The sequence below is a fragment of the Miniopterus natalensis genome, chromosome 3 (assembly GCF_054644295.1).
Source record: "Miniopterus natalensis isolate mMinNat1 chromosome 3, mMinNat1.hap1, whole genome shotgun sequence".
In the NCBI taxonomy this organism is placed as follows: domain Eukaryota; kingdom Metazoa; phylum Chordata; class Mammalia; order Chiroptera; family Miniopteridae; genus Miniopterus; species Miniopterus natalensis.
In genome coordinates, this window is record NC_142083.1 from 36,379 (window position 1) to 108,467 (window position 72,089).

General features: G+C 47.4%; 1 protein-coding gene across 1 annotated transcript; it reads right to left on the bottom strand.

Annotated features, from left to right (window-relative positions):
• Window positions 1-1,001: 1,001 nt before the first annotated feature.
• On the bottom strand, window positions 1,002-56,834 carry RAB3C (RAB3C, member RAS oncogene family). The gene is made up of 4 exons (XM_016199814.2): window positions 56,595-56,834; window positions 25,186-25,304; window positions 10,828-10,952; window positions 1,002-1,192 (listed from the first exon to the last, which is right to left on the bottom strand). The coding sequence occupies exons 1-4, from the start codon at window positions 56,820-56,822 to the stop codon at window positions 1,002-1,004; spliced, it is 663 nt and encodes a 220-aa protein (XP_016055300.1). The 5' UTR covers window positions 56,823-56,834.
• Window positions 56,835-72,089: the final 15,255 nt, after the last annotated feature.

Sequence of the window (72,089 nt, forward strand, 5' to 3'; positions counted from 1 at the left end):
GGGCCAGTGTGTATAATGGGGGCTAGTGGGTGTTATGGGGGTTAGTGTGTGTTATGGGGGCTAATGTGTGTTATGAGGGCTAGTGCGTGTAACGGGCTAGTGGGTGTTATGAGAGCTAGTGTGTGTTATGGGGGCTAGTGCGTGTTATGGGGGGCTAGCTAGCAAAGTGATGGGGGAGCTTAGGCATTGGAATTCTACAGCTACTCACATCCTTATTGGTCAAGACAGCTGTTGCATAACCTTCAGCAGAATCCTCTCAGACAGTCAGTACCCTCCAATGTCCAGAATGTCAGGAAGCATGAGTGGGAAGAGCAGTCCTGGGTCAGGGTGACCCTTATTTAACCATCTAAACTAAGATTATTGTTTAAACCTAGTTCCAATAAGGTAAATATCAATGTTTTAGGAAACTTGCAAGGGCCTTAAACATGATATCTCTATTTCTTTACAGATGGTGGTTTCCCCAGTTATTAATAATACTGAAAGAGACATTCCCTGTGCAGTGACCTGCCTAGAAAACTGGTAAGTTACTCAGAAAATATGAGTACTGTGTCCACTTGATTTTCAATTAAGAGCAAAGCAGATAAGGTCTCCTGAGATCTCCCTGCTGCCCCTCCCACCACAAACACTCCTTGGTTATCATCCCCGCCAGCGACAAGTGTAACTCGAACCCACAGCACAAAAGTCAACAGTGGTGAAATTATAGTCTGAGGTCCCAGCAGTAGCTTACTCTGAGAAGAAATCTGAAATATAAAGACCCTACAAGACAAATAACACATCACATGCAAATACCAGATGTTTGTGGTTCGTGAGTCCTCATGAATTTAAGATCAGGGGTTTGCCACATATCAACACAGGGAGTCTCCCAAGAATTCAATGCATGGACTAGCCATTGACATCAAAGATTTCCCTCAAGTGACTTTAGGCAGGATAAATGCAGGCTGATGGCCTTTCATCAATGCTGTTGGTTGGTGAACAAGCCCTGGAGCTGCCCATGTGAGAAGTTAGCAGCCGCAGCTGGGTTGCGGCGGGGGAGGGGTTTCCGTGAGCCTCGTGCTCTGCTTCGCAGCTGTGGCAGCAGCCTGATCGGTCTCCAAACCTTCCGACATTTTGTCGCAGATGATGTCCACGAGGTGCTCAAAGGTCTGCTTGACGTTAATGTTGTCCTTGGCACTTGTTTCAAAAAACTCAAACCCTACAAGAGACACAGGAAGCACAGCTTGGTCATTTTGCTTTCTGCTGATTCTGAAGGGACTGGGTTGTGGTTTGAATGGTGATGGTGGAACAGGGGTGGGTGGCGGGTCTGGTTCGGGGAGACAGAGGCAGACACAAGCTGCCACTTCAGCAAACGTTAGGACTCAGTGATTCTCAAGTGTTAGTGTCTCTACCCTCTATCAATTCATTCGTGGTACCAGCATGGCTGAATAGGCTAAAATAATCCCTTGGCCAGAGTTAGTAATGGCAACATTAAGAAACCTCAACACTGAATTTGTCTTTTCTTCCTTTTCCCCAACCCTGGCTACCACATAGCCTCCTGGAATCTTTTCTAGGACTGATATTATTTGGCATTTCCCCCCCATTTTAGATTATACCAAAATAATTAATTTTTTTCTTTAAATTGAAACTTAGATTTCCTGTGCAAATTCTGCTGCAAAGGGGATGGACACCACCGTGGTCCAGCTTTCCCTGTAGCCAACGAAGGGGTGGGGTGGAGGGTGGCTTTGGTAAAGGTCCAGTATCTGAACGGACACTAGGGGGCACTAACGCATCACTGGAGTTCCCTCAAGCTGCTCAGGCCTCGGGCAGGAAATGATTGCATGGTGTTAGCCTAGCAGCCCTGCAGGGCTTTTTGCACAACCTTGCATCTATTGGTGGTAATTTTTCCATAGCTCCTGTCGTCTATCAGCAGCACTGTTTTTACCAACATCTGGGGAAGGACACTTTGATACATTTCAAATGAGCTTCCAGAATCACAAGTATAAGAAAACGCAGGGACAGTTTCACACTTCTACTGCTGTGTCACTGCACCTGGGCCGAGGGAGATTTGTATGCTGCTCTGGACACAATCTATCACTCCATTCACACTCCCCTGGCTGGTCTTGCCAGTCAGTTGCTATGACAACCTCTCCACCAGGCCAGCCAGGGATTGCTCTGGTCCATTTGGGGACATTGATTTAGGACGTACAAGGCTGAACACAGAGATACTTTCCTAATCCAGTCTGTATTTTACACCCTATAAATCCTCTGGGTACATCTGGCCCTATCTCAGAGCCACATGGACTCAGTAAGATTAAATCCTATGAGTTCATCCCAGCTCCCGGGGCAGAGGACATTTTGTATGCATATCAAAATCCCTTTGATAACCCAGAGATATTTATTTTCTTAAATAGTATTCAAGGGTAGAGAAAAACCAATTCTCATAAGTCAAAGTGTCTAATTTGGTGATAATACTGTGTATTTAGTCAGTTGGCTCCTCTGAGTTTGAACTGTACTGGCTACTATGTATCCTGTCATTAACATCTAAGTGAACAACGACAGGACTTGAGGGGAAGGACCTTGAGTAGAGCCAGGGCCTGTGAAACAGTGGTGGGTATGAAATGTCCCAAACAGGCAAATCTACAGAGACAGAAAATAGACTAGTGGTCACCTAGAGCTGGAATAGGGTATTGGGGAAAATGGGGAGTGAATGCTAATGGACACGGGGTTTCTTCCTGGGGTGATAAACATGCTCCAAATTTATTGTGGTAAAGCTTGCATAGCTAGGTGAGTATACTAAGAACGAAATTGTACACTTCGTTTTTTATGTTTTTTTAAATATTTTTTAATTGATTTTAGAGAGGAAAGGAGAGGGATAGAAAGAAACATCGATGAGAGAGAAACATTGCTTGGCTGCCTCCTGCACGCCCCTTACTGGGGATCAAACCCACAACCCAGGCATGTGCCCTGACCAGGAATCGAACCGGTGACCTCTTGGTTCATGGGTCAACACTCAACCATTAAGCCACACTGGCCGGGTAAGACTGTACACTTTAAATGAGTGAACTGCATGGTGTGTGAATTATATCTCAATAAGGTTATTTGTTTTAAAAAAGAATCACTGTCTTGAATGAATGAGAATGTATGTTTCCCATGAGAGGTCGCTCCAAAAGGAAACCTCATGCTCTACTGGGGAAACCATTTCATTGACAGGGGACTCTGTCAGTCAGAAACTGTCTCCTCATGATCAACACCAGCCCTCCCGACAGTGTTTCCGCCCATCGTTTTGCTCTAGTCTCAGTGGACGTGGCAGAGCAGCTGCTCATCTGGGAGGACATTCTGGGGAATGTGAGAAATGTGAGCCCCACTCTGCTTGGCCCGCTGGTGCTGCTCTCTTGTTCCCTGAAACACCGGTGAGTGCTAGGTCTCAGGGCAGTTTGGCGCCTTTTCAAACCAATACTCACAGGGCGGCAAACAGGACCTTCAGGCTGAAGGTGCCACTTACTGAGGTGGCAGGTGACTGAAGAGTCTTGAACTGTCACAGCAGCTCACAGGGGACTCTTCTGCCTGAGACTGCACTGCATTAAGGGTGATAATCACAACTCCGGGAAAACCCTCACTGCCCTTTCTTGTACAGAAAGAGAGCAGCTACTAAGCCCATATGCACAAGTCCATCTCCACCTCTAATTGTCAAAAACCTGTGACCTGTCCTCAGGTGTTTATTCCCAAACTGCTGCAGGAGAAGACCTCCGACCTCCAGATTCAACCTGCAGCCCCTGTCACCGCCTTCCCTTTGGTTGATGCACCAGAGCAGCGAGGAAAGGCTGTTCTGCTGCCAGGGGTGATGTGGGGCCAGAACTCAGGGCTGTTGAGCCACAGGGCATGCTGCCGGATTAGCTGGCAGCACGCTGGGCCTGAGCCTGCAGACGGACTCTGGGAGGAGGGCTCCATAGGCCTGTGGAGGCTCCATTGCCTGATGAAGGGACACAGAAAACAGACCAAAGGGACAGAGAAGAGCAGGAGCTCAGCCAAAGTTTCACATTGCTAAAAAACGGTCAAGTTTTCTAGTAGGAGTGCTTGTCCTTAGCCAGGAATGACAGATGGGGCTTCTGCCTTGTCAGGATTTTGAAATGATGCAAGGGTCATTCCAAGACCTTGACAAAACTTAGGCTAGGTAGATGGGATTTTCTCCCTGGCCTGCCCCCTGAGTCCTCATTATGAGGGAAAGGCTTGGATTCAGAACACAGAGGAAAGAAGCCACCTGCTTGCTCCTGGAACCTGCCCGTGAAACGATTCCTCTGACTCAGCTGAACAGAACCCAAGCCCCACAGCCTGTCAGTCACGTCCCACCTATGACTCCCCTAGCAAACCCCTTCCAGACATGTGCTCACAGCCCCTATCGCCCATTCCAGCCAAAAGTGCCTCCTGTCAGGTGAAGACTCAGCATGAGTCCCTGCTGCTCTGCTCATGTAAGTGTCCTGTGGGGGCACCGTCCCTCATTCTTTCCCTTTCCCAACCCTGCTGTGGGTCATATCTGGTCTCCAGGCTTTAAACATTTTATTTTGAACCAACATTTTAAAAATCAGTTATAGCTCAGTAAAGTTGGGGAAAAATTTCAGATTTCTGTCTCGTCTAGCTGGCCCACGGCATGGGGGCATTCTCTACCCAGCTGATGGGTCTCTGTCCCTCCCGTTTCTCTGCCATAAAACAGGTAAAAAGGGTCAGTGCTTTTTGTGCCTGTACGTGTCTGCACACACATCTCTGTTCACACTGGGAAAAGGGAAGCTACACAGAGAAGGGCATCTTGTCTCGAGAGGGAGGAGAGCACGTCCCTTCACTTCTGTGCATCCATGTGCCCAAGCTCTTGTCCTCAGTGGACAGAAATGTCCCACAGGGTCCTAACTCCCTCCATTTGCCAGGATGGATCTGCTTTCCCTGACTCATTAGACCTTTTGGGAAGTAATTATATTTCTAACTGTACCACCTTCATCTGAGAGACAAACGGTTCCCTCAGTATATCGCTGTTGTGTCCTTCCTAACAGAAGCAGTGAAACCTGCAGAGCGCCAGGCAACTCCTCTGCCAGCTTCCACCTGGTTTGATGTTTCCCAGCCCTGCTTAATTTACATATTCCTGACATTTTGTTGTGTTTCTGAGAGACCACAGATTAAGGTCTGTGAGGGGGACAATGCATATTTTATGATTCCCTAATAACATTATAGGTGTTTAATAAATATTTTCAGGTGAATCAGCAAAACACAAAAGCCATTAAATGGCAAACGGAGAGGGGAAAACTTTATAGCTGGGAGAGCTGACCACATAGGAACAGTTTTCAACGGTCAGAAACCCTCCCAGGGCCTGTGCTGGATGCGGGGGAGAGTGGAGGGTGGGCCTGGGGTCCAGCCTTTGACGCTCATGACATCACGACCATGTTTCAACAGAGAGGCTCAGGGACTCATGTCTATTTGCTTTAGGAGGGAACATTAATGCAGATTATACACCTTCCAATGCCAGATCCTTACAGATAATCCCTAAAAAACAATCACTTCTTCCTAGAAGCAGTTTTAGTTTCTCTGCTGCCATTGTGTTTCTGACTAGATTTGGGGGAAACGTCAGAGTCTAAACTTGCTGCCAGTTCAGAGCCTGTAAAAGTGGTTCAAGCATCTTCCATCTACAATCCGTCCCCTCCACCAAGCCCTCTCTCTGTTCTTACTCCCACTTAAATTATTTCTATTTTAGGAAAGTTTATATCTTTAATGATTGCTCCTAATTTTTTTTCTCATTTAATATTTAACTGTTTTGCATTTAAACCTTCACTAATGAAGTTATACATATATAAACTACTACTATGTTGTAAATTTGATATAAAATGAATATCTAAAGCATTGCTATATATTGTTAGAGGTACATGCATCTATAGTAAATATTAAAAGTGTGTACAAGCCCGACAGGCATGGCTAAGTGGTTGAGCACCGACCTATGATCCAGGGGATTGTGGTTCGATTCCCGGTCAGGGCACATGCCCAGGCTGGGGGCTCTATCCACAGTGGGGGCCGTGCAGGAGGCAGCCGATCAGTGACTTTCTCATCATTGCTGTTTCTCTCTCCCCCTCCCCCTTCCTCTCTCTGAAATCAATAAAAATATTATTTTATTTAAAAATTTTATTAAAATATATATTGATTTCAGAGAGAGGAAAGGAGAGGGAGAGAGAGAAACAGCAATGATGAGAGAGTCATTGATCAAGCCCGCAACTGGGAATGTGCCCTGACCGGGAATCAAACCCCGATCACCTGGATCCTAGGTCAACGTTCAACCGCTGAGTCATACCTGGCCAGGCAATAAAAATATTAAAAATAAAAATAAAAGCATGCACGAGAAAAATAATACCAGCTACAGGATAAAGTTCAGCTCTGGGACAACTCCCTACCATCTCCAAACATTCCCATCCTCACTATCTTAGTCAGTGTTGTAAATATTTATTGTTGTATAAAAATCAGAAGGTTGTTTGTAAAAAATGTAGACTCCGGGCTTCAACTTCAGAAACTCTGATGAGTTGGCTTGATGAATACAAACTTGAAAAAAAACTCAGTTAATTTTGCTGCCGATGGTCAGAGGACCACCTGAATCTGCACAGCTGGCAGGTGGACAGAGGAGCCTGATACTGGAATGAGAGCTCGGGGCTAGGACAGGATTTGGCTATGATTGTTCTGTAGGTAGAGTTCAAACCTCGGAAGTAGATGGGAACACCCAAGGTGAGTGCAGAGAGGAGAGTGGTGGGCCAAGGAGGAAAAGCCAAAGTTTCAGAGTAGAGAAAGGAGGCGCCCCCCCCCCCCCCCGCCCCAGCACACAGAAGCTCCGGCTGGAGAGGGAGGGGAATGGGCACCAAGCGCAGTTCAGCCAGGAGGGTGTGCCTGGCAGAGCCCAACGCAACAAAGCGGCCATCAGAGGGAAGGCTGGAAAAATGCTCACTGCCTATATTGTTTCATTTTCCGTGGTTTCAATTACCAGTGGACAACTGGGGTGTGAAAATATTAAGTGAAAAATTCCAGAAGTGAACATTCATAAGTTTTTTAAACTGCTCTTTGTTCTCAGCAGTGTGATGAAATCTCTCACTGTCTGACTGTCCCACCTGGGATGTGACTCATCCCTTTCTCTGCCGTCTCCAGGCTTTGCACACTCCCCACCCCTTAGTCACTGAGTGGCTGCCTCAGTCATCACATCCTCTCTCAGGGTATCGCAGTGGTCTTGAGGTTGTGCTCAAGTAACAGTTATTTACTTAATAATAACGGCCCCAAAGTGCAGGAGTGCTGATGCCAGAAATTTGGATATGATAGAGAAGCTGTAAAGTGCTTCCTTTAAAAGGTAAACGTTCTTGACTTAATAAGGAAACAAACAAAAAAATCCTAGCATGCTAAAGTTGCTAAGATCTACAGTGAGAATAAATCTGTGAAATTATAAAGGAAAATGAAATCTGTGCTACTTTTGCTGTCACACCTCAAACAGCAAAAGTTATGGCCATGGTGCCTGATGAGTGCTTGGCTGAGATGGAGACGGCATCCAGCTTGTGGGTGGAAGATGCATAATTGGAAGAGGGATCAGAACCAACAGCATCAGGTGTGTTAGACAGCACTGAGCCTGTGTGGGGGTCCAGCAAGGTCCCCACTGAGCCTCTATGGAAGCGCAGTTAAGGATGTTTACCCAGACTCAGGGGTAGGTTTGGCAGGTTATTATCTCATGTCATCACAACAAGAAGGGCGAGTCCAGTACTATAAGATATCTTGAGAGAGACCACATTCACATAACATTTATCACGCTATATTGTTATAATTGCTCTGTTATTATTAGTTGTTGTTAAATCTCTTGCTGTGTCTAATTTATAAACTAAACTTTACCATAGTTATGTTGTATGTGTAGGAAAAATCATGTATATACAGGGTTTGGTACTATCTGCTGTTTCAGGCATCTACTGGGGGTCTTGGCACATATTTCCCTCGGGTAAAGAGGACCACTGAATAGCCTGTCCCTGGCACTACAGTGTTTGTTCCTGGTAGGCAGGGTTTTTGGTCACTGTATTCCCAGTACCTGACACAATGAAAACACCTGGTAAATGTTTTTGGTGAATTAAACCAGATTGGCAAAGGCAGCTGCCATAGGAGAATTTCAAAAGCTCAGTTACAACTCGGGTCCATCGAGCACCGTTATCAGGATGAGCAAATGCTGTATGTGGATAACAATTGACTAAGAATTGATCATAACGAAGTCATCAAGCAGTAATTTTGAGCCACCTGCCAAGATATGGTGATGACACTTAAAAACAGCTCCCGACCTCTCAACAGGGTATCATCTGGGTATCATGGTTTTACCAGCCATTCAGAAAAATACAGCAAAGTCCTTTGAAGCCTTAACTTAGGCTGAGGGTGTACCTTTTCCTATGAGAGCTCTCTCCTGGCTATTTGTGGAAGCATGCGTCCTATGCGGAGAACAAGCCACATTAATGGGGTAAATGACCCTCTAAGAATGAGCGTGTCAGTTGCCATGACAACGACTGGCTTCTATTGAATAGAGAAAAAATCGATTAGGAACCACAGGGAAAACTTAAACATTTATGCCTCTCAAATTCAGCAACTTTCCTTGTCTCTGCCCTGCATGGAAGAGTCAGGTTCTGAGCCAGGCAGTGGGGTTGGAAGGAAACTCACCTCTGGGTGCCTTCCCATTGTTCCCCCATAACCCCATCTGCTCAGTGCCCAGGTAATGTGTTACAGTGGTAAATACATAGCTGGTTTCCTGGGTCTTTTGTACTGATCTAAAATTCTTTGACCCAAACAATTTTCAGGTTTATATTTACACCTGTGTAGACGTTTCTTCCGCAGTGTGGCCTCCCTCTGCCTAGTCAGGAAAACACAGGGAGAGAAGATGCTGTCTCAGGAAGCCTCCTGACACCCTCACCAAGTTTCCTTTCTCTTTTTGGGGGATTCACTATTCTCCATCCCTAACTTCCTAAGGCACTAAGAAGACTAAGAAAAGACTGCCGAGTTTTTTAGATACTTTTGAAGAATCTTGTCACACTGATAGAATCGGGAGAGGCCCTATGAACCAGACGATAAAGGCTCCAGGGCAGCCAGAGGCCAGACAACAGCTGTGTGACTACGGGCAGCTCTGAGGACTCCTGGTGCAGCGTGACGGCCTTCAGCCTACGAGCTTCACCTCATGAGGAGAAGGTTAAGCTCTCGGACAGGACTGTGCCAGTGTATTCCCACCATGACCACTGAGACAGGCTTGTCCCTCCAGACAGTGCTTTCCAAATTAGAGCCTGAGGCCCCTTACTGGGTTAAGACCATCATTTAAAGAAGAAAGAGCGGGGTAGAGAATATCGCATTGAACCTCATCTCGTAAGAATAAGTGTGTTTTGTAAACATTTGTTTCACTCTCTTTCTCACTGTGTATGATGTACTCAGTCGCCAGATGGAGTGCGTTTCATATGGTGGATCCAGGTCAATAAGGTTGGAAAGCCAGAGCTCTTCCCTGCTAAGAACTTCAGTATCCTCTACTGTCCACAGAAGGGGGGGAGGGAGGGGAGGGGGAACGGGAGGGGAGGGGAGAGGAAGGATTATTATTCCAGCTCCTCTGCTCGAGGGCTGAATGTTCCCCAAGTCCAGGCTCTACGCCCTGTCATCACACTGGGTTCCAACTTTTCTGCTCCCTGCTCTCAGCCTCTCGATGGCCTCGCTGCGCTGTGCCCCTGATTCACAAGGCTCCCTCTCCTCTCTGTACTCCTTGTACACACTCTGCTCTCCTTCAGGGGCTGTGCAAGTCTTATCCTGCCATTTAATGCACATGATCTCTGTTTCCTCGCCTCGCTCATCTCTCCTGCCTGTTCTGCTCATTTCACATGTTTCCCTCCAGGTGTCCACCTGCATTGCTCTTACCTGCCTCCTGCCCCTCTCCACTCCCACACTTTCTGGAACCTCTCCCCAGCTCTGCCTCCCTCCCGTTGCTCCCCTCGTGGCACCCAGCTCCTAGGTTGCCACCCCTCATTATCCAGTTCTTGTTCTCCTGTGATTTCTGCTTTCTTGTGTATAACTCCAGTCCCCCCACTTTAGCGAAAGCAACCTGAGCCTGGGGACTGTGGAAGACATGTTTTGTATCCCCTGTGATATTTAACACAATGCAGGGCGTACAGTAGGTGCTCAGTAAAAATGCCTTAAGTTATGAAGTCAATGATTCCCTCCTGTGCCTGGAAACTCCACCCTCACGCCCAGCATTTCTCTTCAGATACAATGTTTTGCATTTGAAATGGCTTTGTCACTTCTAAAGCTCTCATGCCTGCCTCTTGTCCTGTCTGTCTTATCTGTATGGACTGGGTAAAGGAGGCGCAGGTTGTGATGCTCATTCTAAAGAAACGAGGAGATTCAGTCTCAAGAGACCTGTGAAGTAACAGGCCTGCATGGGGTGCCCCCGACCCAGGATCTGCAGTGTGACCTATTCTGTGCACTTCCTCCTCCAATCGAGACGCGAGAACAGCACCAACCACACAATACGATAAACCGCTTGTTCAACGCAAACTCCGTGTGGAGAGAAGACCCAAGTAAGTATTAGGCAAGCGCACCCTGCCCCACAGAACAAGGGTCCGCATGCCTTGAACTGGGTCGGGGCTCTGGCAGCCTATTTTGCTTCTGTAATTGTCCCTGGATCTTCCCGATGCCAGAGTGTGGGAGGAAACCCAGTCCCCACAGGAGAGCGTGGGTTCGGCGTGGGGCTGACCACCTGCTCGCCGAGCCCCTCCTACCAGGTAGCTGGTCTCTGGGCCGCGTCACCTGCAGTCACGCAGCTCTCCCTCTCCTCAGTCGGCTGCTTACCAAGCTGTTCTCCCAAACGCTGGCCTCTCTCCGAGGAGACGACACGCTCGTCTTCCATGTCACATTTGTTCCCAACCAGGATCACCTGGGCATTGTCCCAAGAGTACGTTTTGATCTGAGTGGACCTGAAAGGAAAAAAAGAGGCACAAAAAGAGTGAACTGAGGAAAGTGGGGCGGCACAGAATGAAGGCGGGGAAACATGTCCCGCCCATGGTGACCACAGCAAAAGGTGCTCCACTTTGTAATTAATTAGCAGTTCAGTAAATTCCACCCATCAAGTGCTCATGATTTTATGAGTCAAAAATGAAAGTTCCAATGGTGCTGTGTTAAGAATTCTTCCATATTTGACGAGATGATACTGCTGCCTCATCCTAGCTTGCCCAGATGGCCTGTTTTAGGGGAAAAGTCCCACGTCCAGAGAAACCCCTTGGTTCCAGGAAATCAAGGATGGTTGGTCCCTCAACAGTCCATCACACAGAAACATAGTTTTCCTTGTTACAGTAATGACTGAAAAAGCTGTCAATTGGGCCCAGAAAACGTGGAAGTACTAGTGATTTTTTAAATAAATTATAAGAGCAAATACAGTCATGGTCTTATATTTTTAAGAGAAGAATGCCAGGTTGATTAATATCACAACTACAGGACAAGGGGCTGGGGGTTTAACTTACTATAGACAGGGCAACTAGAGGTCAGAATAAATGTCCAGTGTGAACATGACACATGGGACCAACTTTCGATTTTAACTTAGATAAAAATTATAATAGTTAATACTTGCAGGTACTATTCCAATCACTCATATATGTTACATTAATTTAGTCCTTAGAATAACTCAGGGAGATACTATTACCATCCCTATTTTACAGGTGAAGTGACTGAGGCAGAGAGAGGTTAAATAATTTGTCCATGATCACTTGACTATAAGAGGCAGGTCTGGAAACAAACCCAGCTGCACACGCTATAGCCTGGGCTCTCATAGGGACCTGCACTACTTACTGAAGTGGACAGTGAGTTTCTCTAGCTTCCTAGGGCACTTGTGTCACCAGGAAGCTGACAGGAAGCCAACAGGAGGCCGACTCTCACCCTCCCTTTGTATTGGCCATGCTCTTGTTTGAGGACAATGTTCTCAGGTGGCAGAGACATACCTCTCACTGAGTGGTCAGGAGAGAGACAGAAATGTTGAAAAGCTAAATGCATGATAAAGTTTAATGAAAAGATCAGTAAAGTGTGAGGAGAAGCTTGGGAATGTGCTTCCCAGCACGTTTCAGATCCTTCCAGATCATTAAACAGAAAACAGCGATGAGCTGTTTTCAACGTGCAAAGAGAAGCAAAGCAGACAGCTCCAACCAGCTGGAGAGCTTTAGTGTCACGTGTTGCTGGTTCTCCCTCTGACAGAGGAAATTGCCGGGAGGCAGGTGGGGCTTGATTTCAGGGTAACCCCTGAACCAAGCACAAGCTTTCAGATGAGATGAAAACATCTGGTGAAATACAACCTTGGTTCCACCTCAGAGATGCACCATATTTCATCAGAAGCATCTGGGACATGAGCGTCCTGATTCTGGTACCTGAGTTAACAATGTGTTCCCTTAGCAACAGTGAGATTCAGTATATTCCCATAAGCCAGGAGCCGTGAGGCCGACATTCAAAACTATGCTTCGCTTCCACCTCTTCTTTTGTGTGGAGTCTATGAAAAACGATGAATTCACAGTGAATTAAGGTGTAAACATATCCTACACATGGATAAACCTTAAGTCTCAAGTGCTAACATAGGGTCTTTTACAGGAACTGAGCTGGATTTCCTCAGGAAATTTTTAAGTTATTCCCCTGCTCCTGCATCTGGTAAACCAAGGCCTGGCTTGTTCCTGGAACGGCCACAGAGAGAGCCCTCCGTCTCGGCCCACAGCTGGACTCGCAGCCCGACCGGAGTCACAGGAGGGTCATGGTGTGTGAGGAAGGGGTGGATGCGAATGTTAACGATGGGCTTCCTGAGCTTTCTCAGTCAGCGCTCTGCTGACCTCAGCAAACCCCCCACCGCCCCTGATACATACACTTAACTCTTCCACCAAGTTCCTGGGGGGTTTGCTGCTGCCGTTAGACTCATCATATGGCCTTTGGTCTTGGGCTCCTGGGACAGATTTCACACGTATGCACGTGCTCCTGCCCCCTCACTGCCTGTAAATGTTATGAAGATGTTCTCAGCCAGCTCCTAAGAAGCTCTAGCACACAGTGAGGGTGGACGTCGCTCCATTCCTCAGCCTCAGCACCTTCATCTGTAACAGGTGCCCACACTTCATCTGGGGCAGGTGTGGGTTCTAACTTGCAAGCATCTCTTTACAAATAGACACGTTATCAGTCCCAGGCTAGGCAGTTCTTCTTCTCAAATCCAGCTCAACTCATCCTGCCTGATCCCTATAATCTAAATAATAATGAACTTTTTTCATTACAGAATCCCCAGTTTTGTCTCAGTCATCCTGAGATTGAGGCCTTACACAGGTGATGGGAGTGAAAGGTGTGGCTGTTAGGACTATGAAAAAGTCCTCCTTTCATGTGATATTTCTATGTATTTCTGCTTTGGTCATTTGCTGTATTTTGTAAAAATCTCCCTTATTTGGGGAATGGGTTTTAATCTCCTCATCAGGGACTGCCTTATTTCTTTGTTGGTTAGAGACACACATTTTAAAAAAGTGGCTGCCACCAAATAATGTGCATGCGAACAGATGACTTAGTCTGAATCACTGCAGAGGAACCTTTGGGGTTTTCTGTTAAACTCAACAAGATTAATGGAACCAGAAGCAGTACGCTGGTCACCATGGTTACTCGGCAAACGGCAATTAACCCAGACCTTACCAGTACCAGGTCATACTTATTAAAAATCTGTTGTCATTTAGCTAACAACAAAAATAAAAAATAACATCCCCCTCTCTATATACTTATATATTTTCTATATTTTTTCCTCTCTCTAAATAAATAAATACAAACACACACAGAGGGTGTTTTTGTTTTTGTTTTATATTATGAGGTAGCAGGAGAGGAAAAGGATTTCTCATATTTTGCACACAGATGACTGAACTCGGCACAGAATAAAATAACTTCAGCTCCTATCCCTTCTCCCTTGTTCTGGGTATAAATAACTTCCGGTGGATTCAGCCTGTTGTCACAGAGAATGGATTCTAGGTGGTCACAATTTTCTAAAACCCAGTGGACAAGATGTACCTCAGGGGACAAGAAAAGCTGTGGTCTCGGAGGCTCTAACCGGGCCACACGTGGGGACAAGGCTGCAGGGACCATGTGAGTGGCTCTTCCTCGCCCCGTGCGGGGCACAGGTCTCCGCACGGCTTGTTCATTTTGGAAGCTCATCTCTCGGGGCATCCAGTCCCTCATTCCCTCCAACATCTCAACTGCTCAGCAGGCCTCAGAGCTGGGAGGGTTCCCCAGCCTGCTACCGCTCCCCAGGTAAGACTGGCCCTGCCATTACGTTTTCAATAATTTATCATTTATATTTATTCAATCTCTCTTAACCTTTAGAGGGCTTTTTAAAATTACTACAACTTAGAACAATTAAATCATGGCCAAAGCAGAAAAATTGGGCCCTGGGGATGCTGGGAGAAGGTGCTGTGGGAGGGCCAGGGATCAGGGGATCAACGGATGGACCTCAAACCCCAACTGCCTGCTTCGTTTCAGCCACCTGGTGCTGCTCACCTGACTGGGAAACACCTCAACATAGGAAACACCTGAGGAGAGAAGTAGGCATGTCCAGGGAAGCCTGAGCCAGGCTCTGCCTTGCATGGCGCCCTGAGGACTATATTTATCTTTGTGTTTTGTAAGCTGAACAAGCTCAATTCCAAGCTGTCCCACTGATTAGTCAGCTTCCCTGCCAATATCATCTCCGGGTTATAGACAGTGGCTTCCCTTCCACCCTGGCTGAGAAAGTGATTTAATAATCCATTAGCAGGAGGGGACACCTAAGAGCCTGCTGTACGGCACAGCCCTCGTCAAGGAGTCACCCATGTGGTAAGTGTGACCCTCAGTTCAACACCCTGCTCCCACCAGGCAGGACATGCTACTAATCACTATCTTAATTTTCTAATAATATTATTCTGTGAAGTAAATAATTAAATTACACAGAAATGGCCTAGAAAAAGAAATTATAATTATCACTAAGGAGTGGCAGCAGCTCATTGTCCACACATTCTACTTTTCTAAACCACATTTATTTTCAAGGAATGTGATTTTAATGTATAGGATATTTTCCATGTGATTTAACTTCTGTTTTTGGAAGGTTTCTGGTGCAGGCCAACATCAGAGGCTGAGTACCCTATTTGGAGCTATCAACAACCCACAACTTGAAGTCCCCTCTGTTGGGGCTGAGTGTGTTTGGACAGGACCAAGGGTTTTACTTCATGTTTTCCCAAGATAAAGATTTTAAGATTCTATGGATGAACAGAAAGGATGCCTAAACAACATGATGATAAAATACACCCACAAAATAACACAGAAGTAGCGGGTCAGATGCCATGGGATGGGCACCAATATTCTCATGTTATGCTGTTTCCTGTGTGGAAATTTCCCACCTCAGCCTTTGGAAGCTCTTACGCTTTTGCCACAAACAACAAATATTTTGACTAAATAATAGATGCTTTTGGTTGCCAGCTGTGATCTCCAGAAAAATGGGAGAGACAGGTGGCAGGGAGCAGTGAGGGGGAAGTTTAGTAGAAAGATGTTAGAATGTGTTTTATCTCATATGACACTCAGGCTGTCTATGGATCTCTAAAGAATATGTTACCAGATAAACACAGGATGCCAAGTTAGGCTTGCATTTCAAAAAACATTAAATAATTTCTTACTTTAAGTAAGTCCCATGTACAGCCTGGGAATGCTTATACTAAAGATGTGTTCAGTATTTATCTAAAACTCAAATTTAACTCAACAGTTTATACTATCATTTGCTGCATCTGGCAAACCCACTATAAGTTCCACTTAGGATCCTCCAGCTACTATCGTGTGTATTGATGCCTGGCAATCTCATGAAAAGCAGATTTGGTCAGAAACAATGACAGAAACACATGGAGGGTCTTGTGGTGGGTGCTGCAGCCAGGAGAGCTATGTCCACTCAGCACATCCACTCTGAGGGTGGAGAGGACTCAGGCTGTCAGGAGAGTGAAGCAGCTCAGGTCTACGGCTTCAGTTCAGTCCGCACTGTCTTCTTGCTAGTTTTGGTATCTCCTCTTTGGCAAATCAACCATCATGCTCGAGGAACCAACCAAGCATTCTTCTGATTCAGAAACAGGAATCAGTGAAATAAACACCAACAGTAATTATTAAAATAATAAATCTCTTCACATTTGTAGAGTGTTACAGTTTTGGAATCTCCTGAGACTCTGTAAGTATATTTGTGAAACACCTTCCTACCTCAGGAAGATACACGTGAGGTTCCTGATTTCAGAACGGTTGTGTGCATTCCCTCTGTGGCTGCAGAGGTGACGTGAGACAAACACCGCTCTCCATTCCAGCTGTCAAACACGCACGCTATGGATGAGCTCATCACCATGCAGGATGGTACAGACCCACACGGGTGCTGTAGGGCTGCTAATGAGAAGTTGTAAATCAAAGTCCTTACTCTTAAGCTCGAGCTACAACATGTAGTTCTCCTGAAATATCATAAGGACAGCTACGTGTGTGCACGTGTGCGATGCCCCTCCGACTCTCGGGAAGTCGGCGCTTCCCGATTCCCAGGTAAGTGCTGAACACGGCTCACATACTCTGCTTTCTGTGATGTCTCCACTTTCACTAATTCCTGCAGGTCACAGAGCTCCCTGCAAAGGTGAGCAGGACCGGGCAGTGCGCTGCCCACAATGCCACAGGACGGTGGTGCCGCCCGGAATGAGAGGCTGTTTTTGTTCAGTTGTTTGTTTGCCTGTTTTTTCCTTCAGCCTCAACAAGGAACAAAAAGACTGTATTTAATATTCATCATAAATCCTTTGGAAACTAGAGATCAGTTTGGGGATATAAAACTCCTAAAGTACAAATACTCCCTCTGCCCCAGCAAATCAATCATCAACTTATGCATTCTGTGAATTCATTTATCTGATTAATTAGTCCCTGGAAAATACTGAAGCAATCAGCTAATAGGAGCTACTTAGATGGGAGAAAACCCTATAGAAGGAAAAGCTGTAGGCAGCGGTCAGCTGGGACCATTTGTTTTTACCTTCCTTCATCCACCTATTGAGCATCGAGTGCCTACTAACTGTAAGGTTCTTGGAGAGCTCCTGGGTAATAGAGGGTTAAATCAATTCTTATTCAATTGTCAGAACCTCTATAGCCTGGTAGAGAAATTAACAAGTAAACAAGGGTCACATAAGGCAGATGGGTAAGTGCTTATGACAGGGCCAGGGAGCCCCCAGGGAGCACATGACTGACCAGGACAGGAGGAGGCAGATGACTAACATTCACGGAACGCCTCCCGTGGCTGCCTCAGTGAGGACACCACCCACAGTGTCACAGAGTGGAGGTGTCTGGGGGGCACTTCAAAGGAGGACCAGAGATCTGCACTAAGGACCAGACCCCTCATTCTGATGGGACATGAGAGGCAGCAAGAATCCCATACATCTGAGTAATGGCCCATGGTCTGGGGTGATCCTTATGCCCCATCCACTTCCCAAACAGCAGGCCTGGGAGGGTGGGCAGGGAGTCAGATGGCTGGCACGCAAGCCCCACACATGAAAGGGACCAGGGAAGGCAAGGACTGGGGGCTGCCACACAAGCAACTCAGGCAACCCAGGGACCAAGACTTATTCTGCAACACTGGCCTGGTGACCAGGGCCTAGGCGTCTATTTTTCCTGAGAGACCCAGAGAATGGGGAAGCAGGACATGGTCCACTGTGGCACCTTTCACAGCGACTGCCACGCAAAACCCCTGGACTCATAAAACAGAAAACAAACAAATAAACAACCCTGTTGGTTTAATTGAATCTTATCTGAAAGTCTTATAAGTTTGACCTTCCTGTCCTACAAATTCAGAAGTTGCCTCAGAGAGAGCGAGACAACCATGAGATGTAATTCACACCCACTGTCTCATTTCAAGTGAGTTCTAGGTGCTGCTGCTGCTGCTACTGCTGCTGCTGCTGCTGCTGCTGCCTGGAACTGAGCTGGAAACACCAGCATGGCCCCTGGGCCGTGTGACAGGTGACTGTTTGACGATACATTCACCCACCTCCATCAATAAGACAGCGGGGGTCCTGGGAGCCTTTACAGAGGCACTCAGATGGTAAATATTATCCCTGCATCTCTGCCCCTTCCAGGGGAACCACCTGATCCAATGCAGGGGTTCGGGCCTGCTTCTCACCCTGGAGGAAGCCTGGGGGGAGCTCTGGCCTCAGAAAGCAGCTGGCTCAGAGGCAGCTCCTGTCCTCACTGCTGGAACCAGGACTTGGGACCTGAATCCTGCTGGTCCAGACATATACATGCTGTGTCTCTACCTGAACCACAGGATTTCTGAAAAAACTGGCAAACTCTGTAACACCAAGATCCAGTCCAGAGTAAAATACAGGGGACAGAGTTGTCAGTTTTAATAGACTGGTTGTAGAGGGTGGTTGATAAAAAATCAGACTGCAAAATCTAAATACCCAAAAGGTCAAGAAGCTCTATAAGATACGTTTATGGGTTTCCCCAGAATGTTGTTATTAGTACATGAGAGTCCAGTTCCAGTCATATGTGACTAAACATTGCTGTGGTTAAAGCTCTCATGTCTCAGAGCAACATCTCATCAGGGTCAACTGGGGGGATGTTTTTAGTCCTGATGTTGGGGTCCCAGTGGCAGACCTTGGGACTGAGTTGAGCAGAGGATGATGGGCCTTAAAAGACATCAGGTGAAGCTAATGTGCCACCTGGATGGAGAACTACTGTCTGACCTATGCCCAAGGATAGGACCAGGTCCTTCAGCATCTACAGAATGCCGGGTACTCTAGATGTTCTCCTCTGCTCCTCACAACCACCTGGTCAGCAGGAATTCTTTCCATATTTTAAGCACAGGCACATGAGGCTGAGAGGATACTGTGGAATTTCCCAGGTTACACAATCTGTGTGCTGGATTAGTCTCACGCTGAGGCGAGGGTGTTAGGTAAGGGTTTCTGAAGCCTCACAGCTACCACCAGCCTCAGACAGCTGGCCGCCTCTCGCCCTCTCAGAACGGAGCTTCAACCAACAACCCAGCCAAGAACGCAGACCCCTTCTTCCAGCCTTTCTCTTCCCCTCCCTGGTTCCCTGTCTCCATTGGTTTGAAATCAAGAGAACTTTTTCTAAAGGCAGCTTTTCCCTCTGGCTTACGGAAATTTTTCCTAAAATAAGCTGTTCTATCTAGCTACATAAATTAAGTCAATTTTGGTACTTTTCAAAACATATCACAAGGTCATAGGATGTAAAATTCTGTGCTTTAGCAATTTAGAAAGGATCCACCTCGGGAATATAAACTGTGAAGACAAAGATTTACATAAATTACCATATTAATATACGTTTTTAAAGTTATCAGCTTATGAAGAACAGAAAGATAAGAAAATAATTTCAACTCTAGCAGAGCATCCACTTTTTCCACATTGCTTAAATGTTTGATATGCAATTAGGAAGTGCTGGGCCGGGGCCACAGCTAAACTACACTTAATTCCTTGAAAGCCAGGCAACAGATCTATCAAAAATGTCATGTTTAGGGTCAAGTCCAGTGCAATCCAGAGGATTTGGGTGGAGGGAGGTGTTTGCTGAGAGATGGGGTTCGGGATGGAACAGGAGGTAAGAACATTGGTGGTTCCGCTTTTTGCTCATAAAAAGAAGAGAGAAGAGTATGTGGACATTTTAACATCTGTATTCTGATGAGGGCTGTATCCACATGACCCTGTCATACTGGCCTTATCACTATGTTTCACTTCAGTGGCAATAAAACTGATTTAAATATTTGGGAAGCCAACAAGGGCAAAAGTGGGAAGGAGGGGAGATGAAGTGAGGTGAAGTAAGAATGGTGGGTGGGCCTGGGGAGCCGCTGGTGTTGCTGTAGCTGGTGTGTCACTGTAGCTGGAGTGTCACTATCGCTGATGTGTCACTGTAGTGGGTGTTACTGTAGTGGGTGTTGCTTTAATGGGTGTTACTATAGGGGTGTCGCTGTAGTGGGAGAGTACCACTTTCGTCAGCCTTTTGGGGTTTCCTAATGGGGTTGTTTAGGAACATTGTCTCTAAAGCAGTCTTCCATAAGGAATGCAATACAATACAACACTGGAAGCTCTATTTATATCCAATCCATCATTTTTTTAGCATCTAGTTTTCTGTGTGTTTTGTAATGTGCATGAAAGATTGGCACAATAGTATGTGCTTATTATTTATGAATAAGTAAATGAATATTGTGTAATAAAGAATCGGGTCAGTCTTTATCCCCAGTTCCTGGCAGGTAACCTCTAAACCCTTGATATTTCCCAAGTGACTGGAGTGTCTGTTATTCATGGTGGGTCTCGTAGAGTACATCTGATAGTTTATGCGAATGAGATTAATCACCTGATAGTTTATACCAATGAGGTGACTCAGAATGGGACGAAGGGTTCCCATGCCAGGAAGACCAACTATGTGATCAGATGGCTGGCACTTTGAGTCCTGTAATACTAGGCCACCCTCTCAGGAGTTCAACCGTGTGGGCAATGATGCAACCAGTGACACCTACGTAGTAAAGTCCCATGAAAACTGGGCATCAGAACTTGGGTGAACTCCCTGGTCAGCAACACTCTGCACACTGTCCCACATCAATGAGCCAGGAAGGCATTGGCTCCCTGAGGACGGCAGAAGCTTCCCACCTGGAACTTCCCAGATCGTGCTGTATGCATCTCTTCCTTTTGCTGGTTCTGATTTGTACCCTTTGCTATAATAAAGCCAGAATTGTAAGTATAGCACTTCCCTGAATTCCGTAGGTCATCCTGGTGAACAATCAGATCTAAGAGTAGTCATGGGAAACCTTGAACTTGTAGCCAGCTGGTCAGGAGTGAGGGTGGCCCAAGCTTATAACTAGTATCTGAAGTGAGGCCAATCGTGTGAGGGACTGAGCCCTTAGCCTCAGCTATCTCTGGGTGAACATACATTTTGGTGACTGCTGAACATCTTTTAGTTGCTGTGAGTATTGGTTCAAAAAAAGTTTGGAAACCACAGAGAAAACCACTCAGGCCTCTCTTCCCTCACCTGCCACCCACTGGCTGTTGCTTTCAGTAAGCTTTGGGAAGGAAAAGCATTCTAAAAACCTTTTTGGTATTTATAAACCAAAATTAGGTCATAGGAACACAATACACTTTGATGAGAACTGCGAGTGAAGACTGCATGCTGTGGGCACAGGCACCGTGGCACTGGTTGGGCTGCATGCAGTTCATGGTTCTTGCTCTTGCTTTGGAAATGGGTGGCACAGAAAGTGAAACACACGTGACATTACTGAATGGGTTTTGTCTAAATTTAATGGAACCACACACCCTACGCCATGACCTAGCTTGTTGGGAGACAAAATATAACCCTCCCCTGACAAATGTGCAGTTTTCGAATTTTCTCTTTTGAATAGTGTTCTTTAGTGTCTATTTATCTATTTGGAAGTGGGTGTACAGGGGGTGAGGTTTACAACTATAATTAGGGTAATTACCTTAACGAATTGAACTGCAACGATACGTGACAAAGTCCACCCAGTGGTAACGGAGCAAATGGGGCTCAGCCCTTCCACCAGCATAAAGGCCCTACACTAGACAAACGGTGTCTCGGGGTAGAAATATCAGAGGCCAGGTGGGGACCTGGGGACCAATGCGGACCTGGGGACCTGGCCTTTCCCTCACTTCACAGAGCAGCGGCTGAGCGCGTATTCCCTCGCTGACAGGGCAGTTATAATGTGGGACAAGAGCCTGTGCTGGGGAACCAACCAAACAGTCACTGAGGGGACAAAGCAGACTGGATGGAGATCACGTGGATGACACCTGTAGACACCAACAAGGGTCAAGCAAGCCCCAGGCGTGCTGGTTCATTTCCAAAGCCCAGTCTCTGTTTTCTAAATGGGACCATCATCATCCCACAGATTTGCTTTAAACAACCACCACCCACAACCCACCCTGAAGCCAAGCTGAGCGCCCGGATGTGAAAATGAGCTCTTATCAGTCTCCCTCCCGGAGGGTTGATGTGACAGGTGTAACTGCTGTCCCTCAAGACAAATCTCCCCAGAGACAGGCAACTACTTTAGAAGAAAAGGTCTATTAAAATAGATGGAAACCCAGGGAACCCTGTGAGAAAATGCTGGTATTTGCAATAAATACTGTGGCACAAAACTGCACAGATGAAGTCTATTCAGAGAGCAGGCAAAATGGAACAAATAGCAAACATGTTTACAAAGTGCCTTTTATCGAGAGCCAGGTCTGGCACTGATCCTCACATCCCCCCCACGGCCTCACTGAGGTCAGGCAGCCAGGGGAACACAGATTCCCGCCTCTGCTTCAGCGTCAACACTTATGGACAGTGATTCCTGCCCCCAAGCACAAAGTCAGTCAGGACGAGACCTCTAGCCCTCACCTTCCCCTCTGGACAGTCTGCATGTGAACCTCTGACACCTGCTTCCCACTCAGTCTTCACACCACGTGCTACTTCCGGGATCACCAAAGGAAAATCTCTGTGACTTGGGTTTATATGTGGAGAAGACAGTGAAGGGAACAGGCTGTGTTCTGGTTTCTATTTTGGTTTTTTGAAAGGAGCTGTGAATCAGGAGCCATGTATCTTCTAAGTGCAAACATGAGTTTGGGCTGGGTCATCTGTACAGGGACAGTGTTTTATACCCGGGTCAGGGCAGCAGTGAGAACTGTCGTCACTCAGATCCTGGGACAGGGGAGACTCCTCGATGCCCAGCTTGGGCGGGAACCTCGGGGTCACATGTCTGTGCTCCGATCCATCACCGCCCCCTCCGAGCTGTGGCAGAGTCAGAATGTGCAGCTGGGAGGACCCGTGGCTGAGAAGAGGAAACCCCGGAAAAGGCTCAGTGAATGCCCGTCCCATCTCGGTGTCACCATCAGCCTCAAGTCCTTCCACATTTAACACAAGGACACCTGAGTTCAAGATCACTACATACTTCTGGAGAAAAAAGAGAAAGCTTGAAGGTAAGAATATTTGAGGTGAAATTTCTTCCTCATTGTGGCTCCCTGACGTCACAGAAGTGAATTATTTGAAACTGGTGCGGAGAAGGGGCCAGAATTTTATCCGTAGCACGGTGGTTTTAAAAAAATACCCATCTACCCACCCGACTTCCTGCCTTAAAACAACCATTGTATTTATAGTTCTGCACTGTGTCATGAAAAGCAGAGTGTAATAAATACGGTGGGGGCACGAGAGCACTGACCTTCTCCTGAGCAAACGTAGCAGCTGGGTCCCCCTTAGATCAGAAACATGATTAAGGTCAGGAAGCGAAGGTGCCGAGTCAGGTTTAAATGCAGTGCAGTGAGGGGACGTGAGTCCTGGTGCTGGACGTTCAGAGATCGGACCCCAAATTCCATATCCTGGGGGTCAGGCTCCCACTGAGGGGGAGGTATGTGTGGGGGAGGGGGCGTGGTGTCCCCTCTGATGCGGGACTCAGGCACTGGCCCCGAGCCTCTGGCCCACTCGGAGTTGATGAACTCGCGGCACCCTCCATGTGTCCTCGGGGGTCCTGTAACTTTCATTGAAAAAGTTACTCAGGGCAAGAGTACGGTGTAGACAGCATTGGGACCCTGGCGCGTGGAACCTGCTTCACAAACACGTCCTGCCCTGGAGCCCTGGGTCTCAACACTTCCGGAGAACAAAAACGAGCCTTTTGCGTGGCAATGCATGAGCCCGAGCCCTGAGTGAGAATTAACCACACACCACCACACTGTTAACTGAACAAACGAATGTTACTTTTATCATAAACTAAGTTCCCATATAGATTTGTGTCTATATCTGGACTATTTCAGTCCATTTGGTACCACACCTGTTGGTATTTAATTGGAATTGTTTTCAGTTTATGAAGTAATTGGAGAGGAACTGGAATTTTTACAATATTTATAAAGTCCACTAAAAAGAAGGGTACTTAAGTTTCCTCTTAAGTCCCTCAGTGGAAGATAATTACTTTTCCATATATGTCCCAAGCTTGTCTTTTTCAGCTTATAGCTATGTGTTTCCCTTTTGCGTTATTACTGTCAGTGATATTGTTGTTTACATCATGTGAGTGTGTGCGTGTAAATAGGAAAGATGTAGGCACTTTCTCAAATGAACAACTTAAATTTAAAGAAACAATCTAGAGCAAATTAAAGCTTTGAACAGCCTCTGACCTTGCTGAGCTGATGCACATGTAGGAATATCATTTGGTAACACTGCACATAAACAGAAAAGTGAAAGAACGTGGCGTATTTCCCCTTGTGCTGCTGTTTCCTTACCTAAGACGAGCTGTGGCTGCAGCTGTTACAACAAGGTGTCTGTCCAGTCCTGCCCCCCCCCCCAGGAGGAGCTCCATTTCCCTCCTAACACCCCATGAAGCTCAGCTAAACTCTGGCTCTTTCCATAGAGAACCAGCCCTGCTCAGCCTGCTGGCTGATTTATGAGCACAGCCACCACTGCCCAGTGTCACCTCCCAGGAGTTGGTGAAGCAGGTGAGGAAGCCACAGGCGTGGCTCTAAGGCCCCCTTGCAAACCACACTCACCGTGCACAGAGGGGTTTTGGACAGTGTGACGTAGCCATGAGTCAGAAACGGCTCTAGTTTTATCTTTCCCTTAGTCCCAGTCCTTTGAAATCTTTGAATTTAAAGAAAAACTGAAACAACTTCACAAATCTAGACAGGGGATCAGCAAACTTTCACTGTAAACAGCCTGAGGAAAACACGTGTAGGTTCCGTGGCCCCACAGCGTCTGGGGCAGCTTCTCTGCTGTGGTCGTGTGAATCCCTCCCAGACAGAAACACGTGAGCCTGGCTGTGCTCCAACAAGGCTGCACCCACAAAGGAAGGGGTGGGCCAGGTTGGGTTCACAGGCCGGACCAGGCCAGTGGCTCTGTTTGCAGATCCCCATGTCAGACCAGCAAACCTCCCAGCCATTCACCATGTTTTGAAAAATCAGAAATGATGGACTGGTCCCCACCAAGCTGAGGAGGACGGGACGCCAAGCACTAAATGAACAACATGTAGAAAAATCACCAGCATCATTTCTGATCGACCCTAAACTCGATGCTGAGCTTTGCTGGTGTTCAGCTGCAATGAAGGACAAGTGGAATCGGAGTGTAAGAAACACACGGCACCTTGCGGCGGGGTCACAGCTCCGAGGAGGAGCAGAAGTGAGAGAAGCATCATTACTGAGGGCAGCGCCGGCCGGGACTCACCAGTCCTGCACGGCGCTGAAGGACTCCTCGTTGGTGATGTCGTACATGAGGACGAAGCCCATGGCCCCTCGGTAGTAGGCTGTGGTGATGGTCCTGTACCTCTCCTGGCCCGCTGTGTCCTGAAAATAACAGTATCAATCTCTTTAAAAATCAGGCAATACATCTTCTGGAAAGAGATCAATGATTCCAAAAACAAGCGTAACAGAGCTTAAGTTGCACCTAAATGCTTAGCTATTTCAGTCTTGCTGTTTGCAATCATTTTCATAGGGAAGCTCTGCAAATTATAAAAATTCTTATTTTTTCTTTTTTTTGGTAAAGATACAGCTCAAAGTACCTTCTACATGTTTCACTCCCATTAGCAGCACCTCACTATAGAAAATAAGATAAAAAGAGAGATTATGCACATCAAAAATCTGTGGCATTTTGTGCAGCTTAAACCAGAGGAGCACGTTAGCTCTGAACTCGTGTATTTACTGTCTGTCTACCAAGCAGAAGTCACTGTGGGGAAAATAAGTCCATGGAAAGGTCTCTGCGATGAAAGCGAGCAGTCTGCTCCCAGTTCACTCAGCTGTAAAGGGAGGCTGAACGCACGTCTTGGTGAGGGTGTCAGAGTCAGATGGACCTGGAGCCCCTGCTTGTCCCTGGGATCGTGGGGACCCGACCCCCTGCGAGTCCAGGGTGCTTGTTAGGGTTGCATGCCGTGACTGTGCAGAGGGTCGGCACACAGAGTGCTCTGTGCATAGCAAACACGGGCTGCTGTTCCTGAGTTTGGGGCGGCCAGGCTACACCGGGAGAGGTAGACAGCTCCTTACAGACACAGGGTCCTGCAAGGGAGCTATCCTGTGACAGCTCAGTCTGGGCGTCACCAAAATAGCCTGTGTCCGTAACGGAGACTGTGCTGTGTAGCTCGAAAAGCGATTCCTGAGCTCAACCAGCTCCATAGGGTCTGGGACATCCTTGGTTCCCCCTCACCCTGGAGATGGGCTGACTTTCCTCTCCCAGGACTCGGTGCTTTGAACCCAGTTTGCACAGAAGTGTCACCCTGCGCCAGCTTCAGTCTGCACCCTCCCTCTCCCTTTCTTCCAAGGGTGCCTCCTTTGTACACAGGGTGCACCCCAATTACCCAAAGACGCAACAGTCCTTGAAGGGAAAGAGAGCGTTCTGGATGGCCCACGAACAGGTTCCTTTATCATCAGAATGAAGGCAGCACTTCCTGGTCTCACGGTGGGGACGGGCGCCTGTCGGGTGCCTTGCTCCTCTCCAGGGACCCTCCTGCTGGGATGCCTACACCCACCGTGGACTAGCAGGGGGTCTCAGGACTGCTTACAGCCTCCCTGATGGGTGTCATGCAGTCTATCTGCCTGTGAGTTCAGAGAAGGGTGAGTGAACAAGACTGAAGAAATCTGCAAACAATTTTGGGAGAAGGTGGAGCTGAAGATTAGCTAAGGGGGTGGCTCTTCACAAAGCCAGCTATGACGACAACTGGAGCAGGGACAAGGCTGTCAGCTGAGAAGGTGTCAGTTAGATAATTTAGGAAATAAGGTTCCAAAGGTAAGATGAAAACACAGCATGGTACCCAAATAGCAAAAATGAAGCCAAACCAGGGGTGAAGACCTTTTGGAACACACCCTCTCTGGCAGAGACAGAGGAAAGTGTAGATTTCTCCACATGGAAATGTGGCAATTCCTTGACTATAGAAAAAAAATGCTACAAATAAAATGGAAATAATATATAATCAAATGATAAACTGGGAAATAAAGAGACCAAAGGTTAATATCTTTACTATACTAAGTGGTGTTAGAAATTGTTAAGGAATATGTTAAATATTTTAATTTTTAAAATTATTTGTAAGCAAGCACATAAATAGCTAATTATTTTGTAACAGCTGAGTCCCAAGCATAATAATAGGAAGGCAACGTGGCAGAGCTTCAGGCCTGTATGACAGAAGCCACTCAGCCATTATCTAAACATACGGTGTCTCAAAAAACGTACACGCACTTTGAATGATTATAAAGTCAGTGTTTATTAACATACGGTTCATTTTCAAAATTAAGTGAGTTATCAGCTGTTAAACTGTGTACACATTTTTGGGGGACACCCTATATTTTTTTGGACTTTGCTTGGTATTTTATAAATATGAAGGTATAGATATTAGAGAAAACATGGGTATCATAAACTGCATGTAATTGGGACAAATACACAAATTCATTAGGCAGAAAGAAGCCAGCCTTGAGCTTATTTGGATAGTCTCGGATATGCACTGAATTTAATTCTGTTAACTGTATATCCAACTGTGAACTAAAGAAGAGAGTTAGAGGACAAGTTCCTAAGGGCCGTGTTTAGAAAACAAGGTATAATCAGAGACTCTGAAGTATATTTCAGCCCTTATAACTAGTCAGTCTATTTTAAAACCTTTCCAAAAATTAAAAAAAAAATAAAAATAAAACCTTTTCAGGTTTGACTTGAGTTCAGATGTCCCTGTTACCTATAAATCTACCTCTTTATTTCTATTGTTAACTAACTTTAAATGGCTTTCTTCTTCTCCTGGTAAAATATATTTTGGGCATAAATTGAACAGCGTTCTTACAAGGCAAGGACCCCACTCCTGCCGCCCTCTCCACACGACAGCCACTTGCCCTGCTCCCTCAACAGGAGGAAACAGCCAGGAGCGTGGAGCTGGGGCCCAAAGGTGACCAGCCGCCCGTCAGGCGCGTCTTTAGTGGCTGCTGAACAGTGCGCTGGGACTAGGACCCTTTCCTCCTGACCTCTCCCAGCGATGGCTTCCCTCTCACAAGGTGTTGATTTTATTCTGACAGTAAAGAACTAGTCCCGGTGCTGTAAACACATCGACTCCACAAGGAGTATAATTAGGCTCTGGCAGCAGAAATCAGGTCCCGCTGTGTCATGGTTGAAACGTTACAGGAAGCCACAGGCAGGACAGCCGTCACGTATCACAATTTAGAAACAGGGAGGGGGGCAAAAAAAGCTTTGAATAAAAAAAATAAAATAGAAGCTTCTAGAAGCACTTAGGGCACAGCAGGGGCAGGACCTTCATTCTGACTTAACCCCAAAACCACCACCTGACTGGAGGTGGCAGTCACGTGGACGCTCTTGGGGAGAAGCAGCACCGAGCGGGGAGGCGAGGGGCAAACGCAGAGGACACGTCCTCCCCAAAGGCTGAGGGGGGACACCGGGGGCTGTGTCGGTTTTGGGCAGCGAAACAATTTCGGGGTTACAAGCTCGTTAGCATTTTCTCTCTGGTGTCAGAAAGAAAAGAAGTCAGAAGCCTTCACCACACTGGACACTGACTAATGAGGACAGAAGGTTACAATGAAAGAAAAGAACATTTTATAATGGCAGCTACCGCTGACAGGAGCAAGCATGAGCAGCCGAGGTCACTGGCCCGAGTGGTCCCTCTTCTTAATTTGCTCAGAATGACTCAGACCCTGGTTTGCCTTCCTCCTGCCCAGCTGATGCTACCAACCTGGACACCTGCTGATTTTCTACACAGAAAATGAGGGGTAAAAATATGCTGGGGGAAAAAAGCTTCCTCTGGTGAAAGCTAGCTCTCGTCTCCCTCTAAGAAAAATAAAATCACTTCAGTTGGTTTAAATATTTTGATTTCTCAGTCAGGTTTTTAGAAGAAATTTTTGGCTTTAATGGTAGGTTTGATTAGCAAATACTTGACTATCTGTCAAGAAAAGAGCTGTGAGATGGGAAACATGAGCAGCTTGATATGTAGTAGCTAGGAACATTTTCAGTTTGAATTTTGGCATTTTGTCTTTGTTTTTGCCTTGAATTTTTTTCTCTGATAAAACATTTTACTTTTTAACTGTATGTACTGCATTTCCAAACCCTTCGGAGCTCACGCAGAGATAAGATGCAGTTTGAATGCTGAAGAAGTAGCTTTCATTTGTAGGGTCTGGGCTATATTGTAATTTGTTGGGGGTTTTTTTGTTTGTTTGTTTTGGTGGTTACTTTTCTCTGTATTGGATTAAATGGAAAATAGAAGTAACCATTAGGAAAGGAACATAATTCAAATAATATCACCACAATCAAAACACACTTACTGAATGTCTAGACGGAGAAAAATATATCGAAGGCAGACAACCCAGGCATAGGATAAAGTAGGTAATTTTATAGTTGGAGAAAACAAACCAAGCACATTACTGTTGACTGATCAGCAAAAGTAACTTAAATAAGCTAAAGGAAACACTATGTAACAACCCAAAGAGGAAGCGACAGATGAGGTTGAGAAGATTGCAACATAAGACTAACACATACTTCAGCCAGTGACTTTCCAAATGCACAAGACATGAACTGAAATAACCCCTGGTCACTTAGCATTCAAGCCAAGAGTGATCCCTTAACCTCTACTCTGCTGCTTTTTACCTGTAGGAATCATTTTGAATTATCAAAGATGAACTTATGCTCAATATCTTGACTATATGATGACTGATTTGTTTATTCATTCATTCAATAAACATTTCTTGAATGTCTATTACTAGTTAAGGGCTGTGATAGGTATGTGCTAAATTCACTTTATTCTAGACATATTTTTGTATATTTTAAAATTCTACAAATAGAAGCATTTCATTAATCAGAATATTATGTTCCCTACATGTCTACAAAAGATTCGGTAAAACTGTGAAAATATCATTAATAAGAAACAGAATAACAATTTAAAATAGCAATAGATAGCATACCATTGGCTCAGTGATGAGGTTGTTGGATCAGAGTCACTATTATGGGTTCCATTGTGTTTCCCCAAAACGTTATGCTGGGCCTTAACCCCCAGAACCTGAATGTGACCTGATTTAGAAACAGGGTCTTGGCAGATGGAGACAGCTGAGTTCATACTGGATCAGGGTGGCCCTGATCCTATGACTAGAGTCCCTTTAAGAAGAGAAAACACACACAGACACACGGAGGTCACATCATGGCAAAGGCAGAGACTCCAACGGTGCAGCCACAAGCCAAGGGCACCAAGGACAGCTGGCCGCCACCGGGAGCTGGGACAGAGGACGGAACCAATCCTGCCCCGTGCCTGCCGCCACCTTAACGTAGGGTTTCCAGCTTCCAGACTGCAAGTCAATAAATGTCTGTAACTTTAATCCACCCAGTTTCTGGTGCTTCATTACAGCACCCCTAGGACTCTAGGACTCTAGTTTGCAATCCTTATGATTAGGGCAAAAGGAATAGAAATTTCACAGCTACCCACACAGCCACTCACTACTCAACAGAAGAAGAAATATAGAAAATTAATGATAGTTCATGAAGAAGTCTAACATAGTTACTATGTGTGAATTCATGAAGGATGTTATGCTAAAATACATCAATATATTCCATTCATGTAAAATTAATTCTGTTCAGGAAAAGTGAGGTGATAGGTCTTATTGTTTTAAAGTAGATCTTCCTACATACGCATGTACGTGTAGAAATGCACATGTGGTTATGGAAAGACAGAGCAATGCTGTTACAAATGACAAGAACAATACAGTCTTCCTCCTGGAGTCTCATCCCCAGTGACTGAGATGCTGTTTCAGAAAACTCGAGTCATGACAGACTCGGGCTGGGCCTCCAACAGCAGAAGCAGCAGGGTGCTGACCAGCATGTACCCCTTCTTCTGACGATGTTCCTTTCCCCAAGCTGCATTGTTTTTTAATTTCCATGAATAGGCAGGAACAGAGCAGCATTGAACACAGTCTTTTAAAAATAGAAAACTAAACAGGACGCTTAAATATTTTATGCTTTCTTGTTGCATGTTTATTTTTGGAATGAAATAAGAATGTTTTCCCTTACGGCAGTTCATCTTCCATTAAAATAAAATTTACAAACCCCGTTTCCCTGCTGACCTTGTGCAAACTGTCAATTTGAACTCATTTACACACACTCAGGTGTTCAGGCACCGGGAAATCAGGCCCACGTTTCAGAAAAGACTGTTAATAAACCACCTTCAAGTAGGTCTTCAGTCGACAAGATCTCCCTGCCCACTGCCCTCTACTGTCCCCTTCACACTGCAGATCTCACTGATCACGTTTCCTTGCCGTGTTTAGCTCTGAAATGCCCGGGTATTCATTTTACAGTGGCATCCACTTCTGACTGAAACGTAATAAAATAAGCCCCAGGAAGAGGGATCAACCTTGACCTATTCGCTCTCCCGGTACCGTGGCGGTCCATCGTCCCTGGGGGAGGGGAACAGGCCCGCAGACTCTTTACAGGGCCTTTGACCCCACTGTGGTGAGACCCCAACAGCTGTATTTCTGCTCATGAAAGTTGGAGCCATTTTCCAGGAAACATTATCTAAATACCCAGGTGAGCTTTCTTCAAGATCTTCATAAAAGCTAGTCACACCGTGTAAAGGCATCTTCACTCATCAGCAGCGTGTTTGCTGAGAACAGTGAGCACAAAGGCAAAGAGAGATGCCAAGGTTTTCTTTCTAGTTAATGTTTTTGGCTCATTCCTTCCCAGTGGGATTCTGACCTTGCTCAGCTTGGTCAGAACCTGGGGTCCACGCACTTCAGTTCAGGCAGCTCAGAGCTTCTGTCAACACTGGTGACCGTTTTCTCACGAACGCAACTCAAAATGCTGGCCCAGATCACGTCCTCTGCTCACGGAACGGCAGGTGCCTGAGCAGGTCTTTCACTGTTGCCCTAAAACAGGCAGCAAAGACTCCAACCAGACTCCTCACCAAGGCTGGCTGGTTGGAGGGATGTCTGGTGATGGAAATGCTCACCTGCGCTTGTGCAGGGGCCCCAAGACTGGAGCGGTGGCAGGGGTGGGGCACAGGGCGAGCTGAGGGCAGCTCCCTGAGGGTCAGCAAACCCACAGAGCCCCTGCGCTGAGACAAGTTCCATCGACCCCCGGGACGGCCGCCCCCTGCCTGAGCTGTTCTAACTGGGCAGGGGGAAGCTGAGGGATGTTAAGTAATTTTATTCGCTCAGCAGGTCCTTTCCTACGACTGCAGTTCTGGGATGGACCAGAATTTCAGCAGCAGGCACACTAGGCACAGTCCACTTGGACACCATTTTTGTTTGTTTGCTTTGTTTTTGTCTAGTTTCTTAGTGAGCTTGGTGTTTATAATGAATACTGTTGTGTATAATGGCTGTGCTGTGCCCTAGATCCCGGAACCTACGCATCTACCAGGGTGAGCTTGTCCCTGCACCCAGCTCTCTCCGCACCTCCGGCTTGCGGAAGCCAGCATCTTATCCTGTTTCACTAGGTTATCATTTATGGTCCACGTGTAGGTGACATGACACAGCGTCTGCCCACGTGGTTCTGTGTCTTCCCTGCAAGAGGCTCGGTGCTCTGGAGAACTCTGTGGTTCTGATCATACTCGGCTATCTAGATTACCTTCTGCATCACGGGTCAAGAAGAATGTTCTCCTTCCCTGGAAACAGAGACACCATGTGGTTTATTCTGTCAGAGCCCTTCCCTCTGGAGCCCTTGCTGTCCCGCCTTATCTGAGCACACAGCCGGCAGCGAGAGCAACGGGCCACAGGTCCCTGCAACCCGAGCCCCATGCAGCCAGCAGACTGCACGGCTCTGCAGTTTCTAATTACATTAAAGCCAGGCGTGTTCCTCTCTAAACAACAGTGTGTTGTTATAAAGAAACTGGCTTCAGGATGTGTCATTAGAGAGTAAATGAGCAAGGATTAAAACGCCACTTACTGTGATAAACCCTGGCTTGGAGGGAGTGACGGGGCCCTGACCGCAATGCGTGCTCCGGTCTGAGGAAGGAGAGGGCTCGGCACCGACAGTGAGAGGTTTGGTCGGGGACCAGGCTCGGTCTTCCTCACTCACCTGGACACTCCAGGAAGCTCCCTTCACCTTTCCAGGTCCCTTATTGGTATAGTGACGTGACTGAATTACACAATTTTAAGGTCTCCTTCAAGTCTAGAGACTCGGGCAAAGCCTTTCTGAAGAAGTTTCTCTCCTGGGAGAAGGTACGTTAACTCGTACGGTTGGCCCTAAGAGGCTGTTTGGATCACTGATGCGCCCATTACAGTACATGCGACCTGCGCCTTCTTTTTCTGGCTGAACTGGATCTTCTTATTCTGTGCCCTGTATCTCAATTTCTGCCACTTTCCTATAGGCCAGAATTTATTAGGTAGAGTTTCCTGACATCCATGTAATGAATCTTTCCTAGGCACAGGGAACAGTGTTGATTGCCCAGCAAGCATATTATTCCTGAAATGTTTACTGGGTTTTATCTACTTGCAATTAGTCTCATTGTGAGTTTTTTTAGTTCAGAATTACTTAACTTCATTTTAGTGCGATCCTTGCTAATTCACAGCTGAGGAGAAACAGTGTCAAGGAAGAAACCAGCTTATAAGAAACCGCCCTCCGCTGCCTGCCAGGCTCCAGCACCAGACATGGAAACAGACTTGATTAGAATAAATTCTGGCAGGGCTCCCTCTCCTCTGAAACTTTGCAGGAAATATGACTTAGGGGGTGAATGTACATTATTCTGGTGTCCAGTGGGCGGGGAAACAAACCGCACACATTTCTACAAGTTCTTCAGCTCGTGAAGGGCAGAGTATGTTCCTCCTCCCAGCAGCCCCGAAGGAACAGACGACTCTGCCGTCATTACTGCCCACAGGGCACGGGGCCTGTGAGCGACAGGGACACTGTCCAGCTACAGTTCACTGGCGGAGATCACTTTGAGTTTTAAAACTAAAAGTTTTTAACTCTATTTTAAGGGTTATTAGACTGGCATAAAAATTGGTGTGTTAAGGCTTCTACCCCCCTCCAGTCGACTGTCGGTGTCACTGGGCTGCACACTGGATGGGGTGAGAGTCGGCCCTGATACTTGTAAATTTGTTTCAAGACGAAAAGTATTGATAAGAGTCTTTCTTCCCTTGCCTAGTTGAATAGGAGAGGTGCCCTAAGAATTAAATTTGTCGTGTGTGTTGGGGTAGTGGGGGGGGGGGGTGAGAATCAGAGACAGAACAAAAGGAGAGACAGAGATGGTGAGAGAACTCACAGGTCATAATAGGAGTAACTGTTGATATTTTTGTTAATTGGACCTAAAAAGGAAAACATTTAGGGGAAACTGGAGGTGACTATTCTATTGCTGTTTGAGTGTCTGTCTTTGGCATTGTGTACAGTTATCCACGTGATTACATACAGAGCGAGCCAACCTAGAGGATTTGGGCACCACCATTGTTTCTGCTTAAATTCTACAGGTAACTGGCTGTTTCCCTATGCCTTTCACGTCTAGATGAAAATCCTAGTAAGTGCTTAGGATTAAGTCCTTAAGCAAAAGTCACCCATGTATTACCCACCTTTAGACCGGAAGAGGAAACTGTTCTGTTCTGTTCCAGCGACATGCTCTGGTGACCTACAACCTGCCACCAGCTCCTGGAGGCAGAGCCGGGCAGACACGTGAGCCCATCCTGCCCTGACGGAGCTCAGGATGGGCCGCGGGGCAGCGGGACCAGTGCCCTGAACGATCGGACAGTAGCTGCGGATCCTGTTGCCTTCTTCCCTGTCCTGCCCTAAGAACTTTTTTGACTTTTTTAAAACAAGGTTTTACTTTGTTTGGTCTTTCATTGAGTTCTCCAGCCCCCTCGACCCCACCTGCCTGCAGCATATTTAACTTTAGTGTCAATAAATGAGCAAGCCTACGGGACATAAGAAGGTCCAGTAAGGTTGTTTGTAAGGGTTTATACGAACAATTTTATTTTATGTGTTATATCAATAAAAATGAACAGAGACACTGCCCAGGCCATTTCCCGTCCCCTCTGTTCCCATCTGGGGCCCCCTTTCTCCTCAGGTCTCTCTTCCGCTTTCCCTCGACTCTTCCTTCCGCAAGCCAGCAGGCTCATGGGGGGGAGGTGAGAGCACGGGCCCCTAGGCCCACAGCTGGCTCCACCATGATCTGTATCTGAGGATCACCGCTGGAATCTGCGTGTCCTTGGGCACATAGTAAGCTGTGCCGTACCTCAGTTTCCCCTCTACAAACAATGCAGAAATGCCTAGGAACAGGGCTGTGCGAGGACCGTGCACCTGGTCCACTGGAGCGCGTTTCCCTGGCGATTTCTGTTGTTTGGCCATTTGCTTAACGGGAGCTTTGGCTGTCACCCTAACACTGGTTCTAAACATGAACTGTTGAGCTTCAACCATCACCGAGCCACAGAAAACCAGGCCTCAAAGGGACGTGGGAAACTCAGCGCCACTTCTAGCTCAATGGACGACAGAGGACATTCACCAGGTTGCCCACGGCAGCTCTAAGGCTGCATGTTCCATCCGCCTGGACTCCTGGCCCGTAGACTTTCCCTCGACGTAGCAGCCTCCTTTAACTATGAGTTTTGTTATCTGCACTTTTCACACTCACTTTGGTTGCTCCTTTAACGCAGTTGTTAAGTCTGGTCACTGACCACACTGTACCTAAGAGGGTACAATAGGAGGCCTCAGTCCAGTTCAAAAAGCATCACACCAAGACGACAGGAACCGCTCCTGCTCCACACACGCTCCCTGGTGGAGGAAGCTGGACTCCCACTCGTGGGTAATTTTCAGAGACGCCCACAGGAAGCAGTGTTGTGGACTTACTAGCATCCTGTGTCTCTCTGCTCTTTACAACCGAGAACATGTTAAACCCAGATAGTTACTTCTTGACTGTACTTCTGGTCTTGCTGCCCACCCCCCCCGGAAACACCTCTGGTGTTTGCAGCATCCTGGAGGGTGAAAACAAGCTGCAGGATTGAGGTAAATCCCTGTGAGGCTAATGAGCTGTGTGCGCAGAGAGGCAGGAAACCTGTCGGGAGTGGAGGTGGCCGGGTGAAGGTGTGATTCAGAAGTGGGCAATTTAAAGTGATATGTGTAGAAGGTCACCTGTGATGCCTGAAAGGTAGGAAATCATCCCTTTCAAACCTGCTTCCACTTGGAAGCCAGGTAGACACTTTAATGTATGTTTTCTACTGAGAGCAATTTGCCTAAATTTGCAAAAGGGAAGTGTGGCACTTTGGCCGACTGTCTGAAAAGCTAATTACCACACACAGGGCGGGAGCCTGGCACCTCCAAGCTTCAACCTTACATTTCCCAGGTATGGGGCTGGGGTGGGTACGCTAGCAGCTGGTTAAAGTCCTAGCAGCTGAAAGACTAGTGTTACCTCAATGTGGAAAAGTCCTTCTGGGGGATTTAGGATACAGGACACGCTCATCAATTAGATGCTTTTCAGGCACGTTCAGCTAGTCTGCTCCTGGGACACCTGTGGCTATTTTTAAGGCCCTAAAGTACAGTCCTTTCCTCCTTCTACCTTGTCTTCAGGAATTGTTCTGTTTATTTTATGAAAGTGGAATACGAGTTATATTGGCCATCATGTTACCAAGTCATTGAGGCTGGATACAGATTATGAAATCGATTAGGGCGGCCATCAATTTTCATCTGTATCAGAGTCTCAATTGACAAAGCAACACTGTTATTTTCCACAAATTATTGATCTTCTAGGAAGTGACATGTAGAATAAGAGAACAGAGATCCCACGAATCACTCTGTGGTAAACTGAGGCAGGCAGGAGCCTAGTGGCTAAGAGGCTAAGATGTGTGCGCTGGAGTCAAATCCTGGCTCTGACGCTGAGGAGCCAGTGACTGTGAGGGGTTATATGACTTCTCTGAGTGTCAGCTGTCTCTCCTGGGGACAGAGATGCTGACTTGACAGGTGCTATGACAGGTCTACAGTATAACGCAGGTGTGGTACCTGCTCGGGGCCTATGTGGCAGGCGGCAGATACTAAACGTTCGTTGTCACTACGACATCGAGGATTCTGAGGAGCAGAGAGATTTTCAGCAGTTCTTAGAAAACTTAGTCCTGTCTTAAACTGAGGTTGAGTGTCTGTGCAATGAAGTTGTCCAGTGGGGCTCATCCATGCACGACTAATACAAGAGAACTGGAGGAAATGTCAGAGCTGAGGGAGGAACCAGGAGAGCGGATGCCACAGGACCCAGCAGAGATCCAAGGAGAGGGGGCTGAGAGAACTGAGAGATGAGCTGGAAACAGGACACAAGCTCCAGCCTAGTGTGAACAATCTCACTGTCCCGTAGGGATGGAGGCCAAACTGATGGACATGAGGAGGGACTGAAGCCCAGGAAAATGGGACCGGGTCTTTAGAGAAGGCTGGCAGGGAGATCGCCCAGGAGGGGAATGCAGGTGCATTTAAAGGCAGGAATGGCCTGTCTGGGTGAAGCTGTTACCAAAATCTGCTTTTTCCCCCTCTAAGTGCATAGTTAGGTTGTCCCCACCCACTCACAGTTATGTGTGGTCAAAGAAACAGAAGTTGGAAACATACATCAATTGGGGGCATCATTTTTAATAAGAGGTTTGCCTGTGCGGGCTCCAAACGGAAGGTCGGTCCATGAGTTCTTGCTCCACTGACACTGGCACTGGGGAGGCCCCTCCTTGGGGAATTCAGGGTTTTTCCACTTTCTATTTGTATCAATGATTGTTAAAAGGAAAGTCACAAGCTCTCTTTTTTTTGCCAGGGTCCTGATTTCTATGACAACACAGCTCCCTGAACAACTAAACAGGCTTCCAATCTTCTCGTATACAGTCAGGTCCAAAGCTCCCCAGACTGCTTTATTACTGTGTCTGATGCCTTATGAATTATAGAGGCTTTGTAGCTCCACTAACCATTCTTCATAAGTTTTAAGTAGGAAAGTGTGTTCTAAATTCCAAATGAAATTTAGAAATTGGCATCTGGAAGTCTATACATTCTTAAGACTCAGACTGCATATGAGAGAAGTACATGAGGTTGCTTTGAAATCTGTGTGTAGAGATGAGGAATCGGTGTTTCCAGTCCCCTGGGGCTGCGGGAATCCTACATGCAGATACTGAGTCAAGGTCAGTTAGGGTCTATCCCATCACCTGTGTTGTCCAGACAGATCCCTGTTTCTCTCTGTGAGGTTTTCCTGGGCTCACCTGCAGGGTAACTGACAGGGCTTGTTCCTATTCTCACATGAGACATCTGATAGCCAGGAAAGCGTTTGAGGAGCCCCTGACCCCATCTGATGACTTGTGAACTCAGCAGCTATCAGCCACACGTCCACCTTGTGGAGGGTCAAGTCATCTCCTCAACAGTGACCTGCTCTGATAAAGCCGACAGCAGGCCGGGTCTGACCACATCAGGTGACTGCAGGTGCTGACGGACAGCTCCAGGGGTGATTGGAAAGAGGGAGACAGTCCATCCACTCACATGCCTCCAGGACACTTGGTCTGACAGGATAAGGAAAGATCTGATGGAACATTTGTTCCCTTGTTCTTAAAACATCAGAGCAAAGTAGAAACGGTACAACACTAGAGTTACCTTCGGAAGCCTCCTGTCATGTGACTGACTACTCGGTATAATTACACGACTGCCCCACGTTCCAAGGTTATAGCAGAAGGACGGCTGTCCACTCCCCAACGATAAGCTGGCAGCCACCCCACAGGTAAGGAGCCTTCTCTAACATGTCCCTGAAAGGTGTCCTGTGCCTCCATCCCAGGATTCTTAGACCACCTGATGTACCACCTGACACAGGGAGCCCCAAATAACAGCCCTGAGCACCACAGTAATTACTCCTTGTAATTAACTTCTTCACGGTATGTCGGCTCATGAATTTTAATGCTGTTCTCTCTGCCACGGTGATTGCCAGCCTTCCTAGCATTTCTGGATAAATGTTTACCCAACTAGAAATAATGCAGTCAAGTAATTTCATAGCCTAAACCTTGCATTCTCTACTCTACCTTAGACGTTACTTTAAATGCACAGGGTTTGGGGGGATGCTCATCCTATTTAGGAGGTGATGACATCCACACAGCGACTCCTGACATCCGCCTCCCTGGCAGGGACATAGGGTGGTACAGAGCAGCTCCTAGGCAGGCAGACAAACTGACCACCAGCAGCTGGAAGCTCAATTCTTTCCAAGAGCCAGGAACAGGCCTGACTCCAGGAAGGAGTCAGGAAAGCCCCCCCCCACCCCGCCCCCCATGCGTTCACTGTTAGCAGGAAGGGGAGGGAAGGGAGGCCAGCACACTTCAGGACATGGGAATGGGTGTGTCTGTGCAGAAAGAATGCACAGTGTGAGTGGGGTTTTGCATATACCTCTGTGTACAGCAGATTCCCTTTATGTAGTGAACTTCTCTGGTACCTTTAAAATCACGGATTTGACAGAATCTGAGACACAGAGAGGTTGGAAAGATCATAAATCACCAGGGAAGGAAAAGGAAACATCTTTACAATTATAAAGTATGTCTTTAAGAAAAATTAAATAAACATGCATGTTTTTAAGAAAAAATTATTGAAGCAGGGCCTGAGAGAACTTGGGAACAAGTGGTTTGCTTGGGAGGTGGTCCAGGAAAACAGGGCTGAGGTAATGGGGAGAATGAAACAGGGGAGACAAGGCAATGCAGATATACTAGCGAGGTCCCTGCGGTGAGTCGGGGTCTCAATACTGCTGTAACCTCTTGGAAAGCAGACAGAACACCTTCCAGAATTGTCCAACTGGAGGACAAGGGGCTGCAGGATTCTTCCAAGGGCTCTGGTCCTCCCTTGGGTGACGGCTGTTGTGGATTTGGGGTGATTGGTGAACCTGCAAGACCTGGCTGTGCTCACAAGCCCAGACCTGTCAGAGGAAGCCAGGCGGGAGGCCGACAGGCAGGTGGGTGCTCGTGGCGGGCGCTGAGATGCACAGACCCGCCCACTGCAGCCCACAGTCAGAAAGCAGGCCAAGGACACAGCCACCGAATAGGAAACGGTCGCTTTGGAATGATGATGCCAACTGCATGGAGAGCTTCAGGTTTTTTCCCTTGTAAAGAGCTGATGCCCCAGGTGCCACATCAACTCTGTCTCCTGTTCTTCTCTATTCTGAACTTTGTGTCTATTCTGATGCTGTAGCTACAGTTCTTAGTCTTTGCTAAAGTTCCTGCTACACTTAATGCCCGAAATGTCAACTGGAGTTGTGAAGTGGGTCACGATGCCACCAGGACAATAGGACAGGTTAGTTAGTCCTCAGGTGATGATTCTGACACAGTATCGAGTGTCCTCTGAAACACTTACTTTAAAGGAAGCAATCAATAGATATGACTCCATAAAATGAAAGGAAAAAAGATTCCCCAACATGCCAGAGACAAAAATTAAAGGCAAACAACTGGAAAAAAACTTTTTTTGCAAGAAAATCAAGCTTATTTGGGGGGGTAGGTGTCACACATCAATAAGTGTAAACATGTAGTGCACAGAGTAACTTATATAAGAAAGAATGTTAATGACAAACACTTGAAAAAGACACTACAAAAGATGAAAGAGAAAATGCAATAAATTTAAAATTAGCAATGAAAACAGTGATCCTGCCAAATACCCAGGGGCCAATGAATGGGCATCTTGTGCCCGGCTGACTTGAGTCAGCGCCGTGGACAGCAACCGAGCTCCAGTTTCTAGGACACGTCCGCCCACACACAGGGGTAAACGCAGTCAAGAGATATTGATGTGAATTCACATTATTTCTAACGACAAAAAGAAAAATTGGAAAAAAAAGAAAAAATAGCAACAAGGGGTTGGTTAAATAAATTATTCTTATGTTGCTACGTCACAATTAGGCTTTCCAAGTATATTTAAATGTTTTAGAAAAAGTTTATAACATAAATGAAAGCACAGGTGGTGCTATACCACGTATTTTGTTTTTAAAATATAGAAAACACATATAAAAAGTTGGAAAGCAGACAACAAACTGGTTATAGTTAGCTCTGGGTAGCAACACTTTCCTGTGCTTTCCTTTCTCCTTTCCTGTATTTGCACATATGTACTTTCAAAATACTAATCAATAATAAACATTTTTTAAATACCTACTTCTGTGTTGAAATTATGACTAAGCCTTGAGTGGGTGACTCCACCTACTTTTTTCACCTTCCCTCCTTTTATTTTGAAAATTTTATCTTCTTTTTAAATTTTTTTGGAATGTTTATCTCCTAAAGAAATATATTAATAGTAAAACTTAATTCAAAATTTAAAGAGTTATTTAAATCTATGTCTATTTTTCCTCAGTTCTGTTTTTTACAGGGAGACTCTGGGAGGATTTGTGGGTGTGGTTCAGAACTATAAGGCACCGGGCAGCGAACAGCTGGTCGTTTAGAGACGGCGAGAGCAGGAGAGAAGAGGGCAAGAGGGAAGAGCACGGAAGAGGCAGAGCAGGTGAGAGACACAGAGCACAGCTCAGATGTTAGGCATCTGTTTTGCTTTCCTTTTTGAGCCCTAAAAATCACAAAGACTGTTAAGAGTATTAAACCTCTTGGTTTCCAAGTTTAACACATCTGTGTATAAGAAAAGGTCAAATGGGGAACTGGAATAGAAGCATTAAAATCCATGCTACATTGTAAATATGGAAAATTTTTCTTTGAATAAAGGAAATTCAATGCTAATACTTTCTCCACAATTAAAAAATAATAACCTGATCTACTATCAAAAGTTTCTTCCCTAATCACACCACTGATTGCCACATGCCCGATAACCTTTTCCATTTTAAAGTAATGTATTGAATATACAAAAATTTTACAGAGGCAAAGAATTAAAAAGAACATATGTAAGAGGCTTTGACATGACCAGGAATACGAAGGTTGAAATTCTCAGCCACCGTCTTTGGGGTCTGGCGTTGCCCCGTCCTGGTCAGCAAGCTGTGGGGCGCGCCTGTCGCCCTGGTCTGCACACTGCTTTCCTCTTTCATTAGGGACAACTGGCAAAGTGCCCTTCGCAGACTTGAACTACGCCTGAGGAAGCACCTGCTGAATGCAAGTCCGAGCAGCGGGCTGGACATGGGGAGTCAGACCAGAAAACCCAAGCGCAGGAGGGCAGGCAGGTCAAGAGCTGAGACAGAAGTCAGCGAAGGAACAGAGATCAGGAGCAACGTGAGGGGATCAGGACAGGTGTGGGCATCCACACAGGGTGGGCATCAAAGGACAGGCGGGATGGACAGGCATCCAGAATCCAAACACACACACACTAGCTCCTGGGCAGGAGGGCCGTTTCTAAAAGGCCTGGGATGCGGGGCAGGGAGGTTTAAACAGGAACCCACCTCACAGAAGATAAAGGACCCCAGAAATTTTCAGTTTCTAGGAAAATGGGATCCCAGGAAGACCAGGTGGAAGATCTTTTTGAAACTGAGCAGATGGACAAGTGTGCCTGGATTTCATGTATTCCCTGCATCCAAGAACTGGTCTCACAGTACGAGAAAGACCCCAAACAGCAATTAGTTCCACTGTCCCAAGTCTGCAGGTCTTAGAGCTATAAGGCAGTGAAATAATTAACATAATGCTACATTCTCTGTGGTTCTCTCTAACTTTCCTAATTTGACATCTTTTTTCCTGTACTCAGAGACTTCCAGTGCCTTATTTTAATCCATTCCCCAACAGGCAACTATACATCGGATGACCAGAATTAAGTGACATGCTAACACAGTATCACACGTGTCCCCTCCTACTACTTACTGCTGTTCTCCGCACCAGGCCCCAGGCTTAGCCCACCCCTCCCGAGTGCCCGCTGGCCGGGCTGTGGTCAGGGGCTGTCGTCCTAAACTACTACAGAGGGGCTGTTGAATTTCCCTCTGTGTGACGAAGGGAAGTAACAGCCAGGACACAATCAGAGAGGCAGAGGATGCTCTCAGATGGGTGGGGGCCGGGGAGGGGGTCAGGGGCGAACACACCCTGGTCCTGACAGGAACTTGTACCAGCCACGTCCAGACACAATTAGTCAGATGTTGGTTCCCAGGAAGCAGACCGCTCTCGGCTTGAGGCAGAGAGAGCCCTGGAACTTCCCCATTACGGCTCCTGACCCTGGGAGACGGACGACACGCTGGGTCGAAGGAATGAAGGAAGCAGCTCCCAGACCTTGGTGACCCTGAGGGGGAGGAACAGTTGAGAGCAACCGGAGCCCCTGGGAAGTGGGGCCCTTGGGCTGTGGGCAGGGTGATGGGGAGGCAGAGGGGTCAGAGAACGCAGTCCCCGAGCTTCAGTGTTCCGACACTTGGGCACAGGCACCTCTGCTCCCAGCTCCACTAAAGGACAGGTCTGTCGCTGAAGAAACTCCAGGTCCCTGGAGGCTGTTCTCTGACTCAGAAGTCAGGAGATCCGAGGAAAGTGCCCAAACCTGTCCCTCCCCACTTCTACCCCAGATCCCAGATGACAGAAGCAGACCTCCCTCCAGCTCTGCACGGACACACACCCTGTGACAGACAGCAGGCTACCCAGGCCCCGGGGACCGGTCCCTAGAACAGCAGCCACCAAACTCTACTACCCTGGACCCACCTGGAGGCTGTGAGTCACCGGATCCCTGGTTCTGCTCAGAGTCTGACCCAGGGGCCTGAGATAAGGTTCAAAGTCCACATTAAAATAATTGTCCAAACGACCTGACGAGGCCCTGCTCTGGGACACGCGCTAAGGCCTCTCTGGAGAGGCCATGGTTTCTGTGCTAAAATCACAGACTAGAGGCCCCTCTGGAGAGGACGCTGCTGACGGCTCTGCAGGCCCCACCCTCTTCAGTTCCTCTCAAGGTGAGTTTCTCCCAGAGACGAGCCCCTCTGCAAACGCAGTGCCGCCCTTGTTGGCCAGGCCAGGAAGGAAGGTCTCGGGGGCTTGGTTTCCATCAGTGCCCAAGGGAGGAGCCTCTGCCATCGCTGTTCAGTCCTTGGTAGCTGTTATCACAAAACTCAATCTAGAATTTCACTCTCAAAACCAGACCCACAGATCTCATGACAGCATTCGCAGAAGCCAATGTAAGCAAAGGAGGCAAACACTCTCAATTTGCACTCTCACTTCCAATCGATTATGAATTTGTGAAGAATTAAGTAGTAGAAATGAAATTTATGAGCTTTCACTTGACCCAGAGGTTAATGGCTTTGCAAAATTTTAAGAAAAAAACTACCATACTTTTTCTTAAAAGAGGAAGACAGACCTAGTGGCTAAGATGAAATGAAAGGTTATAGCAGCATATCCTGTGCCTCGGGAGCCAGGCCAGCCGGTCACAGGCGTGGTCCATGTCTGAAGGTCCCAGAAGGCACCTTGCTTCTGAAAGCTCCTTCATTCCCTTGGTTAATAGGCTACTGTTTCAAAATTCAAATACCCTTAGGATACTGAGACTTTGTCTATCAGTCAAGCATAACTTGATGCAAATAAGCATTTAGCTTGTGACAGACTTTGAAAGACTAGGAGTTCAGAGACTAGAGCTTGTTTTCACCAGCGATGCTCCTTGGAGAATTTTGCCAGGAAATCAAATTCCTTCTTCAGTCCGTGGCCCAGTTTGTGAACTTAGGGGTTTGGGGGAAGATTCCTCATGTCACCTGCCACCTGCTCAGGACCGAGCCACATTTGGGCAGGACCTACTCTCCAGACCTCTGCACTTGCTGCCATGCTATTAATGATAAATAGGTATACGTGGTGTGTGTTTGTTTGCACTTCCGTTTATACATCCACTCATTCACATACTGCTGGGAAGCAGAAATTTCCTCTGGTTCACTCAGTGTCTGCAAGGACCTGCGCTCTGCTCTGAGCCTCACACCTACTCTCAGATCTCCTTCCTTTTACCTGCCAGCCTGTGGGACATAAGGTGGTACCTGTCTATGAAGATGGGCCCTTTAGACATGTCAACTGTGCTTAATCTTCTGCTGACATGATTAATAACTTATTAGAGGCCGAGAGCAGTGCTATCCCTGGTCCCCAAACCATTCAGAAGGTCTCTGAGGCCAAAATTATTTAAAAACAATACTAAGCTGTTATTTGCCCTTTTCAGTCTCATTCTGTATTCAGGGGAGTTTTCCAGAGGTTACGTGACATGTGACACAACGGACTCAGGAAGCAGATATGAAAATCCAGTGTCCTCATTAAGACAAAGGGATTTGCAAAGATAAGCAAGATCGCTCTTCTCACTACTTTTTTTAATGTAGCTCTTTTTCATAAAAGTACAGACAGCCCCAACTTTTCAGTCTTGCAATGGTGAGAAAGCAATTCATGTCAGTAGAAACCATACTTTTTCGAATTTTGACATGTCTCTGGCTAGTGCTATGCAGGGGGGCCACAGGAGATGGCCATCCATACAACCTCACCCATCACAAAGGATGCTCCCTCCAGTGACCCGCCTCCAATGTCCTGGCCAGCAGCCTCCAATCAGGCCTACCTGGCTCTGCCTCTTTTCTCCACTAAAAAGCGGTTCCTCTCCCCACCTGCTTTAGCCTCTGACAAAATGCAACAATGGGATGGTGGCTGAGTCCCCGCTGGACCAAGCTGGGCAGAAACAGCCTCTGCTCTCATGGACCCCCACATCTGTTTCTCTGCCACTGTCCCGTAAGACCCACAGACAGGAAGCTGCACCCTACAGCTCTGAGCTGCAGTCTGGTGCTTTGCACGGCACAGAGCAACCACTTGTACCTGTCTGGCTTTGGGACGAAGCTGCAGCAGTTGGACTGAAGCACAGCAATGGCCTGGTCACCTGCTGTTCCCTCCAGCCTGTCCAGCCAGCAGGGTTTCACCACACAAATCCCCACATCACTGCTTCTGGATGACCGGGCTTCCCAGATCAAAATAATACTACTAATAAATAAATACAAAGGGGTATTGACAAAGAATTGTCATTTTTCCCCAAGAAAGGTTTAAAAAAATCTAACATTGACCAGATTACCAAAACAATAAGAAATTAATTAAAATAAGTAATATCATTTTAATTTAAAATGTTCCTTAAAATTGACTACATTCAGTTTTATGGAAACACACATTGCTTGCTCTTCTTTGAGGACACATGTCAGCAGCTGGGGCGAGTTGGTGGCTGGTATTTGGGGTCACAGCTCAGGTATCAGGCTCCGGGGCAGAGGGCTGACTCTGGATCCCGAGACGTGAGGCTCACAGGCTTCCTGGGCAACCTGAGACCACCCTACACCTCAGAGGCTTCTGCTCTCAACTTCTCAGATCACCTGTGTTCCCTTTTCAGAGAACAGAAGGCCCCTCAGAGGGTAGGAGCTGCAGGACGTGGCTCCACTAGTGTTTTTCCATGTGGACACTTCCCCAGTTGGAGTGAAATTTATTTCCTGATGAAGCAGACATTAGCAATATCTTGAACCCTGGATGGGATTATCCAGCAAGTGCCTACTGAGCCAGTTAGGGTGGGCCATGTGGAGAGTCGAAGCAAAACAGAAGTCGTGAAATGTACCATAACAGTCAAATTATCAGGCTGTGAAGACATTAACCCCAAGCTGCCTTCCTCATCACGCTGGCGAGAGGCACAGGAAAGGTCAGATGGGAGGAAGAGAAGTCCAGCATTTCTTCCACGGCCCCTCCCTGCTGGGCCACTGACTGGCTGAGGCTCCAACCCCAGCCTTCTCTCCTCCACAGGGACAGCTCCCCTGTCCTGTTCCCCCCCCTCCCCGGGGTCCGCACCGTGCTGATTGCTGCCCTAAGCCTGCACATCTGTGTGAAGTCATTAAACGCCTACAGCACCTGGTGTGCTTCTCCCCAAAACCCTGCTGACACTTTCACCCACTTCAATTCTTTTAAATTTTATGTCTCCTTTGTACTTTTATCTTTAATTCACACTAAACTTTTGTACATGATGCTCAATAGATATTCTAAGATTGTGTCAAAATTGTAAACTTCCTGAAGGCCTTTCCACTATCCACCAGTAGTTGAGCCAAGTGCGACCCAGTGCCCACACCTGCTCCCTCTCCCTCCTCTCGGCCAGGCTGCGGGTGTGGCTGTGTGCAGGACCAGCAAGGGCAGTGCCCTGAGAGCAAGGGTGGGAGAGGGAAAACAGGACGTTCCCAACCCTGACAATAAATACAGGGTGCCCCAAACTGTACACACTTTCACAGCTGATAGCTCACTTAATTTTCACTCCTTTTCAGGTTTAACTGATTTGAAATAATGGGTGAAGCCAAACTAAGCTTTGAACAAAACAAAATTGTCCACTAGACTTTTTATGCAGATACAAAATGATAAAGTTCATGGTACAAAACCAGCAACAGTCGATGAACTGAGGGCTCACAAATACAAAAAAAAAAAAATGATTCCTGATGTTTGCGATTCCACTGCTTCCCATTATCAGCAGGGCCTGGACCAGAACAGTCATCAGTTTGAACACAGGCGTTGACAAAAAAAGTATTCATTTCTATAGATTCTTTAAAATTTTTTAAATAAACTGTATGTTAATAAATACTGACTTTATAATCATTCAAAGTGTGCACACGTTTTTGGGGGACACCCTGTATTATCCAGCTGGGGAAGTGCTGTGCTTTTCCTCAGTCTGACCTGAGACATGAACATGCAGAGTTACATGGTTCATCAGTGCCAGACTGAGCCGTGTTTGTACAATCCGAGAGCAGCTGCCCAGTTCAGCACCACTCTGAACAGATTCACATAAAAACAAGTGAGTCACTGGCAATTCAGACACAGCCACATCCCCGACCAGACCTGCAGCATCGCCAGGCAGTATCCAGAGGAAACTGCATCCAGTGGTTTAATAACTGCTCTCCATGGATCCCGAGACTTATAACTGTTTGTTACAGTGCAGGGCGTTGATTTTATCAGCACTTAATAAACAGCTGCATGGGCTTGCTTCCTGGGGCAGCCGGGGTTCTGTTTAAATGCACAGATGACTCCAAACACCTCAACACAGCTGACCGCACTCATGTATTACAATGTGCCAGTAGCTGGTGAGAGGAACCCAGGTTCCTTGTTAGTATTTGTGTGTATTCCATTATTATGACAGAACACCCAAATTAACTCCATATAAATGCCTGGCAACTTATGCCCCAAAAGTCTATCTGCAATTCCAGAAACTACAGAGTTCGACAGGTGAGGTCAGTACCTTTGAAATGCAGGAGGTTGCAAGAAACAAAATGACTTATTTATTGAGCACATACTATGTGTCAGGTACTATACTAAGCACTTTATAAATATTTTATTTAACGTTTATTAAAAAAATATAAGCAAAGTAATATTATTACTCCCAGTTAACAGATGGAAAACCTGAATCACAAAGAAGTTAATTTACTCACCCAAGGTCACAACACACACGTCTTAGGAAAGATCTGGACTCCATAGCCTGGCTTTGGAGCCCATTTAATCACAATGTCGTCCTCTTAGGGGAACTTAGTGCAAGTAAGCTGAGAACAGGCCTAAGGTCAGAGTCACACCAATGTGTTAGGGCCGATTTAACATTTTAGTTGATAAATTTTGGAAGTAACAATACATAGCAAAGGGCGGCCCCTGTGTGGTGAACTTGACTTCCCCACCCCTACACGAAAGTTCCTGCACATTAATAAAAAGATAGTCTCACTCTCACTCAGAGCCATTTTTCTTCTAACTCAGCTAACAACAGTAAACTTCACTCACAAACAATATAACAGAAATTTAAAAAATTAGAATGGGAAGAAAATCACTAGGAACATGAATGGAGGCTGAGTGACACTGTACCTGAGACTGCGTAAAATGGGGACCCTGGGTAATCCTGGAAGTCAAGATAAACGGGCTTGCCATTCATATTCTTAGTTTTCCCCCCTAAAGTAAGTAAATGTACAACATATGTTAAAAAGGCTTGCATTCAAATATTTGATTTGTTTAAAGTTTTGACCATTTAAACATACAATTATTTGGAATTTCACTTAGAATTTATGTTCTCTACTACCAAAGGTAGTTTTCCCATTTCAGAAGGCGAGAGCCACAGTCAGGTGAGACGTCCCCATGGGACCCAGGCTGAGGGATCACGACATTATCTATCTGGATGGAATACATCTATCTGGATGGGATGTATCCATCTGGATGGGATGTATCCATCTGGATGGGATGTATCTATCTGGATGGAATATATCTATCTGGATGGGATGTATCCATTTGGATGGGATGTGATACATTACTGGAAAAACATCTTCTCCCTTCATTGTTAGCTACTTCTGGATTTTTTAATTGAAGAATTATAAAGCTCAACATTCCCCCAAGGGCAGTGAAAGCTCTGTGACCAGAAGGAAGTTATTTAACCTGAGTCTTGATTTCTTCATATATTTTAAAAAAGCCATGTTAGTACATTTCAAGGCTATTGTGAGCATTAAAAATAAACATGCTCAGTGCTGGTCCATCTAGTAGAAAGAGGTAGCTACAGAGAAAGAACAGGCAGGATGACTTAGAGAAAAGGCTCCCAAGCCAGGTGGACTCACACTCAGACCTGCAAATACTCATCAGCTGTGTAACTCTGGGAGCGTCCTCACTTGCTCTATGCCTCAGTTTCCTCATCTGTAAATTGAAGGTAAGAAAAGAACCTGTCTCAGGTTTTTGTGAGGATTACAGGACTCACTACCTATAAACACGTATCTGGTACCTGCCACACCAGGGACCACTGAGTATCAATTCAGTTTTGTTTAGGGGAGTCCACCCTCCATGTCCATGATCCGTGACTGATGCTTCGAGAGGTGAGGATGTGTCCTCAGGAGCCCAGCCTCCTGCCCAGCCCCTTCTGTGAGCCGTCAGACACCCCTGTGCACCCCTCTCCTGCTCCAGCCGCCCTGCTTCTCACCAGCCCCGTGTGCTTCGGTGCCTGCAGACACGCAGGGAACATGCCACAAACACACAGGAGAATATCCATGAAGCAGATGAAGACTAAGCTCTAGGTTCCTTCTGAGGGACCCAGCCATGTGTTCACATAGTCATCTGCTTTCTGTTACTTTTACAAAAGTAAAGTATTTTTGTATCATATTTCTTAAAGAAGATCATCAAGCTGTAAAAGCTTCAGGCCTCAATCATCTAAATCCACCCCTGCTCTGACAGAGGGAGAGATCGGGGGAAATTCAGAATCTGATAAACAGCAGGCAATGCACCCTCTATATGAAGCTGTGGTGGGAAACAACCAGAAAACAAAGACTCTGGTTTTTACAAGGGAGGGAGACAGAGAAGTAGAGAGACAGAGACTGAGACAGAGGGACACAGACAGAGACACAGAGACAACAGTGACAGAGAAAAACCGAGAGACAGAGAGAGAAAGACAGATAAAGAGACAGACAGGGACACAGAGAGACAGACCCCTGGAGCTCCGCCTACTCTTCGAATGCCCGGCTCCGTCTTGACCTCAAGTCTCAGCTGTCACCTCACCTAGACCCTCCTGGGCCATCTGACACACAGGCTTCCTGCCCATTGTGGTTTCATTCCCAGGATGCTCTGATTCTCTCTCCGTAGCCCTGCCACAGTCTATTTTCTGTGACTTTACCTTCCATCTCAAATTGTTCAGTGTCTGGTGCACAGTAAAAACTCAATAAATGTCAACTGAGTGAATGAATAAATACATGAATGAACAAATAACTCCTCTCCTTTGTCAGTTCCTGGCTCAGCTACGGAGGCTCCTGGAGGCTGAGTTGGGCGTCTTTCTTGTGCATCCTGGGCTCACGCCTGCGGGGCACTTGTCACAGTGGATGGATTCTCTGCCCTCATCAAAGTCCCAGTGGAGAGCAGGGACCTGTGGCCACCCTGTCACCCTTCACTGCTCATCCCCAGCACCCTGCACAGGACCCAGCACAAAGCAGGCGGCCAACAAACATTTCACTCGATGAAATTTCATGATGAGTACGAAAGCCTGCAGGTTGGTGTGCTGTTTAGGAAAGAAGAAAGCTAACACGATGGTACAATTTGTACCTGGTATTGAACCAGGAATAAGTACTTATTACAGCAAATACTTAGCAGCTAAGGGGTGGGTGTCATTTGCTCCCATTTCATTAATGAATCAACAGAGACTCAGAAGTTACAGCTTGAGGTCTCAGCAAGGTTGAGATCAGGGTCAGCACTGGGACCCCAGTCATGACTCCACAGCCCCTCTGGTGCCCTGGGACCACCCTGCCACTTGGGGGCACACGCTGACCTGTGGGTGACCTGTCTGTCCACAGAGCTGATGAACCCATGTCTAGAACAAATTCTGTACCATCCTCACGTTGCCTCAGTGCCGGAAGGAGGGTTTAGACACGTGGGCTGCGGGAGAGGCTGTGCCTGGCTGTCTGAAGAGGGGTCGGGCACCTGACAGTTCACAGGCAGAATCAGCATCCTCGGGGAGTGGGACTGAATCTCACCTTTCCCATCTCTCAGGAGATGCTGAGTTAGAAGAGGCGTGATGGGGACGAACACACAGAGGACAGGAACGGCCTTGGTTGCTGTCGCTGGCTCAGTGGTTACAGAGCTCACCAAGCAGACATGCTGGCTGCAGGGTTTCACACAATGCTGGTCACTGGGCAGGGGGACGTCCTTGACCATCCAGCAAGCCCGGGTGTCCCTCCCGTTGCTGTGCACCCAATGCAGAGATGCAGGAGAGTATGTCTGCAGGTATTCACCCCACGTCACTGGCCTCTCCCCACATGGACCCCCTGCACCAGCATGTTCCCCACACAGACGAAGGTGCCGGAGGAAGTCAGCTCATCCTTCCCTCTCCCTGTGCATGTCCATGTATTTCAAACACAAAGCAGAAAACGGGTGACCTGCTCAGGCTAGTAGACACAGCAAGTTCCAAACAAAAAACTGATTCCACAACTACAGAGAATTTCTTGGAACAAATAAAAAGGGATATGAAAAGATACCAGGCAGTAACTTAGTGTGGAAAAACACTTGGGATTAAGATGTAGGATGTTGGACCAGATGCCCTGAAGGCCAGGCTGAGGGCCTGTGGTCAGGTGCAGGCCTTGGGGTCTGTGCCTGGTTACACCCAGCTCCTGACACCCTCTCTGTGACCCTGGCAAACCCCTCATCTCGTTGATTCTGGTTTCCTCAGCTGATGGGGCTATAACACCATTCTTCCTCATGGGGCTGTTACCAAAAATAAATTCTGAAATGTATCTAAACTTACAGTGCTTACGTTATGGGTCAATGCCGGTTCCATAAATGATGCTATTATCAGTCACGTGGTCAAATGCGGAGCTGGGCCACAGGATCTGTAAGGTTGTGACCTGACCCAACGTTTCAGGTCTCCGAATCCTGAGACACAGAAATGCACCTGCGGTGACAATGGCCTAATCACAGGTGACTGTTATGCTGGGATCAATGACAGAAGCCACCCAGGGGCGCTAAGAACCTGCCCTTCTGATGCTTTGACACCTGGGCCCCTGACCTTGGCGGGACTGCCCTCCCCTCCCCAGAGTTACCAGATTCCCAGGGACAGTGAACACCCACTGGGCTCACTTTGCAAATGCAAATCAATCCATCCAGAGCCCTTGCCTGAGCACCTCTCTGACTGGGCTCTCACATTCTAGCCACATCCACTTGACCGGATCACCCAGGGATGGCACCAGGCAGCCAGGGACAGCCTGGGAAACCTGCAAACCAGCCAGTCCTAGTCCTGTCACCTGCCTCCCATTCCTTCTACAAACTGCAACAGGGGCTCCTGACCCTGGGGATCTGCTCCTCCCAGTATGCTCTCCCCAAGCCCTCTCTTGAGATCTATGAGCACAGCACAACCTGCCTGGGGAATTGTCTGTGGACCTGTGGCCTTGCCACACCCGAGTAATGCTAAAGCCTCTCTTTTAAACACCCTCTCCCCCAGGCGGTGGCAAGGGATGCAGGGTTGTGTCACCTCGGCTCACTGTCCACCTCCTGCACCACAGGGTAACACAGCTCTGTAGACGGTTGCAGTGTGGAAGCCAGTGGGCGAGGAGCACACATTGGACAGGCAGACGGTACCTCCGTGAGGAGGAAACAGCCCCCGTTCCTGGACAGAGCACAGCATGGGGCACTGTGAGTGCAGTCCCAGCCTCTAACCACCCTGAGGATGAGTTTCCCATGAGCTCAGCCAGAGCTCAGAAATGAAGATGGGAAGGGAGAGGAAAGACAGGAGTGGGGAAGGGGGATGGTGAGAGAGAGAGATGAAAAAGTGAGAAACCGCTCCTGATGTCATTCTTAAGGATACAGTAAGCCTGCTGCCCACCTGCCCCTGTCCACTTTGAACCTGTGTTCTCTAAGCTGGTCTTCCCTAAGTCAGAGTCAATACCGACTTCTGGACATGAACAATGGAAAAGGGGCCCAGTGCTTTCTTTAGCAAAGGAAGTTGTCCAGTCTGGCCACCTACACAGGCCTAGATCAGGAATCACCAGCTCTGCACCTGCAGATGCTGTAAGCTCAGGATTCCCACAGCAGTGACTCCGGCACTGAGAATAAATAGAAGCTGCTCTCAGTAATAGAGCTGCATTATCTCATCCCTTCACTGGGAGGGATCCACTCTACATGGCCGTTCTCAAGGCTAAACTACTTCTCAGGGTGTGACAGAAGACCCCGCGCAGCACACACACTGAGCAGACCATCAAGTAAAACAGGGAGTTTCGCCTGGCTGGTGTGGCTCAGTAGAATCCAGGCAATCACTCTTTGAGTCCCGGTCAGGGCACATGCCCGGGTTGCGGGCTCCATCCCCAGTCGGGGGCGTGCAGGAGGCAGCCCATCAGTGACTCTCTCTCATCACTGATGTTTCTATCTCTCTCTCTCCCTCTCTCTTCCTCTCTCTGAAATCAATAAAAATATATTTTATTTTATTTTAAATATATCTTTATTGAGTTCAGAGAGAGGAAAGGAGAGGGAAAGAGAGAGATAGAAACATCAATTATGAGAGAGTCATTGATCGAGCCCACAACCCGGGCATGTGCCCTGACCGGGAATCGAACCCCGATCACCTGGATCCTAGGTCAACGCTCAACCACTGAGCCACGCCTGGCCGGGCAATAAAAATATATTTTAAAAAGCAACAACTCAGGGAGTTTACCCCCAGCTCTCACCCCCGACACAAAAATCCTACTGAAGTCTGGCCTCGAGTTTAAGCTCCCGTGTCTGGTTGGTACCTGACAACCAGGTCCGACACCTATCACAACTGCCGCCTCACAGCCCTGGCCTTGCTGTGGACTTGGGTCAGCAGCCAGACCAGCGGAGCACCAGCAGACTTGGACTTGAGACTCTGCTCTGTCGCATCACTAACCTCTCTACACCTGGTTTCCTCTCCTAAAAGTAGATCTGACTTAACCTCTCTACACCTGGTTTCCTCTCCTGAAAGCAGATCTCCTGGTGGGCAGTTATAATCAGGAGAGTAGCCAGAATCACCTTGATGCCCGCAGCCCATCTTGGTAAAAGTCACGCTGCATTGGACTAATTGCGATGGTTTTCACTGCTGAAACCACGGTGCATCTCTCCCTCTAAAACACGTAATAGGCTGCGATATTGCCATAGAATAAGAGATGCATGTTTGCTCTTCCTCCTGGCTCCTGGCACAGGGCTCCTGAGACCCCTGGAATTTTATCTCTAGTGATGACTCATAATCAGCCCCTTTCCTCACCCCAGAGTTCACGCTGAGGGGGTGACTCCTGGGGGCCCCTACATGGTTTCAGGATGCAGACTGTTTGCCAGAAGAACAAACCACAGGATCAAAGGGCTGGAACTTCAGCCTCAACCCCCTCGACCGCCTGGAGGGACAGGTGCTGAAAATTAGGTTAATCAGCAGTGGACAGTGATTTTAATCCACTGAGGCCACGGAACAGAAGGTCCCTAAAAACCCTGAAGGAAGTGAGGACAGCACCTGGTGGGTGATCACAGCAACCTGCTGGGTGACACCCACATCACCCCCACACTGTGTCCTGTGCGCCTCTTCTCTTGGCGGTTCTTAAGTTGTATCCTTTTGGAACTAAGGTCTTTACCTGTGGACTCTGCTAATCCAGGTATCAGAATTGATTTAAATTGCAGGACAGCCAGTTGGTGTCGACAGAGAACTGAAGAATTGCTCAGTCTGCCAAACCCACACATTTGGTGTCACAAGTGTTAGGAGTAGAAAGAGACTAAGCTGACTGTGGACATCTTCATAACTTATTTACACATTAATCTAGTTCATGAAAATAAACTAGGAAAAGCAGTTGTTTGGTAATTAAAATGCAATGAGACGACAAACTGTCAACATCACATACATTCCCAAACAAATGGTTTCTTGAAGTTGTTGTTCAACAGTAGGAACTGCGCACAACTAAATACTCTCAGTATAGGTCACAGCACCGCACAGACCCCGGAGTTACTGCCGGGGTCCCTACACAAAGACGCTCCGCCCCGTTACTCACCATATCTCCCCTGCACACCTCAGCTCACTGGATGGTCAGCTCCTTCACAACCATTTTCCTCAACATCCCAGAATACGTCCTGTAAGATTTCCATCTTCACAACAAAGCACCACATTCAAGGAGACTTCTTAGGGATAAAGCAAAGGGTACGGGGCCACTTCTCCAAGTTCTCTCATGAGTTGTAACTCGACTTGGAAGACTCCAGTTAGAATATGCGAAGTGGTAACCATCTAGTGTAAGCGCCTGAGGGGACACCTGCCTGTGCACCTCGGAGCTCTGAGGCGTGGAAAGGCCTCCGTTCATATCAGTATGTTCATAAAGGGCTCTCTGCCCCGGGGCTTGTCCCTCTCTCAACTTTCCGCAGGTGATGAGAGAGGCTTACCCAGGGTCCTGGACCCACCCGGCACCAGCAGCAGGTGGTATCAGAACCATCTCAGAAGGTGGAAGCCTCACCTCTTGGGAAAAGCCTGTTCACAGCTTGAGTCGACTTCAGTGGCAGAGGTGAAACCAAGAGTAAAAGGGGCCTGAGCTAACTGGACACGCTCGATGGTGCAACTACACTTTGTCTCATGGGTGTGAATGCTCAGCACACAATTATCTCCCGCGTAGTCAGTGTGTGTCCCTTTCTCTCTCATATTACCTTAAACCTGTTAACCACCTACAGTTTTCTGTTTCTCACTTGCTTTCTGAATTTCCCCCAGCAGTTCAGTTAGGGGATCTGTGATCTTCTGCAGGGTGGAGAGAGGCAGGAGGCCACAGGGTCTCAAAACTGACTGAAGGACCTTGTGCTTAGGGGAAAACCCTGTTTAAAATAAACATTTTATTTCACTTGTTTTATTTGTGAGGATAAACATGACTGTCTGAGCTGAGACCAGTCTGTGAAGTGGAAATCGATCATGTTCAAGGTCATATCTGGGGCTTGTTGAAGGGACAGACTCAAGCTTTTTCTACACTTGATCCTTTACTTTTCCCTGTAAAAATGCCAGGACAGGCTGCGTCCTGTGGCATCAAAGGTGAGGCCCACCTTGCTGTTCTGTGGGTTAGGAAAGTGGTGTAGAAGGAGCCACAGACGTGCTCAAGGTCACAGGGGTCACGGGCAGGGCCAACTTCTGGCTGACTTTCCTCCCACCAACCAACAGCAGCTCCTTCTCTTTGTCCTGAGACTCCTAAGAAGCATCACTTGACAACAGGCATAGTCAGTTTCCAAACCTTAGGGAGGCTCTGTGCCGCTGCCCTGGGAACAGAAGGCTCCACAGCAAGAGCTGGCCGTAGGCTGTGGTCGGAGACGTAGGCAGGAGGCTCTCGCTCCACACACGCCCGTCCCACGCCCTGGGCTGTGGCACCCGCGGCCGAAGCCACTTACCCAGATCTGAAGCTTGATTCTCTTCTCGTTTCTGAGCACAGTCTTCACTTTGAAGTCGATGCCGACTGTGCTGACAAATGCAGACGTGAAGGAGTCATCCGCGTAGCGGAACAGGAAGGAGGTCTTGCCCACGCTGCTGTTGCCGATGATGAGCAGCTTGAACATGTAGTCAAAGTTCTGGTCGGAGGAGTCCTTCTGGCCACTCCGAGTGTCCTGGGCAGCGGCCATCTGGGGTGGAACAAAGAGGAGGGATCAGCCTGCCGTCGACAGGAAGCCAGCGCGCGCTCATCGTGGGCCCTGCCACGAGCAGATGACAGCCACTCGAGACAGCGCGGCGTGCTCGGCTCCCGAAGCCGTATCCATGGCAACAGCTTGCTGCTGGGAGATGAGCAGCAGACCCAGCTGTGCTGGCGCCTGTCACCGCTCAGCACTCAGAGCCGATCAAAGCACCAAGGGACATCTATACGGGGGACATGAAAAGCAAAGACATGTGGACCGGCTGGGCAGGTGGGCTCGGAAACTTCACAGTCCCATCGATGGAGACACCACAGGGCCTGGCCGGCAGGGTGCTTCATCCTGAGGGTCTCAATCATGAGGGTCGCTCCTATTTTCTGGGCAAGCATACCCAGATTGTGTCTCTATTCCATCTGTTAATGTGACAAAAAAAAGACATCCAAACACAAATGGCCAATCAAAATAACGATGTCAGCAAATACAGTTGGTTCAAACAGCGAGCCAGGAGCTACTAATGTATTTAACCCTCCCAACCGCCCCATGAGGTGGGTGCCTTCAGTATTTCCATATTAAAAGGAGAAATCTTCGGCTCAGCAATATCAGGTGATGTGCTCAGTTTCACACACTGACCTGTACCAGTGCAGTGTGGGGCCAGGGCCATGTTCCTGACCTCCACCCTGTCTCACAGCAAGGACAGGGACTTATACATGTGAAAGCCAACGAGGGGAATGCTTGCTGGGCGGCGCATCAATGAGGGACCCCCCCCCCAGATTCAAGCCTTGGCCCCACCCTACTGCTGTGGCACCTGACTTTGTTACTTTAAATTGACGCACCTCACTTCCCTCTCACACATGAAATGGAAAAATTATGGCCTCACTTGGAACACTTGTGAAAGCAGCGCTCGTGTAAAGCAGATCTGTACAGCTCCGAGCCCAGTGTGGAGAATGGTCTCTGTTGTCTGTTATGTGGATGTCGGTTTTTCTCTCATTTTTTGATGATCATTCTAATATCTACCAAAAATAATGCAGCATTACTTCTAAGTACCACTTGGCTAAATATAGAAAAGAGGCATTTAGAAGGGTGAGTCATGGTACTTTTACCTAACACCTTGTCTGATGCTATGAATTCTTCAGCAAATACTGTGCTGCCCAATAAGGCAGCCACTGGTCCATAGGCCTATTTATACTTAATTAAAATGGGAAAAAAGTAAGCATTCAGTTCTTCCATCCCACCTATCACAGGTGGCCCATGTCACTGCACTGAGCAGGACAGGCACTGAGCACGGTCATGAAGGCAGAGTCCTAAGGACAGGGTTGGGCTGCATGGCCTTTTTCATTTACCATAAAACCTGACTGACAGTCATGATTCCTGCCGGGGTGGCAGAGAGAAGCTCAGCAGACGGTGGAAAGCTAGACACAGAAGACAGTGCCAGCCTCTTCTGCCACAAAGATGCTGGTGCCAGGTGAGCGTGCAGACAACAGGGACAGGAGAAGGGAGGTGGTGAGACAACGCATTCCCTTTCTACAAATACTCAGTGTGACAGGAGAACACAACACGTGATAAGAGTAAGAGCAAAATCAGTTTATAAAAATTTAAGAACAGTGAAAGTTCCGGTCCATTCCACACATCCTTTGTATGCAGGAAACGTATTTATACGTTTTACATTGACTAGTGGTAGAGCGCACGATAAAAACCACCTGCAAACAATGTGTTACGGGTGAGCCTCAGCATTTCTAAGTCCAGGTAACCACACTGCCATCGCCAGAAATCACAACCTGTGACGGCGTTTGCTAGAGGGAAGCCTGGGCACTCAAATGGGCAGCACCAGCACTTTCCTTTCTGGTTCAGGAGTCCACCCAGCAGGACAGACCTCTCCCAACACAGGCCCCAGCCAAGGACAAAGGCAGGGCTGTAACTCTTGACCCTCAGTGTGAACGATGATGTCTTGCTCTGATGACTTCTGACACCCCAGAAAGCCAGACAGCTGTTTTGTTGGGCACATTCCTGCAGGCACTGTCCTTTCAACAATTAACAGTCACCCCTGCTAAGCTCAGCCAGGCCTGCAAGTGGCCTTTGTTAAGATCTTGTTACCACCTTTCATACGAACCAGCCGAGATCCTGGGCTCTGGACTGTCAGTGTTTAGTGAGGCACAGTCACATCAGAGAGACTACAGGCTCCCAGAGCTGCTGCCGACTCAGCCTCACAGCAGACCACATACAGCACCCACCACCCTGAGATGGTGATGCACCAAAGCCCCGTGGACCTCCAGGTTGCCTCAAAAAAAAATGTGAATTCTCTGCTGATATTAACCAAGTCTTATTCCAAAATTAGACTGATTCTAAAACCTGCAGAAACAGAGACATCCTCACTGTGTAGACTTTTTGAATACAAATTGGAGATTTAGATGGAGAAAATCACAGTGGGCTTTCTCCAGGATGGGAATTGACTACGTTCAAGCCCATAGGCTGCTAATCCTGGTTGTACTGGAAGCAGAGATGGTGGGAGGCACAGAGGACTCTGGGGTAAGGGAAGTGGAGCTCTGGGGGTGGCAGCCCTGAGCCTCTGAAAGATTAATGAGAGAAGTTTGCTAACCACTATTCTGGAAGATTTTTGTTACCATTTCCTGATTTATATCCCCAATAAGGTTCACAGAGAGCCAAAGAGATGTGCGTTGGGGATGCATACATTTTATTAAACGTTCGAGAAATGAAATAAATCCCGGCTGTGAGGGTGGAGACGGAGACTGGTGCTGAGAACGGAGATGGAGCAACGCAACAGCAGCGTCAGACACGGGGATGCGAGTTCACTGATGCCTCTAAATACTAAGCCATGTGACATTTTCAACATTTTCATGGAAAAGTATAGCTAAAATCTGGACACATGAATAGGCATAAAGTAACCTCCCACAGAGCAAACTGAATTTCATGACAGATATAGAAAAGATGACTCTTTAAAATGCATTAATCTTGAATTAACTTCCAAAAAAGGTATCTCCAGGGAAGTCCCACTCATCCTGAGTCCCTTCTCCGGCATCTGAGAAACTGAGGGACAGAAAGTTTATAAGCTGTGATGTAGCCCATTTCATTGCTACACAGCTGCAATGGCTATAAATTTCTTTATTAGATTTTGGTGAACTTTCCTCCTGTAGCTTCTGCCACGGGTTCTAGAATCTGCCTGGTGATTCCTCTCCCATCAGAGGGAACCCCAGGTGTCTGAGGGACCAATCACAGCCCCTAAGCTTTATTTCGTCCTGCTGGGGTGATCCCAGCTGCTAGGCTGATGGACTTCTCTACAGGTGTCGAAGCCAGTGTGTGGCTCCCACATTGGCAACAAGATTCCAGATGTTCCCCTGGTCAGTGCAGAGTAAAATGTGCTGTTATATCCTATCACACCTGACTTATCAGTCAAGCCTCCTGAAACATTCAGCGCTCTTTCACATTAATTGTCATAAATATAGGTCTCCCCCATCCCCAGCCCACACTTGGGCAATTTATTTTTAATGGAAGTGTCAGTCTTCATATCGACCCTATTACATTTTCTTTTGTTTGATTTGCAATTTAGTTCAGATCTGATCATTTTGTCCATTCATCAAAAATATTAGTTATCCATTCCATATTTGTGTCATTGGATCAATATGAATATAATATAATAATTTAAGACCCCAATCAAAATGTTAATCAGATTGAAGACAAATAAAAATGAACTTTTTACCATTTTGAGTATATTCAGCTATGCATGAGACCTCTACAATATGTCACTAAGGAGTTGGGGCAAATCCTTAACCTCTGGAAGATGAGCTTTGCAAAGGGTCTACACACTGGATGCCCAGCTGCCCAGACAAGCCTAGTCCTGGGAAACAAGCCACCTCTGCCCTGGTGAGAGCCAGAGCCCGTGGAGGGCTGGTGGTAGGACTCGCTGTGAGCTCCCTGTCAGATGCAGGGAGGTCCACCCCAGTGAGAAGCAGGGACCGTGTCCTTGGAGCAGAACCGTGTCCTGCTCAGCTCAGCTCTGTGGAAGGTGCCTAACCTTCTCCATCAGTCATTTTCAAAATAACACACAATTATACTTCACTTCCCCTCACTCCACAAGAAAGCACCCAAAAGCCACAGGAGCTATGTCCACACTGAAACCACAAGATGAAGAGTGTCTCCTGCAAGAGTATCTCTTCCCGACAAGAAAATCAGAATTAACATAACAGACATAGCCAGTACTAATCATATAAGGGAAAATCTCTCTTAAAAATACCTAGTAAAATACCCTAAAAATTCCCACTCAGGGGAAAAAGTAAATTTTAATATTATTATATGTATTTCCCAAGAAATCGGCATCATTAAATATTTTAAAAATATTAAATATTATTTTTAAACATATAGCCCTCAAAATATGCCTCCAGAGATTTGCTATAAAGATTCCTTCCAATGGGGTGGAGGGGATCAATGGGGAAAAAAGGGGGGGGGGCATCTGTAATACTTTCAGCAATAAAGATAAATCTAAAAAAAAAAAAAAGATTCCCTCCAAGATTTGACTTTGGGTGGTAAACACATCAAAAGATACTAAAAGCATGAATATTCAAGCCACAGACTGGCAGAAAATATTTTTAAGTATATTTAAAGAACTAGTTTGAAAATTATAAAGCACTCCTGCAACTAAATAATAAAAAGACAGCCGCCAACATGGACAAGAGGCTAAACAGACACTTCACAAAGGAAGATATACTGATGGCCAGGGAACAGATGAAAATGTGCGAAACATCAATTGTCATCAAGAAAATGCGAGTTCGAACCACAGGGAGACACCACAAATGCCCGTGAGAGGGGCCAACGTTAGAAAGGCCACTGACACCACTGAGGCTGTGGAGCCACCGGGCACCCACAGGTTGCTGGTGGGAAGGTGAAGCGGGGCTGCCACTCTGGCTACAGGTGTCGCCATCCCTTATACGGTTAAACCTGCACTTGCCCTTTACACCAGCAATTCTACTTCTAGTCGTTTACCCAAGAGAAAAAAAACCATATTATTATAAAAGGCCAATATGATCATGCTGATAGCCTTCACCATAATAACCTCCAGTGGAAATTTCCTCAAGTCCATTAGCAGAACGGACTCAAAGAGCATGGCAGATACAACGGAATGAGGCGCATGGACGAAACGGGTGAGTTCCTGATAAACGCACCCTCAGGGGGTCCTCCATACGCTACTCTGAGCAGAGTAAGCCAGACTCGAGTCCACCCCGGATGCTGTGCAGGGTGCTGATGTGGCACGTTTCACACAACTACACGAGCTCCAGACTACAACTGAGTGAAAAAAGTTAAGACTTTATTGTGTCACTGGATTAAGCAGAAAAAGAACATGAACGATGGAACTTTGGGGTTGGTAGGAAATGTTTGATATCTTTAGTGGTGTGTATTACAAAGGTGTATCCATTTATGAAGGTTCATCAAATTGTTCACTTAAGATGTTTGTATTTCAAATGTATATAAATATCTCGAAAAACTATAAATGAAGAAATGAAAAATGCTGAAGATCTATGTAATTCCAAAAAAATGTAAAAGATGTAATCTTCACAGGTCACAGTACCCTTGGTAATAAACTGGGACCCACTAAATGGTTCCTCCAGAAACTCTGAACCCAATTAATGAATGAAAAAGGGGAAATATTTAACCCATACATTTTTCAGGTGGTACAACTGTTTATACTCAGTAAGCTCAGTGTCCCTGATGTCAGAACAATGCAGGAAAACCCATCCCTTGGCATAAAAGTCTCGTTCCTTCCTGGATTATCATGGCGAGGAAAGAAATGTCTGGCTCTAACGTAAGCTTAAAATGGCAGAGAAACTGTGGCTATGCATTTAATAAACCACAACTCCTTGGACTGAAAATGTGGAAATGGAAAATCATTTTTACACCCCAGAGGTTTATTTTTGCTCCAGGTTAGCGCCCCCTCTATCCTCCATGTTCCTTATAGAAGAAAGGTGGGTACTTCAGAAATTCACTCAAATGTTGGAGGAAAGACACTCGTGCTCTCCAGGACCAGCCGTGGTCTTCCCTGTTTCTGTGACGAACGGGAGCTAAATTTCCATATGAAGATAAAGGGATCATCACTGAGGATGGGCGTTGTCAGACATTCAACAGTAATGAAATGCAAGAAAGCCATGTACTTTTCCTGGTCAAATGAAACAGTGACATTTAGACGTTACTTCCTTTAAGTCGTTTTTCTATATAGCATGACTATTTAATATTGATTATGGTTTTCACCTCACGTCATCTTCCGCCTACATCTATATTCTTTCTTCAGTCCTCCTCATTTTTAGCCAAACAAGCTCTTTTTATTTTTAATTTTTGGCACTCTGCTTCATGCATCAGGTGTATGTTTTTCTTTGAAGTTTCCCAAATAGTCAGAAGGCTGAGCACTTATGAAATGACCCAAAAAGCTTGTGGATAACAAAACTGAAGACTAAGCATTTAATAAGACAATGGATTCAACGTTGGTTCTGCAAGAGAGTCAAATCCAGGAAACAGAAAGCAAGCCCATTTTTAAAACACTGGCCCTTCTGAAATGTTTGGTCTGCTTTACATAAGTTTGTTTTATAAAAAGGAGATAGAGACAATTTTTCTTTCTTCTGAACCAAATGAATGGATCGATTTACATCAATGGTGCGCTCACTCTGCATGACATCTTCTGTGAGTTCTTGGGGAGCCCAAAATCACAAAAGAAAGAACATGGGCTTTCTAGACAGGGATCTGTCAGCATCTTGAACCTGCCCTGTTGGGAAAGTTCTTTATTCTTAATAAGCTCCAGTTTTCTTTTTTGTTAATCCTCATGTGAGGATATTTTTTCCATTGGTTTTTAAAGAGAGTGGAAGGGGGAAGAGAGAGAGGGAGAAACATCAATGTGAGAGAGACACATCAATCGATTGCCTCCTACAGGCGCCCTGGAGCCAGGATCAAACTGACAACCCAGGTACCTGCCCTTGACCGAGAATCAAACTCAAGACCTTTCAGTGAGCAGACAGATGCTCTACCAGTGAGCCACACCGGCCAGGGCTAAGCTCCAGTTATCTTCACTGTAGTTGGAACAGTAGCCCAGCCAGCATGGCTCAGTGGTTGAGCATCGACTCAGGAACCAGGAGGTGATGGTTTGATGCCACGTCAGGGCACATGCCTGGGCTGCAGCCTTGATCCCCAGTGGGGGGCATGCAGGAGGCAGCCGATCCATGACTCTTATCACTGATGTTTCCCTCTCTCCTTCTCCCTTCCTCTCTCTTAAATCAATAAAAATACATTAAAAAAAAAAACAGTGCCCTCTAGGACTGTTTTATATTTTACACACACACAGAGGAGATCTGAATCCAAGGCACAGTGCTTGGCACAGACAAAGCACTAACTGAACTGGAATTTGTTCAGTCTGGTTCCTGAATCAAATGACAGCTTGTCCGTCAGTCTTTCCCTCATGTAATGAGCACTGCTCTTGCCCATTTAATTTGGCCTCGGGCCGGATGGACGCACTGAAATAGAAGGCACAAAATGATCATCTCCTGCATTGCAATTCTAACCCATCACTTGGAATACTTACCAAATGCTATTCCTGGTTATGTAGTTACAAAGGAAATACAGATATCAAATGTTATCACTGCATATTATTTCAATAGTCACTAAAAATACAATTATCTGTTGCTTTGCATCAACTCAGAGAGCAGTATTTTTTAAAATATGCCTATATCAGAAACAACTACCTTGAGCCCTGGCTGGCTTTCTCAGTGGTTAGAGCACAGGCTCTCAGACTGAAGGGTCCCGGGTTTGATTCCAGCCAAGGGCACGCACCTCGGCTGCAGGCTAGGTTCCCGGCCTCGACAGGGCACGTGTGGGAGGCAACCAATTGATGTGTCTCTCACGTTGGTGTCTGTCTGTCTCTCTCTCCCTCCCACTCTCTGTGAAAAGTAATGGAAAAAATATCCTCAGGTGAGGAATAAAAAAACAACAAACGAAAACAAAAAACTACCTTGAATGGAAGACCTAGAGGCACATCAAATGCTTTTTAAAACACATCATCTAATTTTTCAAAGGCTTCTTTAAGAAAATAAGCAAGTAAATTAGGAAATCAACAATTAAACAGCTCGTTGTTTCACATCAGCAAGTGAACTAAATATTTTTAATTGGGGAAAAGAATCTCGTAGGATAATGCAACTGTAAGATGAGGTTTTGCTTGTTGCTCACTGTCCCTAAGTAAAATTTGGGAGCATATATTTAAATAATGATGTACTTCATTCAGTCTTTAAATGGAAGAAAAAAGAAATGTCGACTGTTTATCTTGTTGCATTTTCATAAATCAAATCTCCCTGAATGTGATGATGCTTGAAAGTACGAAGCTGAGACATCAACTGCCAGGTGAGAAATACAAAGCGTGTTTACAGGTTTTATACTTCCCATCACTCTATATTTGAAAAGCTGATTATAACCAAGACTGCATCACCAAAACAGCTTACTTGTTAAACTGAATGACTGAATGTACTTCAAGTAAGTATACTACAGAAAATAGTCCTTGATCTCTGAAAATGTACATGTCATTCATGATAGCTTTTGGGCATTTACATTTTTAAATCTCAAAAATCTAGTCCAATGAATAAAGTACACCATAAATATGAAAATAACTCCATCCATGAGCAAATTAATTTTGTTACCTATTTTATATTAATTCTTCATTAAAGTGCCTACTATGTAGTTGATATGAAACAATTTAAAATATTTCCTAAGGTGTTGATTTCATTTTAGTAGCAGTTTAATGACCCTCTGAAGATTCTAAGCAACTCTTGTATGAAAATAAAAATCAAGATGCAGTGAGGTTAATTTTTTTTAATACAGCTTTATTGATTTTGGAGAGAGGAAGGAAGAGGGAGAGAGAGATAGAAACATCAATGATGAGAGAGTCATTGATCGGCTGCCTCCCGCACACCCCTGACTGGGGTTCGAGCCTGCAACCCGGGCATGTGCCCTGACCGGGAATTGAACCTCGATCTCCTGGATCCTAGGTCGATGCTCAACCGCTGAGCCATGTCGGCCAGGTGAGGTTAATTTTTTAGTAATTCGTTTTGATAGAAACACTTCAGTGCATATATGGGGTTGACTTAATACTAACAACCCACTTTTAAAACCTACTGTCAATGTTTAGTTGTAATCAAATACGACTAATTTAGCCAGTTGGCTGCTGGCAGTATCTCCAGTAATGGAAATTATCATGGGCCAATATATCTTTATTGCAGCAGCCTGTACCTTTACTGTCTGTCCAGACTGTTTTCACATCAGGTTTATAATGAAAAGCCAAGTCACGGAAAACACACAATGGGGCCCCTGTTCTCAGGAACAAATCAGATTTTCAATAACCCACAAGGTAATGTGAGGGCTCCCACTGTGTAACCCTTCATCAAACAGACTCTACAGATTTGCTTTCATCAATCGTCCAATTGGTGTGCACTTACACAACCAGCAAAATAGATCAAAAGTAAATGGAGGCATATGGTTAAAGTCCTTGATTCATGAGGAAAATCACTGGAAAGCGTTTAAGCAAGAATTAAGGTTAAATATTTATACTGCTGGATTTGGCAGCAGAGGTGGGTGAGCCCGTGCCCTGCGCACCCCTTGCATGGGCGCCTTTCTGCTGCGCACGGCTGTGTGCTGTTCAGGGAACACTGGCAGACCCCTAGCCTTTGCTCGTCTTGACTTCAAAACAGAATTTGATCACAATGCCCAGGCACCGAAGTCCCGGGAGGCCAAACACAGCAATGGGCCCACAGCTCAGTGGAGCTCAGGGCAGGGATGAATTAGCTGGGTCACGGGTGAAGGGCAGGGATGAACTGGTTGGGTGAGAGGTGAAGGGCAGGGATGACTGGCCGGGTCAGAGGTGAAGGGCAGGAATGACGGGGCAGGTCAGAGGTGAAGGGCAGGGATGATCTGGCTGGGTCAGAGGTGAAGGGCAGGAATGACGGGGCAGGTCAGAGGTGAAGGGCGGGGATGATCTGCCTGGGTCAGAGGTGAAGGGCAGGGATGATCTGGCTGGGTCAGAGGTGAAGGGCAGGGATGACTGGCCGGGTCAGAGGTGAAGGGCAGGAATGACGGGGCAGGTCAGAGGTGAAGGGCAGGGATGATCTGCCTGGGTCAGAGGTGAAGGGCAGGGATGACTGGCCGGGTCAGAGGTGAAGGGCAGGGATGAACTGGCCGGGTCAGAGGTGAAGGGCAGAGATGAACTGGCCGGGTCAGAGGTGAAGGGCAGGGATGATCTGCCTGGGTCAGAGGTGAAGGGCAGGGATGAACTGGTTGGGTGAGAGGTGAAGGGCAGGGATGACTGGCCGGGTCAGAGGTGAAGGGCAGGGATGACTGGCCGGGTCACAGGTGAAGGGCAGGGATGACTGGCCGGGTCACAGGTGAAGGGCAGGGATGACCGGCCGGGTCACAGGTGAAGGGCTCCTGGGTGCGCCAAGCCCTCCGGTTCGCCCCGGGCGAGGACGCTGTCCAGGCTCTGACCCAGGACGGGGCAGTTGGGACTGGACCACCGCTTTCCCTTCCGGCTCGTGGCCGGGCGCTGGGTCCGTCCCGACCCCAGGACAGCTGGACCCGCCGCCCGAAGCCCGTGCGCGCGCACCGCGGTCACAGACCCAGGGACCTGGGTGACACACGACCCAGCGCCCGGCGCGGCGGCTCCCGGGCGCGCCCCCGTCCCTGCGGAGCCGGGTGGACGACAAGTGCGGGTCCTCAGGCCACCGCGCGGGACCATCTTCCGCGGACCAAGTCGGAGCCGGCTCCTCGCGGCGGCCGCGGGGACCGAGGGCGCCAGCACCCCTGGGGGCCCTCCCGGGCCGCGCGCTCCGCACAGACCTACCTGCACCGGGGCTTCGTGTCTCATTGTTCTCGCGCGGGCCTCGCGCTCGGGGACGACGGCGCCGGCCGGGCACGCGCTCCCCGCTCCGCACCCGCGGGTTCGCTGACCCGCCGGATATCAGCACCGGCGCTGTCCCCTCCTGGGGCGCATGCGCGCTCTGGCTGGCGCGCGCGCTCCTGGGAGTTGTAGTCTGCACCCCGGGCGCGTCCTGCGAGCCCGCGAGCCGCGAACTACAACTCCCGGCGACCCCGCGGGCAGACCGCCGCCCTGCCGGCGGCGCCCGGCCGCGGCTCCCCAGCTGCTGGGAAGGCTCTCAGCCTCGGCGCCCGTCCCTGCCCCGGTGCAGGCGACCGGGACCCCGGCTCGGCCTTGGCTGCAGATTTCTAGTTTCCACCTGTCGCCTTCCGAAGCTACACCATGATTTCCCGGCTGGGAAACGCGCTGCCCGGAGCTAATGACCAATTCAAACGCCACCTGCGCGGCGTTCCGACTCCCCGCCCTACACCTGCGGCCCCGAACCCGGAAAGTTTGTTCCGCAGGCAGGGGGGCTGGTGTCACAGTGTCACCCCAAAACGCGGGGAGCAGCGACGGACAGCGCGCACACGAGCAAAGTGGGTTACGGCACACTCGCCTTAAGAAGGCGCACGCGCGCGCAGACACGCACACAGCGCTCACTTGCACCCGCACTGACACACCTCGCACACCCGTACGCTGACACGGGCGCTCCCCCACAGACAGCACGAACCACACGCGCGCACACACGCGCTCACACGCGCTCGCCCTGACACACACAGTCCGCAAGGCGAGCTCTCCCGCAGGCCGCCCGGGGGCGCCCTTCGCCCACCTTTCCGTACAGCTCCATGGCCCGGCGAGGCTCCTATTCCCAGGAACGCTCCTTCAACCCGAGGCGCGGGTCTCGCACGCGGGAGGCGCAGATAAACGCACAGCACAGTGGAGAGGGTGGGGCTGGGGTGGCGGAGGGAGAAAGGGGCCGTGGGCACCGCGGCTCCGTCTGGAAGGCTCGTCCCTCGCGAGGGGCGCGCAGCGGGCGGCAGCGAGGAGACAGGGCTCCCGGACGAGCGCCCGGCGGCCCCTCCCAGCCCGGCCCGGCCGCGTCCCCGGCGCAGCCGCGGCCCGAGCCTACGGCCGCCGGGTTCCCCAAAGCAGGTCCCATAAAGGGACACACCCATCGCCCCAGCGGAGCCGGCGCGGGGACGTCGAGGCGCACTGAGGGACCCCGAGGCGCACTGAGGGACCCCGAGGCGCACTGAGGGACGTCGAGGCGCACTGAGGGGCTCCGAGGCGCACTGAGGGGCCCCGTCCTTCCCGACGTGCGGCCCGCGCCTCCCCACGAGCCAAGCGGTTTTCAGTACTCTGCCCTGCCCTGTGACTCGCTTACCTCCCCCCAGGTGACTAACTCGCGTGACTGTCCGTGTTCCTGGGCCACCGGGCAGTTCTCGCCCCTAACGAGCACCCGGTAACCAGCCCAGCAGCGCCGCTGCCCTTGGCAGGAGGTCCAAAGGGCTGATGTCGGAGGCCGGGTGGGGAAGGAACGGACTTGGCACTGGCCCGAGACCTGGGAGCCGTACCTGGAGCCGGCCCGAAGCTCCGCTGCGCGAGGCAGGCGGTGGAGGGGGCTCTGAGTGTGAGTGTGCCCGAGAATCTCGAAGGGGGGGGTAGGTGAATTCATATTCTCGGGCACGCGGAGGGATTCTGACCCACTAGCGTTTTCAACAAACACCCCACACTTCCGATGCAGGGGGTCCTTTACCATGGTTCCAGAAACACTACCTTAAAAGAATTTATATGTAAAAGTCTTCAAAAATGCAAACTTTAACGTTTTCACAGATTGACTCAATAATGCGACCACGAGCCACTGGGAACCTACTATGTCCCATTAATTTTAGGGTTTTGTTTTGAGAAATCTAAGATGCGTCTTCTAATCTCGCAGTCGGTGAGAATGTGATGCGATATTTACCTAGGTAAATAGTTTTTATAACTACCCATTAAATACATTTTAAAATGCTCCCCTCACCTGGCCGGTGTGGCTCAGAGGTTGAGCCTCGACCTAGGAGAGACCCCGGTCCATTCCCGGTCAGGGCACATGCCTGGGTTTCGGGGATCAATCCCCGCAGGGGGCGACCGGGGGGCAGCCGGTCAATGACTCATCACTGATGCTTCCCTCTCCCTTCCTCTCTCTGAAATCAATAAAGACGTATTGAAAATAAGCATAAATAAATAAATAAAATGCTCCCCTCAGAGTGGAATTAGCTAATAACAAAAGGTAAAAGGGACCCCAGTGTAGAATTTCATGGTAACAGCTTATTAGAAATAAGACTTCTGCAGTTTTTTAAAGATACATGTAAAGGTGCACCTCTTTATAGATTTTTTTCCAGGAGAAATACCAAAAAAATAATACTGACGGTTAAATATATGGAATTATTTGGCTTTTAATAATAAAAAAATCGCACAGGTGCTTATGAGTTGTCTTTCTTCAGAATTTCCTGTAATTCTGGTACTATCATCACCTTCTGAAACTCTCAGGACTCCAAGAGTCTGCTTCCACAGGACATATTAAATATTACAAATGTTGAACTGTCACAGCTCCACTATTCTTTGATAAGTCCATCTCTTTTTTACTTTTTACTAAAATGACATACCTCCTCAGTTTTCCGGTATCTTTCTTATTTGTGGAAGAACCCATGAAAATTCTATTAGAGCTGCAAGAGGTTTGGGGAAACTTAGTTCTGTCTTGCTTCTTGTGCCTTTTGGGGTATTTAAATGGGTTGAGGGAGAGAGAAAAAACATAGCCAGGGATCAACTAAACAACAAAGAAGGACTGGAGCTGATTCAGGTAAAAGCAAGAGAACTTTAGCTACGCACGAAGTCAGGCCTCCATGTATGAGTTTCATTCCCAGGGTCACCAGATGGCTGCTAGAGCCCCAGCTCTTACATCCACCTTCCGGACTCCAAGAAGGAAAAAGTGATGGAGGGGATCCCCCTGCCCTCTAAGTACAGGGGTGCTCTTAGGCTACAGTGCCTAAAAGTTAACCTTATAATCATACCTGGGTGCAAAGCAGGCTGGAAAATGTAGTCCTTACTGTGGGTGAACAAGTGCCAGCTGAACACCAGGCATTCTGTTACAAAAGACATGAAGCACAGGCATTGGAAGGCAGCCAGTGGCCCCCACCACAGGCACGGGGGCTCTAAGATAAAGCTTGCTGCTTTGTCCACCTTGACAATTTTATTGAAATGTAAATGCTTGTTTAAAAATTAACCCATTCCCAAGGATCCCTGTAACTCAACAGCAATCAAAGCCTTAGAATCAAGGGATTGCCCAACAGTGAGACTATTCTGGCTCTTGTTGAGGAAACGGGCAGAGGGAAGCCTTCTCCACTTACAGATGAATCTGGGGTTAGTTAATAGGAGAAAGGTTTTAAGGCAAAATATAGTTAATAGAAAACAAAGGGGCCACCAGTGAATGACACAGGGTCTGCAACGAGACTCCCCAAATTAGAATGTAGAGCATGCTCAAAGGTCCTGGAGTCCAGAGAGGTGACTTACCCAGAGTGACACAGACCATCAGGGGAGAGCTGGGATGAAGGCTCTTCATTCTCCGTCCTTGGTTTCAGTTTTCTTTCTCTGTCCCACATCACTGTTCTTTATAGACTAATAGTTATTAATATTCACTTTGAATTTTTTATTTATCTAGTTTTTCTACTGTTCACTTTGCTGTTATCAGTCCATGTGTGTCAGCTCTATTGCACAGTGACATTCTATCATGGAGGGTTGAATGGGGAAGTTTATTTGGCAAAAACAGAGCCAAGAACAAAGACAGTTAATTTAGTATTAATTAGTGATAATTACGTTGGTGAAGTCAAAAATAGAAATAGGGATTTTGTTTCCATCACTGTTACCATCTCTCTGTTGGGACTTACACTGAAAAATAAATCACTGCAACTTGATATAAGGGCCAAGGGTGCCCCTGGCGACTCACTGACTTCCTCATGTCTGCCCCACTCCAACTCTTAGGGACAGGATATGGCCAGTGTCTAACCCTGGGTCTCTCCAGACCATTTCCCATCGAGCAGGGGTTCCCCCCCAGCCGCCAGGTCTGACTCGCAGTGTTGGCAACGGCTTCAACTTCATCTTTGTACAGCTCTCGCATCAGGAGATGCTATTGATTGTCACATGTTCCCTTTGGAAGAAATTAAATATCCTGTGATGTAATAAAAGGAGAAACTATTTTAACTCATTCCTGCATGTGATGTTTCCAACCCACACATAATCAATGTAACGTAAGGTGTTGTAAAAAATAAATAAATGCACTCCAATTAAATAAAAAGAAAATATTTTCCTTCTAGAACATAAATGTGATTCTATTAATGATAGCT

Excerpts from the sequence above, each read along its gene's own strand:
- RAB3C (XM_016199814.2), bottom strand. The coding sequence starts at position 56,822 with ATGGCCGCTGCCCAGGACACTCGGAGTGGCCAGAAGGACTCCTCCGAC. Across the intron at positions 25,305-56,594 it reads GAATCAAGCTTCAGATCTGG|GACACAGCGGGCCAGGAGAG; the intron begins GTAAGTGGCTTC and ends TGTTATTTTCAG. Across the intron at positions 10,953-25,185 it reads TTCAGCGCCGTGCAGGACTG|GTCCACTCAGATCAAAACGT; the intron begins GTGAGTCCCGGC and ends TTTTCCTTTCAG.